The sequence below is a fragment of the Schistosoma haematobium genome, chromosome 1 (assembly GCF_000699445.3).
Source record: "Schistosoma haematobium chromosome 1, whole genome shotgun sequence".
Taxonomy (NCBI): Eukaryota; Metazoa; Platyhelminthes; class Trematoda; order Strigeidida; family Schistosomatidae; genus Schistosoma; species Schistosoma haematobium.
The window spans coordinates 24327502-24382636 of NC_067196.1; the positions used below are offsets into that span (position 1 = coordinate 24327502).

The window sequence follows — 55135 nt, forward strand, 5'->3', positions numbered from 1 at the left end:
CTTCAGTTAACCCAATCACAAACGAAGATAGAACGAGGAATGTGTGAGTAGTAGTGCATTTGTTAGCCAGCAAGAGTATGTCACGCCATGTCAGTATCGTAACGGAAAAATGTGTTCAAGGTCATTTACTAAAACAACAGTTACAGTCATTTATTGTTAAATATACATACAGTGGAAGGTTGACAAAATAAATACAAATAACATTGAAAACTATTTACAAAATAAACTTGTCAGTCATATCTCCACACCACTTTATCTCCACGTTTCCGATTGCTTGAGCGACTAGAACTAGTGCATTTCAATGGCTTGACTAGTAACCATCGGATACTGTTAAAGGGCAGAAACCATTCCGAAACAGGAAGAAGCGAAAGCAAATAAAACGCCTGGTATATAAAAACTTGTGAACAAGATATATGGTTATGTATTTATTGAACTCATGTTTTCTTAAGTATATCTACCTGAAGCGAGAATAAAATTTAAAGTAAACGAACTAATGATTGACAGAGCGAAACGTCGTCGTAGTAACTCATTATCATATTACACGGTTTATGTTATCCTCATGAGATTGTCATTGAACATTCCGGGCGGTAATTCTCAACGTACGTTACTGTCCGCAGTTCTTCTGTAATGTGTAGTTCCGTCTTTAATTCAACCTTGCAGATATGTTTGCACAATGAGTGCACTCAACATAAATGTATTTGACAATATGTCGTCTTCCCAGTTGTTATTGTAGAAAACAGCGTGTAGCAATCGGATATTTTTTTTTCAGTGTTTCTCCACTCAGTTTCTGAACCTGTGGGTATATTTTAGGTGTACGGTTACATTTTAATATCATTACGTCTGTCGTTAATTTAATTATGACTTAAAACTAAGTGCGCGAATCCGTCTGTTGATCTATTATGAGTTCGTATGTGTAGTGCGAAGTTTTACTAGTTTTGTGGATGGATAATGAAAACCACTGGGTAGTCTCAAAGTGTATTAGTTTCAAAATGATTGTTAGTGTGGATGGTCCTACATTGTCATCAATCAGTCGTTGACAATGTTTGTGACCTTGTCAATTTATTTGTTGGTGGACAGGTTGTTCATTTCCATAATTTATCAAATATTTTATTTAGAAATATTCGCGATTTCTTGGAATAATCACAATCAATCAATAGGCTAGCTATTTTATTTTGTGAGATCTGTTTTTCTGAAATTTAAGTATCGTTGCGGATCGCTCGAGACTTTATTACAATGCGTTTACCGTTGCTTTCAAATTTTAAAGGTTTTATTATTTGTCACTTATACTCCATTCTACATTTCAGAATCCAAACGATGTATTTATTTTGATTACTGATTAGTTTGAAGGGATTTCTCAAAATGTCGGCTTCTATTGATCAAATATTTCACACTGGCTTGCTAGATTTACCTTGCCATCGTTTGCTTGAAGTACAGTGTCTAAAGTTGAGAAAACCTCTCGTCTGCTTAAGTCCAGTTGCGAAAATGCACATTGTTAATTATACTTTAAATATAGTGAAAAGTCTTTGTGATGCTACTGCTCCTAGTTGTATTGGTGATATTATACAATGCATAGATTACTGTTTTCCGGAGAAACTTAAACCTTCTCCTCAATTTCTGGATGAGGTTCAATCTCAGGTTGAGAAAGGGAAAAGAAAAACATTGTATATTTCTGCTGATAAAGTTTTTTCCTGCTTCAAGGTAACTGTAGTTTGGCCAATTTTATTTGTATTTTCAGTTGGTGTTCCCACGCATGGAATCAAATGTGTCCTTGTTCCTGACACATCTGATGGAACATATTATGGCACAAATCGTTCAGGTAATATAGCATTTAAACCGACAATTTCTTAGTGGGTTGTAAATTACGAGTCGAAAATTCAGTCAGGATATATTGAGGCTACAGATGTTCATGTAAGTGTTAAAAAATAGTATATAGTTTGGCTCAACGTAATAAGTGAATATAGTGTGAGGTCTCATGATTCTAAAATAACTAATAAGTGTGGTAGACTAGAACTGTTTCTTCAATCGTTATTATAGCTTGTCAAAAAGAGAATATTGTTATTGTTATGTTAGTATTAACTTGTTTCTTGGCTCATATATAGATATAGGAAAAAGCTGCATTAATATATTGTTGATATTACATCATGTATTCCAAAAAAAGTGACCGACATGAGGAAAATAGCATATATTTGATATATAAGTTTGTCAAACCTCTTTAGTCACTTTATCATTAGGTAGAACTTGTGATAACACAAAAGTCATGTTTTCAGTGCCACTAAACAGGCATTAGGTTTGTCTGAAATATTGATGATGTCACAGGTATTCAGTGTTTGACAACGCTTCTACCAGTAACACCTAATATATTTCGTTCCCACCCAGAGAAATCAAAAGACAGAGTCGAGGAGATCGGAAGAGTATATTTGGCGATGACCAATATATCGGAATTCTCTGATCTAATCTGGCTAGCGATTGCGGTTGATGTTGAGCACGGCGTTACCACACGTGATCTGGTGCAGATGCATGACCGAGGGCCTTCAGCTAGATGAGTCCACTAAAACATATGGTCAGCATCCAATGTCGAAAACTTACAGAGCTATTTATTTTGGGGATTAATTTACCGCTACAATATATGACAATAAATCTCGGCACTTTAAACTGGCTATATTAACTAGAATGTGTTTGTAAAAACATTTATTTGTCGTGGATAGTTTTGCATCAGTTACTAATTAGCATGTTTGACATTCGTTTCTCTCACTCAATACAAAATGTTGCTTCAGGAGTGATATGGGTTAACACCTGTGTCCTCCCAGTATTCTCTGTCTAACCTCAGAGTCGCTAACTCGGTGGTCCCAAAATATACGAGCAGTAGTTTGAATATACTTACAGTCGAATAATAGTAATCTACGAATATCTTTTATTTTTAAAGGCCATGTTCCACATCCATAGGGTAAAACGGAGAAAACTGCTGTCTAGTGAACTCACCCTTTAGTTGGCAGACGGGTGCTCACGCTACAAGTGATGTAAGTTGGCAAACGCGAACTGGGCTTTCTGGATTCGTTCCAAGATTTTGCTAGTCAATAAAACTGATGAGACTTCCAATATCAGTGAAATAGTCGACACAAAGCTACTTCACTCTTTATCCTTAATTCGGGTGTTAACCGAGACCAGTCCTGAGGCAACATTTTGTGCGAAGAGTGGGAGAAACTCATCTCAAACAACCTTGTATAGTTTTTTTTAAAAGGCCAGAAGGCTTCATTTTTTTCAGCATCTTGACCAAACTTCTTGATCAACAAGAAGATCTGGTAAAAAATCAGTTTCTGATCAGTCAGTGGGTGAGAGTTTTATTTCTGAAAGAATATTCGTGGCAAAGTTATTTAAAATTTTGTGCTGATTAGTGACTAGCTTCGTGAGGGAGTTCTCGGAGTTCTAGTGAGAGGCTATGACCAGTGGAGCTAATCCGTGTCGGGTAGAGACAGGTATCTACCTCAGTGCCATGGAAGACGGTCACGCAATTTTCTGGATTGGTTGAGGTTAGACATTAATGCCGCTGGATGCCGGCTCAGTGGTCTAGAGGTTGAGCGTTAGAGCCCTGGGTTTGAATCCCGCGAGCGGGGTCGTGGATACGCACTGCTGAGGAGTCCCATAATGGGACGAAACGGCCGTTCAGCGCTCTCAAGTTTTCAATGGTGGTCTAACATCAATCGGTTCATGGTGTCAAATAAAAGTTTGTACTTTTTGGTCATCGAGTAGTGCCAAGGTACTAGGTAAGGATGGAAAACCCATTGATGGCGCAGTGGATCCACATCGACTGAGGTGGTTTAGACACGTGTTGCATATGCTCAGTCACCTCCTAGCTCGTTGTATAATGGTTGCTGGTGTGAAAAAGATAGGAACCGGGGAACTAAAATGTATCATTAGCCCATGAAGCGATTGACTGTTGAACCGAGGCATGTAAGTAGTTGCAGACCATCTGGTTGGGGTCCACGTGATAATTGCGACCAATGGTTACGCTTTGCATGACATGGCTTAAGTGCATCCATTGTCTATCGTCTTTTGGATCCTAAGTTCCTTAGTTATCGTATAAGCTGTTTTATCTTCTCAAATAATATATTCTAAGCTTAATCTTTTTTACTTTCAACAGTACTGTTATGATTTATAACACTCTGTGGTGTGACAGCCTGAACCGATGTACATGTTCAAGCTTCTACGTTGCTTATGACTGAATGATTGGTTACTAATTAGTCATGGAGTTTCGTAGTATCTATCCAATTTTTTAGATATTGTATAGACTGGTTTGTATATTTTCTGGTTGGTATTTTAGCATTACAATATATCTTACTTCATTTGGCGTCTAGCATATCTTCAGTTTATTTGGAGCACCAAAACTATCAAAATCACCAGTTTGTTATTCCCTCCCGTTCCTACCTAGAAAGTCTTCAGATTATAAAGATTATGCAAAAGAAATTCAATATTTATTGCGATTCAGTGTCCAGCACCTTGGAATAATTGTACGCATTTTTGGTGACTCACTTATGGAAGAGTTATCGCATATCCGCATTGTTACAGAGTCACTTCTTACTGAATCTGAAGATACCCGTAATATTAACCTGACTGCTCGACGTTTACTAGGTGCTATTAAATCTGCTCAGATTGTTTTTGATCGTGCTTCAGAAGTGCATAGTCATGTAACTGTGCTAAGTGAGTGTATCGACGATGCTTTTGAGGACCAAACTCGTCTCATCGGTTCATGTTTGATAGTAAGTCATTTAATTAGATTATAATTCGCTAACGAAACACCAATCGGCTTTTACTTTACTCTTATTTATGCCGCTCGGTCGAGTTATCTTACCCAATGAATTAGTGATATGCCATTCCGAAATACGGTGTTTCAGATAATCAGTGGATCATTACATATACTTGCTTTTTACATCCATTTTCAGCCCGGATTAATTTAATCTTAGCTAATATTTAGTTAAATGTTTTATAATATTTACAAGATAGTTAAATAGACATTTGTTAGTGAAGTATAAATCTCAACAAAGGTCGTGGCATGAAACCTAACTTTACAGCCAATCCAGCTAAATTACTCAACATATGAAATTATCGTTGTGCTAGCTTGAGGACTTGGTTGCGTGTTTTCACCGACATCCACAAACATTAAATTGTTTGTGTCATTCGTTCACAATAAGTAATTATTTGGTGTGTGAGACGATGAGTTCTCGTCACTGTTTATGGCGCTTTTGAAATTCTTAATGACGCTAGTTTATTTATATAATGAATATCGTTAGCACTAAGCTAGTATCTCTAATCAGCCTTCAAGATGAATATGTTTGTTTAGAAATATTTTTACTTGACTTAGTTACCGTTCAACATGGGAATTAAATATTAAAGTTGAAGTATTTCTGTTTTCCTGGTAGTCTGTTTATGATCGTGTGCAAAGGAAGTTTGGTACGTTATTATTTTGATTCCCTTCGAGTATCTTGTCAGATCAAGTAGATTGAGCGTTTATGTATCTAACTTATATACTATTTGTGGCTAGTTTTAGGAGTTACACAAAATAGTTTGTAACACTGTAGAGGTCTGTTCAAAACTAATCACCTGGTCATCGAGTTATACAGAATTATATTTTCCAGATCATTATTTTTATGTAACGTGTTGTAACCGTAATTCAGTTGTTCGTCTGTTATCGGTTCACTCATCAAATTATTTTTTGCTCAATTTGAATACTGATTATCGTGTAGTATTTTTAATTTGGTGACATACGATTTAGTCTAAACTTTTGGCCTTAATTAGAATTCACAGAATAAGAAATAACACTTTTGTGTTTGTATGGGATATTTCCTAGTAACTAAAATTAGATGAAGATTGATAAAATCAGGACATAAATATCAGATTGAGTTATGTGACGTGGCTGGATAAACTCAAGGGGACTGAAACAATCTTGAAAAGCATGAAACTTCAAGTTATTAGGAGTATAATCAGTCAGTCAGTTATCTACAACGCAAGACCAGACACATGTATTGGTCCAAGTTGTCATACCTCATTATTACAACAAGATGATCAACAAATTCATAGTAGTTATTTCAATGGTGGTAATATATAAAAAAGATTGCATGTAAGGATATGATACAAGAAGAAAGAACTAGTTTACAGAACGAAAGGTATGGAGCAATTTTGACCTCACGATTTAAGGGACGACAGAGAATGTATTGTGGTCGATTCTGAGCCATGTCACCCAGAGTCTCCAACGATTGGTTAAGATAGTCGTGCAGACTTCAACCAAGTAGTCTGCATCTACCAACATGGCTCAGACCGGAAGCTAGCGGCTTTATGGACTGATGGCATGTTTTGGTTTGGCCGCCTCAAACTTTCTTCCATCCGTCTCCTACACTAGTCAGCATTGCTCACCGTGGTAATCGGTAACTGGGCATACGTAATGAGTGATCCAACCATCTCAGTCGATGAATATTCACAACCTCATCAACCGATTTACCACCATTTCCTAATATTCTGCACCTAACCTCACTATTACTTATCCGGAGATCCCTGAAGATGCGAGCAATATTTCTAAGATATCTGTGAACAAATACTAGTAACTTACGAGTATCCTCTACTATTAATGGCCACATTTCGCAGCCGTAAATTAGAACAGAACGAACTGCTGCACAGTATACTCGTCCCTTAATTGATAGACGAACATATCGCCTTTGCCATAGGTGACGTAAGTTGGCAAAAGCCAAACGAGCTTTTTGAATCCGTGTAGAGATTTCGTCAGACCAACCGATTGTGACTAATCAGACTTCTAATATAAGTGAAAATGTCGGTGCGATTGACTACTTTACTTCCTATCCCTAGTTTAGGTGTTAACGCAGGCTAGTCCTGAAGCAATAACTTGCATTTAGAGGGGTAGAAACGCATTTCAAACATCCTGGCATTGTTGCTCAGTGCTACTAAAAGACTCCATTTTATCGGCATCTTCATCAAACAGGACTACATCATCTGCGTATTCTAAGTCAATAAGTGGAATCCCGGGTAGGAAATCAATTCCTGAAAATTCAGACGACCAGAACGTTACTTCCAACAGTAGGTCTATGATCAAATTAGACGAAAATGGAGATAGTAGATAGTCTTGTCGGCCATCACTTAAGGTTGCAAACTCAAATGACGGTTCACCATAAGCTCTGACCCGATTGACAGTGTTTGAGTAAAGAGCCCTCACAAGGTTTATGCACTTCTGAGGTACTCCTTTCAATTACAGACTGTGCTGCAGAAGCTCTCGGTCTACGGAGTCAAATGCTGCTTTTAAGTTAAGAAAAACCATCATTGTTGGACACCGATAAGCATGCATGTGTTCTAGAACCTAACGAATCGTGTATATGTGGTTGATGCAGCCACAACCAAGTCTGAAGCCAGCCTGATTTTCTCGTGTTTTCAGTTCACGAGTCTTTGTTAAGCGTCCGATAATTATTGAGGCTAGTATTTTAGACGCTACATTAGTCAAACTAATCCCTCTGTGGTTATCACAGGATGATTTTGACCCCTTATATATTGGGACGATCAGCGATAGCGATCTGTCAGATGGGATTACGTCCAGTTCCTAGATTTTAGCCAAAATATTAGTCAACCTAATCGTTAAATTGGATCGACATCCTTAAAGACATCTGGAGTTAACCCATGTAGACCAGCTGACCTTCATCGTTTCAGATTAACTATAGCATTTTGAACTTCAATTAAAGTCGGGGGACCTACTTCAATGTTCCATTCAGGCTGTTTTGAAATGGTGGGTAGCTGTAGGGTTATTATTATTATTATTATTATTATTATTATTATTTAAACACATAAACATTGGTACAAGGAGGAACCGAATACACATGCGCTACACAATAACAATGAGACTGGTAGCAGTTATGATTGATTCATGCAAGTGCTCTGATACTGCCCGGGTGCCTAAATCGAAGCAGGTGACTTTCTTGGGGAGCCACATCCGAAGCCTTTGACCTGAAAATCTAATCCACAAGGCAGTGGAGCAACGTAAGGAGATGTAGTCCCATGGTAGCCGGTGACCAACAATATGTTCATACGCCATTTGTTTCCTCAGGATTCTGGAGCCCATGTGCACCAGTGATTTAGAATCAGGGTTTTCCAACTGCCTTAGGTGGATCCTCCATGTCCACCAACCCGGTTAAAGCTCCGAACATTCGCTTTTCGTCCTCTCGACTTCGTAGACAACACCCCCACTGCAAGAAGGCAGTGATTAGGACTTCCTTGTCAGTGGTTGTAGTCACGTGGCTATGTAAGAGGATTTGTAGAGGGAGAGCGGACTCTCCTCACTCTCGGCCGTACCTGTGCATTTGGGGGCCTGTAGAGTAGCTAAAGGCCAGCTGAACTGCCCCCCCCAGAAGTGTCACGCCCATCCTTCTAAACATCTAGACTGAGAGCAGATGAGAGTGCTGTCTTTTTCTGAGATTGTCTCACTTAAACTTGATTTCTTAATTCCGGTTTCTCTTATTAGTCTGAAAAGCTATCTACAGCCTACCTACAACCGCTGCCTTTTATGTCTATTTTGCCTTTGTTACCCACCACTGCTCATGATCGTCCCGGAGACTTTCGGTTGTCCTAGATTTGCTTTGCTTTGGTCCTTCATCGTGTTTGGAGCCTGACGGGATAAGTTTACGAAAGTCTATCAGTGTAGTAGATGTCTCAGAAATCCACTGGTTCTTCGTAACTCATTTCTTCAAATCACTGATAGATGTCGCTGTTGTTTCCACAGCTGTTCGTATATCTTTCCAAGCAACATCTGGGTCAGCCTCGTTTTCGAAATCGCCTGAATGTGGCTTCAGTTGTTTCTGGATTTACCTTTGGCTTTATCATCACCAAGTTCAACGCCAATGGGTCTTCTTAATGTGGCTTTTCTGCTCCCAGTGAGGCACCAGCAAATGTGTGCTCGTATTATGACATGATCAGAGTCTAAACATGTATTCCAGAACGAGCGACAGTCTTCTATCGAGCCTCTCCAACGATGACTGATGGCAATATGGTCTAATTGAGTCCATCGTTGGTTTGGTGCAGGGGGTCGCCATGTTAGTGCTTGTTGGAAACAAACGATTTTCTGAACACAGTTGCAGCAGACGGTCACCATTATCTTTTCGCTTGGGCGGAATACCAAAATACCCACATAAATGTCTTCCTGTTTGCTTTAAGCTACCTTACTTACTCCTGCCCACCAGCATTCTCCACCGAACTCCATCCTGGGCAATCCTTTGCCATTGCTACTCATCCTTTTAATGCCTGCTTCCGATTCTCGGTACATTGTGTTCTTTGGCCTTCCTCTTCTCCTTTTCACTTCAGGATCCCAAGTTAGCGCTTGCTTCGTGATGCAGTTTGATGATTTCCGCAATGTGTGTCCTATTCACTCCCAGCGTCTTTTCTTAATTTCTTCTTCAACCGGAAGTTGGATTTTCCTCTCACATCTACCCACCTAATTGGGAATTAAAGTCACGTGCTAAAAGTATTATGTCTGAGTGTTTAGCTTTTTGAAGTTCAGAAAGCTTTCTGTAAAATCCGTCTTTCACTTCGTCTGGGCTGTGGTTAGTGGGTACATAGACAGAAATAACGAAAGGCAACGATGCGTGTCCTTATTTTTCTGAGTTCTTACGGAGCTGTTTAGCCGAGCAACACATAGGCGACTGTTGACAGGGATTCATCCTACAAATGCTTGTTCTGCCCTCATATTTAGCGCTATGCCCATACACACTAGTCCACGGGGACGCCGTCGGGTCGCCAGATAGACATAGGGTGTATCTCGTTGGCTCCCCGTTTTGTCTGGGTGAGGTCAAGTGAATGACCACACTAAGGCCCTGTATGCGTGTTTCGGAGACACAGTATATATCAATGGTACGAGATTCTAGGATCTTAGCCAAGGAGATATGCTAGCTGACTCGACACAGGATACATACTTTGAAGGCTCCAATATGTAGTTTAGAGCGATGTTTCAGTAGAAATGAGGCGGTATTTTGGGCACTAGAATCACTGGCCCTGGCAACACTTGAGGAGCAAGTTTAGAGTCGATAGTAGAGGTAAGAGGAATTATAGGAATTGAAGGGGGAGGTATGATCATAAATACAGTGCTCTTGAGTGCTGTTAAAGGTATGAGGGCGGCCATCACTGCCGGTTGCTCACACCGTTGAAGGGTTCTCCTAGTGGTAACTGAGAAAGAAATCCGATTAGAGTTGGCCTTAGTGACTCGAGAGCATGATCTCAGTACCCAAGGGACAACTGCTTGAGGCCGATCACACACGCTTTTTTGTGTTAGCCCCATACTTGTTGAAACCATACTGACGACGACAAAAATTCGTGTGATAAGGTGAGGTGTATATTTTTACGGTTGATCTTTTCTAATCCAATCCTTCGTTGTGGGAAGGCACCATCGTTGTTATGCTGGTTGTCTGAAGGAAACACTTTACTGCCGTCGCACCTCTGTACAGTCAGCAGTACAACTCCGCCCTCGGACCTCGGATTTGCTGCTTTTAGTCTTACTGCTCTTCAACCGACCTGTCTGGCATGGTAGGACCTTGAGGAATGATTGTTCCAGCCAGTATTACTCGATTAATTCATCACGATAAGCAAGCCCGACCATTACGTCAAGGTAACAGCAAAGGTCGGGCAGAAATATGATGCCGAATAGAATTATGTTGATGATCATGCAGTATAAAAAGTAAAGATACTAATGGTTGTGGAAGTTACATTCAATACATGATATTTAACAAATTAAACAAACTTTTGAATACAAAGTTTAGGGTCTAATTTATGAATTGCCATATCCCTTACTGTATTCAAAGTTTTCAGGCATATACTTTTTAAGAGAGTAAAGTTATATTTTCTATTTATATTTAAATGTCAACTACTTTGATAACCTGTAGGGAAAAGTCTGTCTGACCTCTTCTACTTTAATGCCTATTTTAGGAAGCTGCAGAAGACGGAACATTGTACAACTTTGCTCACTACGCGGATACACTTTTAAGTAATGATTGTCGTGAGTGGATAAGTATTTTAGCTCAAACACCTTGTATTATGCGGACACTTGCAAATGAATTTCAGAAGATCCTACAAGTCACTCTTAGCAATGTAAGTTTTCCATATCATTTGAATTGCCTCGTATTCTGTCTTGAACAAGCAGTAAATTGTTTTTAATTTCTGTGTAATTAGATTATAATCATTTCGTTTACTCGTTTGCTTCAACACTAAATTTAGTTCAGAAATCAGCCTGTGATATTAGTAGTAATACGTGACATTCGTTTCATGCTATGAAGTACACTGTTATGTTGTAAAGCTGAGAAAATAGTTGACAGTTACTGCGAATAATGTAGATGGAAAACTGATAAGTGAACTTCTTTTTACAGTGCTTAAATCTTCCTTGTTATAAGCTCCCTCGTAATCATTTAACTACTACTGTTTAAAGCAGGTTAGCATTATAGCCAAGGTTAGGTTACAAGTAGATAAAGATCCATCTTAGGAAGTAGTTTAGTAGTAAGTATGTCTTAAATTTTCTCCTAATATTATCCTATTTTCAGTCAAAGTATTGCTAAACTTTGAGAATATTTCATCTGATTGAACTATTTGATCTGCTCAATTTGTTTATATCGTGTTTCTGGATATTTATGTTATTGTAATATCTATCTATCTATCTATCTATCTATCTATATATATATATATATATATATATATATATATATCCGTGGCCTGGACGAAATGTGGTCAGTCCTCACAAGTCAATCCTTAATAACTCTCAAAAACTGAGGAATATGATGGAAGTTGGTAGTTCAGAAACAAAGTAGGGTAGACTTGTACCTTTATAGTTGTCGTATGCTTTACGTAGATCTCTTTTAAGGACGATGACAACTATCTACTTAATTCAAGGTGATATAACATTCTTCGTATCTCAAATCCTTCCAAACAATCCACCCAGTCCCATCATCATCATCATTCTTAAGAGAAGCTGGAGTATGTCTTATAGGCTAGTGGAAGTTTTTTATGGACCAGGCAAAACATTATAGGACAGGTTGATCGACATTGTTTAGGCAATAAACCTTACGTCTGTAAGTGTAATCAATGTGTTCACTATCGACCTCAGATTGTTTCAATTATAACGAATTGAGTTCTTGTTGTTAGCGTCTCATTTGTGTTTAGATAGCTTCCAGCATTAACCAGACGCAGTTGCTGTTTACAACTCGTTAGTACACTCTTGCCACCAGATTTCTTAGTCCTTGCACCAGCTTTGTGAAATCAAAACCAACAAGACCTGATATAAATGCCATAGATCCCTCAGATATGTGCATGTAAAACGAAACTTCATAATCGATATATAAAGGGAGAATTTGTAGTACTTCGTTAGAATCTTAAGTGCGGGTCAGATATACATCGTATATCGGTATCCAGACTTTTTAGACTTATCCAAACCTGTCTTGTTTAATTTTTATCAAGTTGAAAATGCCGGACACCGAAATTTTAAATGTTTCACAAGCTTGCAGAAAAGTTATTTTAACTTACATTGCGTAACAGCCTCATAAATGATTCTATAATATACAGGAGACCTGAATTTTCTGAGTTCAACGTTGTTTGACGTCATGGGTACTCACTTCTTAACTTTGGAACGAACTTACCGTCTGATTTGCGCTCGTTACCCTATGTAGAGGAGCATAGGCCGCTCACCAGTATTTCCATTCAACTCTGTCCTGGACAATCATTTCCAGTTGCACTTCATCCTTTTCATATCCCCTTCCCACCCCCGACTCAGTATGTTCTTTTGTTTTACTCTTCTCTGTTTCCCATCAGGATTCCAAATTGGCACTTGTCTCGCAAGGCAGTTTGATGATTTCCGTAATGTGTGTCCAATCTACCTCCAACGTCTTTTCCTAATTTCCTCTTCACGTAGAAGCTAGTTTGTTCTCTCCCACAATAGATTATTGCTGACAGTATCCGGACAACGGACATGGCGTATCTTACATAGACAGCTGCTTATAAATATTTGTGCTATTTTGATGATGGTTGTGGTAGTTCTCCAAGTTTCAGCTCGATACAGTAGAACTGTCTCGACGTTCGTATTGAAAATTCTAATTTTGATATTGGTTGACAGTTGTTTCGAGTTCTATATATTCCTCAACTGTAAGAATGTTGTCCTTGCTTTGCTTATCCTTGCATTTACATTTGCATCAGATCCTCCTTATTCATCGATGATGCTGCTCAAGTACGTGAAAATTTCCATCTTTTCCAGGGCTTATCCATCAAGTGTGATTGGGTTGGTGTTCTTTGTGTTGTATTTGACTAGTTTGCTTTTTCTTATGTGTATGCTGAGGCCTACTGATGGAGTGGCTTCTGCTACTCTGTTTGTCTTGACCTGCATTTGTTGTTGTGTGTGGGATAGAAGGACCAGGTCACCTGCGAAGGTCCAAATCGTCTAGTTACATTCAAATAGTTCATCGTATCCCGTGTTTCCCCTGAGATTTGGAGGTCTTTATAATCCAGTCGACCACCAAACGAGAAAGTGGATGAGAGTAAGCAGCCTTGTCTGACACCGGTTTTCACTTAGAATGTGACTGTCGGCTGTCCTGAGTGCACAGCTTTGCACCGTAGTCCGTCGTATGAATTCCATATGATGTTGACAATCTTCTCAGGTATACCATAGTGTCGAAGAAAATTCCGTAAGGTTCTCCTATCTAATTTGTCAAACGCCTTCTCATAGTCAAGGTAATTGATGTGTTATGAGGAATTCCATTGAATTGATTGCTCAACAATGATCCATAGTGTCGCAATTTGGTCAATGCACAACCGATCCTTACGGAATCCAGCATGTTGATCTCGAAGTTGGGCGTCTACTGAATGTTTCATTCGGTCCAACAACACTGTTGGTAGTTAGATGGCTCTTTAGTTCTCCCACATTCTGAGATCCCCTTTCTTTGGTATCTTGATAAGGTATCCTTCTTTCCGGTCTGTTGACACTTGTTCTTCCTCTCGAATCTTCCTGAACAGAATGCGGAGCATGTTTGCAGTTACTTCTATGTCTGGCTTCAGTGCTTTAGTTGGTATTTTGTCTACTACTGCTTTCCCACCCTTCATTTGTCTGGTGGCCATCATGATTTCTTCGATCGTTGGTTGAGTGACATCTACAGGAAGGTCTGTGTATGCTGCTTCGAAGTCCGGTGGGTTCAATGGAGCTGGTCTATTCAAGAGTTTCTCGGTGTTCTACCCATCTATTCCTCTGTTCCTGAATCTCATTGACTGTCTTGCCTTGTTTGTTCTTGACTGGTCTCTCTGCATTCTTGTTCCTTTCTTCCAATCTATCCATGTCGTCCCAATGACATATGCATATCCGGTGTTGTCCGTTCCGACATTGGCTTTTAGGTTTCCCATTAGGATAGTTGGGCCCTTTCTTGTAAACTTCTCTATGATTGATTGCAGCCTCTTGTAAAACTAATCTTTATCGTCTTCATTGCTATGATTGGTGGGTGCATAGCACTGAATAACATTCATTGTGATTCCCTCCTCCCTTATTTTGAAGGATGCTTTGATGATGCTGGATACATGAGATTCCCATTCTATAAGTGTTTCGTGTGCTTCTTTGGACAGCATCAGAGCAACTCTCTGCATACGAAGAGTATCTTCTTTTTCATGACCAGAACAAAACAGCATCTTATTTCATGTGCCTACATTAACTGTTCTTGTTGTTAGAAAGCCATCCGAATAATCTCGACTTTTACCATAAGACATCATAATTCTCCTACATGAAGATCTTTCAACTCAGAGGGCAGAATTTAGATTTTTTTTTTCTGGTTAGCGTTTTTTAGCGAGGTTGTTTTCTACGGAATGAGGTAGCGGACTCCATTCCCATCCCTCCTTCTTTACCCGGTCTTTGAACCGGCAGTAACCGTAGAAGAGCTACAGGCGGAGTTCAAATGGAGTTATTATGTAATTAATTATTTGTACTTGACTTCCTAAGAAAACGTCTGAACATCTTTCTGTTAATAATGGTTTATTTAAACATTTTATGGTAATATTTTTAAATATAATTTGTTATCGTTAAGTTTACTAAACTGGGTTGCAGTGAATATATATCCAACTTATTATTCAGTTGTTCTGTACTTTCACTTATCGATTTTGCGATAAGATTGTTTAATACATAGTTACCATTATTAAATCCACTCCTTAAATTGTTGTAAACACAGAGTAATAGTGTAGTTCCTTGAATCCTTTTTTTCAGGCATCTAGTCGTCGCCAAGCTGAGATAAAATTACGTTTTTCTGATCCACATTCATGTCAATTATGTACCACAAGTTTTGGTTATGATCCAATTGGCCTGACATCTTCCGGACCATCTTCAGGTTCATGTTGTGTTTTAACCCATCACTCTGACAGTCCACAATCTTACTGGTCGAATATGTTATCTGGACACACTAACTATAGTGGTACAAGTACAAGTGTTAGCAGTGCAAGTGGTTCAGTTGACCGTGTTACTACTATGCCTGTACCTTTCAGTCCTATTTTTACAAGCCATGGATTTAATCATTCTTCATCTTTCACATCATTTACAAATCCACGACAACCTAAGGCAACAGATCATTTTCTGTATAGTAATATGAAACATATATCTGGTCAAAGATCAGTTAGCAATTCGCCATCATCTCTTCAACCATTTCACAAATCTATACTGGAATCTACAAATCAAGACATCAATCACGATCAAACTACGGAAGTAACTGGTTTATCAACATCATCTTCATCATCTGCAGTCAATGATGACAGCATAAAAACTAATCCTGATAATGAGTCATCTAGTGTGCATGAAAAAGGTTTCTCAGATGATACTGATAACTGTTCTTCAGAACCTGGCTCATTCAAAGAAAATCAAGCACAATTAATGGAACTTTTTAATTTTAGTAGTGACATGACTAGCATCTTACCAACTTGTAATCATATGGTAATCGCTTTTCGTTATCTTCTACCTCAACTTCTGCTTCTACCAAATTTCCAATTGTTGTACCTGGCAGATCATATTGAGGTAGTGTAATCTCACCGTTGTTTTTGTGTCAAATAACCATGTAGACGTTTTGTCAGTAATGTTAGGAATAGTTAGTATTCAAGTCTGTAAACCTATTCATTTGTGAGACAGCTAACCACCGAGGAAAATGGAAGATGATCACGCAAATTCGTGGGTTGATTGTAGTTGAACACTAATACCTTTAAATGTCGGCTTAGTGGTCTAGAGATTAAGTATTCACGCGCGAGGCCGAAGGTCCTGTGTTCGATTTCAGGGTGCGGAGCCGTGGATGCGCATTACTGAGAAACTCCCTACTAGAACGAGACGGTCTTCCAATGCTTCCAGGTTTCCAATTATTGTCGAACTTATATTGGTTCATGATTTCAATGTTGTTTTAGTTGGTCATATATGGAGTACCTGTTGTTTTGTTCGCTCAGGATTATTTCAAATAAGTGAAAAATCATGATGAGTACAAGAGTATAACGCAATACTAATTGACAAATAATCATCATCAGTAACTGTCGTCACTTAGTAAACCATTACTAACAAGAGATATTTAGATAACACTTTCTTAATTCTGAACTGTTCTACGGAGTGCTCAAATCCTAAAAAACAATTACAACATCACGTTTGAAGTTCTTGTACTATTTTCTGTATAACCATGATTGATATACATGCTCCATGCTCTCTTTATATTAAATATTTTATTCCTGCTTAAAAACATGAAACTTTTTGCAATTTAGAGATATTATAATTTAAATGCCAGATTGTGTAATATGATATTAATGTATAGGAAAAGCATATATTGTTTTTAGAGAATCTGTTTACTTATAGCATACCAACAAAAAATGTTTCATTTCTCAGATTGGTTTATTTAAAAAAAATAGTAGATGAGATAAATAGTAAATGAAATTTTTGCTTACACCTTAGATCCACTGACGAATACACACAATCTGTTATATTAACATACTTTTCGTTATATACCACATGTTTCATGCACACTAGAGCAAATACTTTAAGCATTGTTAACATGATTGGATGACCTATTTAGTATACAGTTAGCCGAAGACCTATGTACCTATTTATATTCGGTAATTATGATGTTCGATTATATTTCCTTGAAAAAGCTTGGGCTAGATTACCGAGCGAAACGTTGGATTTACTACAAATTCTGGGATTTTACAAATAAATTCTTCCTCCTTAATGTCTCGCATCAATTCGGCTCCCAAATACTGTGAAACTATTCGTTCAAATCTAGACGAAAGTTCTTACAAAATAGTATTCAATTTAAGTTTTATCCGAAAGCTAAAAGGAAACTACAGTAAACTTGTCACTAATAACAATAAGATCATCATAAGCCATTAACGTTGGATACTCTCTAAAACCTAACCTAGAATATCGTAATTTACCAATATATATCATCCCTATTCAACTTCTCGTTTCTCGTAAATCATGCCATTAGCTAACTGTTTTCGTGCTTTTAGTCAATCCAATCATTAACAAACCTTTACTGTGAAAGGAGTTAGGATGTCTTACGTAAAGTATGCACAAGTTAGTATTGTTAGACAACTTCTCTTTTGCTCAAGAACTTGTTGCTGACTTTCACCGTTACATACTTAAAGGTGCTACTGAATGCTATGAGTACCACAGAAACATCGATAACTGCTATTCAAGGGCTGCATAGCACTGTTAATTCACATCGATGGTGTTTCATAAAAGTAATAAGGAACTCCATACACCAGTTCGTTGAACATCACAAGTTTTCCGCGTCGAGAGCAATCAGAGCAGTCCAGAGTGCCTTGTTGCATCTGGTCTTTTGTTATACTCTTTTGAGATTTCCATGAAAACACAACTACTGAGGTCATTGGGACTAATTCACAGATGATAAGTGCGTAGTATGCTCGAAGTTCGTACAGTCTGTATTTTATCTCACCAGGATTATGTCGCTTGGATATTGATGTTTACGTACTGGAGAACATAAATTGTACCTATGAAGGTTTTGGCGAACTTCAGATGCGTTAGAATAGTTTGTCATGACTGACTGTTAAGTATTAGAGACTAGTCAAACATGATTTTGTAGTTGAGCTTAAACAATTTTGATAATAATAATCACCTGCTCACTAGTGACTGACTTCAGGAGACACTTCTGGAGTTCTAGTGAGAAGTCGTTACCAGTGGAGTTCAACCAGGTCTGTTGTGAGATAGGAACTCACTGAAGACAATGGTGTACGGTAGCGCAACTTTGTGGATTGGTTGAAGTTAGACACTAACACCGTTGGACGCCGGCTCAGTGGTCTAATGGTTAGGTGCTCGCGCACGGAGCCAGTAGGTCCTGGGTTCGAGCCCCGGGTGGTGCGGGGTCGTGGATGCGCATTGCTGAGGAGTCCCATACTAGGGCGAAACGGCCGTCCAGTGCCTCCAGGTTTTCAATGGTGGTCTAGCTTCAACTGACTCATGAGTTCAATCTGTGGGAACTTTGAAGGTGTTCTGTTTGTTGTTCCTGGCGTTTTGAAAGATAAATCCTATCACTGTTCTTCAACTGTGATTGGTGATTTTGATAAGATGTTGCAAAACTTCAGTAATATCATTTTGTCACTAAGCTAGTGCGTCTAATTTATTAATAATAAATATACCTGCAAGCTTAGTACACAACAATATACTTTGTTACCGAGTTGGTTTGTCATTATTCATTATTTAAAGAGTATAGGAACTTTTAATAGTGCACTAGTATGGGAGTTTCCAAGTTTTTTTATTTGATATTGGTATATTTTATAGAAGTATTCAGTATTCTTTATATACATGTTTATTTTGTTGTGACTATCGAAGTAGTCTTTGTTTATGACAATTAGATGCTTCTCATCTTTAGGCTCTATGTACTCATGCTACTGAAGAAAATGAACAATCGACTCTCAAAGATGTAATATCCCTGCTTTCGAAAACCCGGTCCACTGTATCCAATGCATTATTTAATCAAGACTGGGTGAAATCTGTCTCTCCGACGTTAGCTTTCTTCTTGAAAACTCCTTTCTGTTCTAATCTCTATCCAGCTGAAGGTAGAAGTAAATTGGAAGAATTGATTTCTTCAGTTCGTCGCATGCAACATTCTTCTGAACTTCCACTTGTTATGTCCGAGTTTCTGATGGGTATGTGTGGATCTTATATTTGTTATATTGTTTATTCAGCGTTATTTTCAGATGACAGTTATGCTACAGAATTCATTTAAATATAATTCGTAGTATATGAGGCTATATATCATTAATATATTTTAGTTATCAGAAATTACCTCTCTATAACTTATTAAATTGAAAGTGCCCAATATATATATTTCTCAATGGAGTTAGCATTGTATGGATTTACTACCATTTATTTGTAGCAACTCTTGTATATTTACTTCAAAATAGTTACACCCAAGTTGTGATTATCCAAAACCTAAAATTCTCAAACCACACTGTAGTTTCATTGTTTCTTACTGCCTTACACTTACTTGTTTGATGCATACTGTTGAAACTCTTTCCTTTTTTTAGAGATATTACCAAAGTTAGCACCCAAATAATTAACATTTTGAAATTATAAACACTGTTTTTTTCTTAATGATAGTAATTTTAGTTGGTAATTCCTGGTTTTCTTTGACTAATCGTTAGCAAACTTATTTTAAACAATGTATCTAACTATTATTTTTTAAAACTTTATTTATGATTCTTTGATCTTCATACAAATTGAAGTTTTGAGAAATAGAACTAAGTTTATTATACACACCAACCCCGTGTACAATAATTGGTTTCAATTCCAAACTCTTGTTTGTGAAATTAGGCAAGAACGAATGAGTCTAGCGTAAGCTGCTGTTGTATCCCCCTCACCAATTAAGAAATTACAATCGACTAAAGTATCAACCTATACATTTTACATTTGATTTCCAAGCTTAACTGATTTTATCCCCTCTCCATCTAGTCTTTACTAATATATTCTTATTTGTAAAAATAATGTGATTGAAGGATAAATTGATCAGTGGTTACAATAAATAAAGTAGTTCATATAGCGCAAATGCAGGACTCAGTAGATTTTGTCTTGGTTCAATGTGACTAGAACGCAAACAAGATTTGTTTAGAGTGTTGCAAATATAACATTGAAACATCCTTCTTCAAAATCTACAGTTTGCCTATTTCATGGTGTTCTTATCGTGTGTTAGTCACCAATGTATCTAGTTGGCTTAGATTGTACATATTGGGGGAATCTCCCGACCATTTGTTTACAAAATTTGCGAAAACATCCATTAAATCGTATTGGTTACATAACTTCATTTGGGCCTTAAGAAGAACATCCTTATCATCCGACATTTCTTTCTTCTATTCTTATTTTTTCATGTTCTTACATAATTTTCGAGATTTTCTTCAATATTACTAAATCTTTATTCCATCATACATTTAAATTCCAACGTTTATGATGTTATTTTATAAGGACTTTCGTTTAGATTAGAAGGAATAGTTTCGTAGTAGTTGGGTGCCGAGTGTATAGAAAACATTCAAATAGAAATTGTATTTTTAAAATCTCAGCTTTTTGAATTAACAATAACCAGTGTTTCATTCAGCCGTCTAGTTGGAACTTTTTCAGGGAAATAATCAAAACCCAAATTTAACGCATCAACTAGCTCATATTGACACTTTAACAAATGCTAAATTCGATATCTTACCATCGTTGAATAATCGTTTAGTAAACTGATGTTTTGTGAATCCTATTCATATCCAATGATTATGATTTTCCATTATTCCCCAGAAGAAGCTCAAACCGGATCGCTGGACGTTATGTTGGGGTTATTTTTAATTTAAATCGTTAGGATGTTTACGATTGTAGTTTCGTTTTAATGTTAACGATGTTATTTCGTTTCCTTATCTACTTTTCTTATGTGGGAGGATTAAGATTTACTTCTCATCTCTTCAGTAGAAACCCGATTTAACATATATTGTGATTCCCCAACACTTTCTCTGACCGATTGATAAATTTTGTATTTTAACTCGTTTAATTTCACAATTGTTTTTTCACCTCACAATAAATATATACTCTGTCTCAAGACAACTAATACATGTAACTGAGTTATTCCAGTTCATGATGGAGCCTACAGACATTTATAAGCTCATGAAATTCTACTTCATATTCTTCAATTTTTTCGAAAGTTCATTTGTAAATAAGTAAATAAAATGTATGTTATTAAGGGAAAATGTCAGTTACCATTAGTTCGCCTTCATGTAAGTCAACTCAAAGCAAACTTATTAATAGACACTCATAAACACCAGTAATATTGGATTTATCGTTCGATTTTAGCCTAAAATACAAATTACCCTATCTACAATTTATTTGTCTATTATCTTTTTATATGTATTGTATTTTCTCTGTGTATATCTAGATGGCCCAGTGCAAGTAAGAGTTGATCACGGTCGTCCAAAGAAATCTGAACGAATTGCTTACCTGTTTAGTAATTGGCTTCTATTGTGTAAAAAGCAAAAACGTGTACTAAGTAACGTTGTGTCATCGTCGTCATCATCCAATGCAAACTATGTGTTAAAAGTGAAAAAACGCATTTGCCTAGAACAGTTCCATATAATCGATGTAGCTTCAGAGTTCAGTGACAATAATGGTAAATTATGTTTTTAATAAGAGTTTAATTCAATACGTCGACCTTTTTTGTCTCGATCTCTGAAACTTTCGAGGTTGCAAATTGTATATTGACTTCTATGAATTTCTGAGTAGCTATTTAGTTCTAACAACTTAATAATCAAGTTAACTGGTTTTTCAGTTTGTGATTGCAAATGTTAAATTTGATTTTCAAAGCTGGACGGAATTTCAGTGAACGACTGGTGTTCTTTTTTTACTAACGATTGAATCTTAATGGTTAATCCCATGTATTGTTTTATATTTTCTAATCTGCAGATCAAACTGTGTTATCTGCATCAATGATATTTTTTTACCGCTTCCCTACTTTTAACATGGTGCTTATATTTAGACTGGTATTTTGAAATTTTCTGTTTCTTATGTGTTTATTATTTGGGTGCTTATGGATTCACTAATACATAGACTGTTATGTGAGTTCTGTTTTTGTAATGTATACTTATGTGTTGTCGTAGGATGATGGATTCAGGTATTTTGCATCATTCACCAGTACTTTTAAGTCAAAAAAATACATGAAGGGTAGTTAGTTGCTCTTCGATTCATAACAATAATCTATAGTCCTTAAGTTTAGAGTTATTCTTTATTTGGTTGAAATTTCATAATTTCATAGAATATTGATAAGAAAGTGTGTTTTAAAAAGTTTATTAATGAAAACAATGCTCCTTAAAAATCAAGATTAGATATAATTTTTGGATTTCAGATATTTCTTTGCTCAGGTGTTCTCTCTAACTCAGTTATTCTGATTGGTTTCTGTTCATATTACGATTGGCTCTCTTTAAACAAGAAAATAATGATTAGCTGAAATTGATGATATTTAGAAATAAATTTGTGTAGTATATAGATCATAGTCACGTCGAAATGTTCTGGCCTATAAATTCCACTTACTATATTCATTACTTCTTGTTATTCCTAAACACTATCATAAACTAAATTTCTTTATTGGTGGTTGCACATATAGTTTACTTGCGGCACTAAGTTATTTCTGATGTATACTACTCATAATCGGCAGACGTATGAGATACTAGTATATAACTGCGCGTTTATGTATGTTTTTCCAAATTCGTGTCTTTTTGATTAAAACTGTCCTAATGCCACGCAGTTTAGTTACATTCATCAATTTAATCTAATCCTGATACTACTGCTTGACTTCAGTGATAAATTGTATGATGACCGTCTATTTTTATTTTGATCGATAGACCTCAGTACATTGTACAGTTTGGCCATTTAAAATACTACATATGTCCTTGTGTTATTTAATAATATATCCGAAGTCATTAGGATGAGAAATAATTTATGAAGTGAATTCCTTGGGAGAATTGTTTACTTCTAAATATTGATATTAAATAATATGACGTATATTTTCATCAAAATCCAAACTATTTATGTTGAGTAGAGGATTATTTTCAAATTTTGATGATTTTCGCCAAAAACCCAAATGTAATGTATAAATCCAATTTACTAAGACAGCGAATAAGTGATAAATAAATAGAGCAGCGATTCAGTTACTAATGATAATTTATTTCAGAAGTGAGATTGAATATTATGTGGTGATTATAATCTACGAATGTACACAACTTCATTCATTCCACGGTTTAGCCTATTTTGTGAAAACATCTTCGATTGTTGCTCAGGAATTGATTCAAACGTCCCAAACGAACTGATACTAGTAGGTAAGACAACGACCCAGTAGAATAGGTTTTTTTTATCCAATAAAGTAACATGCTTATTGTATATAAATAAATTATTAACGGAAAAAATCAACGAGATGAGATGTCACAAACAATTGAAGGAGATCAATTTTGTGAGTAAATTACTCATTCAGTCTCTAATAAATTAAGGCCTGAATGTTAGGGCCAATTTCTCTTTGTTACAATACTAATTACAACTAGGTATCTTCTCAAGTGTTCTTGTTTTTGATATTGTTCTTTACAGGTATGTTATTTCTCTTTGACTTGGAATGTTGGGAAGCTCCTAAATTGTCATCTATCATGTCTAATGTACAAACGAACACAACTAGTTCGTTTAATGCCAATACACTCTCGTCTTGTAGTTCTTCTGTTATACAAGCAGAAACACAGTCTATACTTTCTGGTTCATCCAATCATCATTATCAACCTCAAATTGGCAGTGTACTTTCTGTTTCTACACTTACAAGTACTAACACATTGATTGATCATACCATTGACTTAAATAACATTGGAAATAATAATAGTAATAATGAAAATGACAAATCATTAATTCTACCAACCGCTGGTGATGCAGTGGAAGCTTCAAACAATGCTTTATTGGAGGTGATCTCATCTTATCCAAAACAGCGTTTCACATTTATTTTCTATAATAAAGAAGATAAAGCCAATTGGATATCAGCTTTAGTGTATCTTCATTTAGCTAGGTATTTTTGTTGTCAATAAATAAAAAGTTTGTAATGTCTATTTAGGAACAGCATTTTTTATGCGTTAAACACGATTTGATATATTTTGTGGTCAGTATTTTCTTATGAATTGGCTCTGTACTTTATAGGCTTTACCACTGACAACAGGAATCCAAGCAGCAATGTAAGGTGGGTTGTTTTTAGGGGTCCTTCCCTTCGTTATTAGAAAATAGGATCACTCCAGTTACTGGTTATTTGACAGGATCACCTTATTGCTGTCATATCTCTGTACAGTTGGCAGCGCGATTTGAGGTCCGGACCTTAATTTGCTGCTTTTAATGCTACTGCTTTCTAACCAACCTACTTGAAATAGTAGGACATGAAAGAACATTTGTTGCGGCCAGTGTAGCTCGATTGGATTATCATAATCTGTTAGCTTGACCACTATGACACAGTTAGGAGCTACGATTAGGTTAAAAATATTTTTAGCCGTATGATTACCTGTAATAATGATAATTCTTGAGTTATACAGAGTTTGACGTGTCAACTTCATTTGTCTTTCCATAGATGTTGAGTAAATAGAAATTTCTTTTTTATTTCAGACTGATGTTTTCAATTTACCTCAAAATAATCTTTCTACCAATTCCTTTTTATTACTACCACTTTTAAATTTAGTCTTCTACCAATTTTTATTCGGCTACTCATAAGTTCATATATAAAGCTTCATTTTAGTCTTCTTTTGCTTTCTAGACTGTTTAAACGATATCTCACGTCCCTCCCTCGTCAAGATCTTCCTTTGATTTTACCATCTCCTTCAGTTTACCGGTAAGTGTTCCTGAAGTCGGGTGTTTTTAATTTCTAAGTAATGTAATTTGTTATTCGTTTAATCTACGGTCTTCCTAGAAATCTATACCTATCTAGATAACGTGTTTACTTCTCAGTTACTGGCCTTACCAATCCTTGCATAGTATGATAGTACTATATATATATATATATATATATATATATATATATATATATATATATATATATATATATATAAGGGTAACTTCCATGCATTTCTCTCCCTTTCACTTTGATTCAGTTTTTCATGACAAGGATTAGATTTTGAGCATCTCACTTAACTTGCAGAATCTCAGAATCTTTAGAGGAGACTATCTTTATGCATAGAATGATTTGTTTTGGCTACAATTTGTAAAATCAGTTAAAATGACTTGTAAATTTTGTTGTTCTGTAATTATTCACAGGGAAAAACTTTATTGATTATCATATTAATGTCTATCGGTCTTGTTTTCATTTGCTAGAATATGCAACACGTCCTTAATGATGAGACGACAGTCAAATAGTTTGTTTTAGCTTACCCTATCATGGTTATTTAATAGAATCATGAATATGAATAATTGATGAGGTTATTCCTCTATTTTGGTATTTCACCAACAATCTATGAAATGTAGAAAAAAAACTGTACTTATATTTTGTCTCTTAATATGTTTCTTTTTCTTTAAAAATTAGAACTTTTCGTTGACTAATCTCGCTAAAAGGAAAAAAGATTCAACTGTTTCCAAATATATTATACTTAGTGATGTGCGGAAAAATAATGACGCGAGCTAAAGGACTATAATTGATCTGAACTAGTTGTTTAACGTAATATATACTTGGATTGTAGAATTGTACTACGACAACTGGTTTGTTTCTGAATTGACAGAGTAATTACTGTTAAGATAATGACAAACAGATTTCATTAACAGTATAGGGTTGTGGATATTATTGAATTTCATTTAAGTCACGAACTAATTTAAATTGAACAGCTATTAATAACCTGTAAGCACTGAATAACTGTTTTCTCCTAGAATCTCGTGGAATAACCCTAAATTCCATCATTACGTTAGAGTATATTACCCAGTAACTGATTTAGATTTTTTCGTTTTGTCTTACAGATGATTAGCATTAAGCAGCTTACTAATAATGTCATTGACTTTTGAATTGAGTAACTGTTGATTTTAATTTCCTAGTAGTTCCCGTTTTGTATGTTGATTGTCTCCAATCATATACATAAATAGATCTCAAGTGTTTTTTAAAATAAATTTCTTCATTCCCGTAAATAATAATAAAGTCATTGAATCTGTCATTAGATCTAAATACATTTGTTATTCAAAGAAGTATTCATTGAATTATCAATCAAATTGCTTATATTTATTCCTATTCATATCTAATATAAACAGTGACTGTGTAATTTTATTCAATGTGTTATCAATATAAACATATTATTACATTGTTTTATTACAGATATTCTGTTCCCGACTCTCCATCTAATATTATATTTGAATCTTCTCAAACAGATGGTAGTGCAGGGATTCCTGTTATTCGTGCTGCTACAATTTTGAAACTTATTGAACGAATGACATATCATGAATATTTTGACAATAAAACGTTGAATGCATTTCTTTTGGTATGTTTACTTTTTGTTAATTTATTTCGTTCTATCTAATTCATTAAATATACTTATTTTTTTTATTGAATTGGGTAAAAATTAAATCGACTTTATCTTTACTACTAATAAACTTAGAATAATTTTAAGCATTCAAAAGTAAATATGTTTATATGCTGTCTATCATTGTGGAACATTTAAGTATACTCATTGTCATAGTTTCTAGTTCTTACTTTATATTTTATGCTAAAAATTGAAGAACGTATAGAATTTAAAAATATATATATATACCTAATGGGTTCCCACAGTTATGTTTTATGATCCAATCAGCCTAATGATATTAACGTCTCTTAAAACGATATTGAAGGACAAATTTGAGTTTAACATCACCAATGTATTTTGAACTGTATATGAAAAAGATACACCATTTACAGTAGGATGATTAATGTACTATTTTGCTCGTAAGTTCAAACATCATTTGATATACTTTAATTTCATCAATCCTCACACAGTTGATTTAAAATCAAGTACACAGGCATGTTCCGGATTACTTGGATTTTTTCCCCAGCTAAACTAATTTTATACTAGATCAAAGTAATTAAAATGAAAAATGAATGTAGACTGAAAGTTTTGCTAAACTAACTGCAACATATTGTAAGTGGTAACAGTGTGCAGTTGATATATATTTATTTGATTGTTGTATGAGATGCTTAAATTATTTATTTCTCACTACTCCACCTACTATTTACTTGTTTATTATGCATACTTGTTGCGTGATATAAATAAACAGAAAAATATAAAACAATAAATTATATATTTCATCTTGTATTGGTTGATTCAATCTTTCCATTGACGTTTAGGACTGCAATTGATCAGCCTCTTAGTGGCGTATATGAATTCTGTGCGGATTGTTTCAATATAACCTTAAGTCACAAGCGTTATAAGTAGAGATAAATAGTGGCTAGCAGTAAATGTACGTCCAACTAACTTGTCCCAAACAGAACGAAACGCGTGCCCTGGATCCGACTGCTAGCCTACATCCATAAATTGTTTATTTCTTTGTGAAAATATCCACACATTGTTGGTACTTTAATCAATTTACCGTCACATACGTAATCATAAATTGATCTAATCTGTTACAAAAAACTCCGCTTCACACTTGCTTGTTGTTACATGTTTTATTCTGATATCATTATTGATGAAATTAGTAAATTTGTTTATTAGTTTATTCTGTAAGCTTTTATTTTCATACATTCAATGTAAGTAATCAGACTGATATTAATAAACTATGCATTTATTTGTTAGGTTCAGTGAAGCTATTAAACGTTGAGACAATTAGGCCTACAACAATTTCTTATTACAAATGGTTGAGATTCTTCTAATTACAAACGGGATCCAATAGCAACTAGATAGATTGACAACTGACATATAACAGCACTTCAGCATTAATATTTCACATGCGAATGAGACGTAGAAAAGATAAGATATTCAGGATAGCTTTATATTCCGAACTGAAGTTCAAATTGATCTTTGGACACTGCAAAATTAGAAAAGTGAAAGTAATAATAACTAATCAGATAAAAACAAGGGTCATTACGGAAATATGAACTAGAAAAATGTTATCGTGGTTACCTTTATCATCTAGAATTAACAGTTATTGGTATAAAACTAGACAACCTGAGCTCTCCTTAGCAGAGCGATATATTAATATATATATAAATTTCGGGCCAACTCAGTGTATTTACATTACTACTGTGGTGAACGCTGCTCACAAGGTTGCTAGTAATTAGTATGCAGCGGGATGTTACCTTGAATCTGTCACAGTCGTCAGACAGGGAGAAGAATTTCTGTACATTGAAAGCTCGGCTCAGGCAGAACAATTGAAGACCAGAAGAGAAGATAGTTCGCATTACAGAACACACTAAAAAATGCAAATAAATGGCCTAAGGCTATGTACACGTATAACATAAACCCTTTGCAATTTCTCACAATAAACATTTATTGCATCTGTCCATTACCTTGTTTTACACTACCACTGGTGCTGTAGATCAAACTTTCTAGTCATCTTCAATGGTTTATAGTTGTTAATTTTGTTCCTACTTGTATAGTTTACTACAACTGTCATTTAATTCTTTCGTATGTGTATACAAAGTATCCATGTGTTTAAGCTGAACGTTTGTTTCAACTAGATTATAATGAATTTGAAATAATAAGAAAAAGTGTAAAATTATGAAGGCTTGCATCACACTGAATATGAGTAGTATAAATGTAGATATAAAATTATTGTGTTGTTTTCTTATTCTATTATGATTTGTAACATTGTGATATCCTTCTTTTCAATTATTGTATAGACATACCGACGTTATATTTCTTCGTTGGAGTTGTTGGATTTATTAATTGAGCGATTTAATATACCAAATCCAGATTTTACTGAGGCTGCTAATGAAACATTCAATTCAATAAAAGAACGTGATGGTTTACTTACTGTTGCTTTACGTTTAGAACAACGTTTCCGTTCAGTGTATAAACGGCGTGTACAATACAGGTTTGATCGAGTTTCATTAGTTTTTCTCTTAATTGTGTTGTTGGCTGATACTAATTGCTTATAAATATTTTGTTGTGGTCTAAGCACTCTTCAGTTAACATGGCATTATTCCCCGGTTGTACTCGTCACAGATTGATCTCAGTTGGGATATGTCTGAAAACTGGGTAGCACTACTAAACAGCTGTTTCATATTAGGATCGAATTCGTCAATACAGCGGTGAATACAACCTAAAACTAAACTAATCCTCACAAAACTAACAATTAGTTCATTAGTAACCTACTCCAAGAATTTCTGGTGAAACGTTGTGACTGGTGAAGTTCAGATATGTGAGGAGCCAAACAATTTGTTACCAAATGGTATTTGATTGCCATTCTATATTGTGAACTGAACGAAGTTAGGGTTGTACCACTGGGTGCCGAACTAGTAGCTCAAGCGGTCAAACGTTTCTTCTCGTGATCCGATGGTCCTGGGTTTGGCCTTAAATAGTGAATTGGTTGAAAACGATCTATTCCAAGTAGCAATATCGACAAAAGCCCTGGTACGGCCAAGAGTGGGAAGAGTCCGCTCTCTTCGAAATGTTCTCACATAGCCACGCGTATAAAGCCACTGTCAGGGAAGTCTTACTCACTGCCTTCTCGTGTCGCAAGTGTCGTTTGTGAAATTGAGAGGACCAAAAATGAATGTCCGTCACATTAACAGTGTTGGTTTGTAAGGAGGATCCGCCTAGAGGAGTTGGAGAATCTTGATTCCAAATCGATGGTGCACATGGGCCTCAGGATCCTGAAGGAACAAATGGCGTATGAACCAATTATCGGTCACCGGCTACCATGGGACTACATCTCCTTACGTTGCTCCACTACCTTGTAGGTCAAACCTTTAAATCGAAGGCTCCGGGTGTGGCTACCCCTAAGAATACCACCTGCTTGGGTTTGGGTGCATGGGCAGTATCATAGCCAACACACAAATCAAGTGTCTTGTGTGGTGTATATGTATTCGATGCTTCCTTGTACCAATATTTGTGTTTAAATAAACAAATGAACGTTCAAAAGACTTTTTAGTGGAAATTCACGGTTGTCCTAATGGTCTCATATTTCATTAAATAACGTTTTTGGGAAGTTCCGTGGATAGAATGAATAGAAACACTTTCAAGAATAAATTGGTAATTGGTAAAAAGATCACACATCTGGTACAGCCAAGCAGATTTCGTTCGATGATGAAAAAGGGAGTTGACCTAATAATATATATATATATATATATATATATATATATATATATATATATATATATATTCTGTTTTTGGGAATGGCTCATTCGACATTTCACTGATCTATTCCCGCACCATTCAGATGTTTTTTGTCCCTGCACTAAGCACATCAATAACAATGTTAATGACGTCAATTTTATTAACAAGTGACGTTGGAAATTAGATTGATTAAGCAGAGTTCTCCAAGATTGACCGATTATCACTGAAATTGTAGATGAATCACATCGATACTATCTCCACTTGCTATAAGTTTTTATTTGATCAGTATTAAAACATCCATAATAATAGAAAATCATAAGGCTCAATTATAAGAAAACTCGTTAACTCCATTATCGACTTGCAGTTCAAATTCAACATCAAATCCATGTTTTTGAAATTGCATTTTATGAGCTCGGTGGTTTAGTCATAAAGTTTTCATTGTCTTCCTAGACACGATATCACCATCACAAACTTGAGATAGAATTGAGGTATTAGAATTTTTTAAAAAGTGACTAGCATCTTTTTAGGTCGGTTTTGAAGTTCATAGGTTGTTGCTGTTTAGACGTTTTCTGCCATCGTCTGCTTAATTATCTTGACTGTTTTTCTGACTGTATCCAGCTCACAAAATGCAATTTTAACAAAATCATTCTCTTGTGCTACATATTTTCTCGATCATCCAATCCATTGGTTGCTCAATCCCATTAACAAATATAGACAATTTTATAAAGTGAATGATAGAGTGAAAAGCTGTTAGCACTTTATTTATATATCTCCCATCTATATTATTGAGATTGTCTCCGTCAATCAATCTGTGTCGTTACTACTCTTCAACGATAGTTTAAGTGTTCACAAAAGTCTTCAATTGTATTCATCGCCAAGTCACATTCAGTTCAGTAGTTATCTCAATGCTATCTTAGAATTTTCATCATCTTATTATGATTGTCTTTTTTTTGAAAAAAATTTATTTCAGGGTTTTAAATTTCATTATTAAATGGGTGAAAAATTCTTCTTACTATAAACTTGACATATTACCAGACACTGTATTACGCAGTAGGTTGTGGGATTTCCTAGACACTGTACATGCTCGTAATTTATCTGACAATGTGACAAATATTCGTAAATCTCTTCTTGGTGATAGAATAAGATTAATCCAGACAATTGAACAACTGCCACCTGAACAACTTGATTTCGGTTTGGTTACATCATCGGATGACGTGAAATTAACCACAGTAAGACTTGTTATATATGCACATTACCATAATTTTAAATTTATGTATTTTATTAGTGATAAGATTCGGCAATATTTATTGTACAAGAATTTTGACTCAATTTTATCTTAAATCAACATATTACTGAATTATCCTTATTATTTAATTCGTTTGTTTCTTTGTAATTTTCAAACATCTTTTTAATTATTCGTATAGATATCTTGAGTTGGTTGAATTGTATGATGAGGCTGTTTAAAATGTTCTCTAATCTAGCACTTCTTTCCACTTTTATGTTGTATATACCGTCCAAATTTTTATCAGCAAATATCGTACAGTCATTGAAGTTTTTTTGAAGATGACAAAGTCAACTACATGTAAACCAATTATTCTGGTATTTTCTAAGAAAGAAGAACATTCTGTTTCTAATGTGTTTCTTGTGAATTTTGTCCAATGGAATTCAGCCATTACATTTGCAACTATCTTATCATTGTGTTTTATATATCGGGAATAAGTTTTTCTGTTGCATTCAACTGTTATATAATAGTAGCATTTAATAAAAATTTTTGATCAATTATTATTTACCATTTAACTCCTGGAAATAGTGTAGTTTGTAAGATTTTAGAACATACCTAATTGTTTGTGCATGTAGTACGAATCGCTTTTCGATACTGTTAGGATAGACTAGACTGTTTTCAGTACATTTTATTTGCAGATATTAGTAAACTTTGATTTAATGTTTACTGTGTTCATTCTCTTTTCATTTTCATTACATCGACTTTTGATTCCTTTTGAAGGTTCATCCGTTAGAATTCGCACGTCAAGTAACACTTTATGAATGGGAGTTATATTCGCGCATTGAATTTTGGGAAGTCACTGGTAAGGAAAAAATCAAATCTCCCAATTTCGAATTATCACTCCAGTTTTCCAATAAGGTTTGTACTTTCATTTTTGTCAGTATCATATCATTATACCTATAATAACATCGATAAAATAAATAATATCTGACTGATATTACATTTATATCTCAACCATTTTATATTATTGACGTTGGCATTAGTAAACTTATTTAGTTAACTGTTACTCAGTCATCAATCTAGAGCCTGACGGAAATGTGTATTGGTCTAAGTTGTTATATCGCATTAGCTAAACGTGGTGAAATTAACACGATGAACAGTAAAGTAATCTAAATAATATAGTAGCAATTTCAATGAGAAAGACCAAGTATTAAAAATAGGGTTCGAGAAGAGGGAACAAAAAGGAATTTATGAAGAGAAAATAGAACTCAAGACCTAGAGAAAGACAAAGAGTAAATGCATTTGTTCTATTATGAATAATTCTCATCCACTTCACCCAACCACCCCAACCACTAATCACATTTGTTACTTGGACCTCAACCAGATAGTCTGCATTTACCAAAATGACAAACTCCTAGCTTTTTCCTAACCTACTTCTGGTTAGACATACATGAAACACGTTCAAACCGCTCCAGTCAATGAAGATTCATTGTTTCACAAATTGATTTACCTTTTTTATCTGATGCTCTGCATCTAACCTTAATATTCCTCACTCATTGGTTCGGACATACGCTAGCAATGTTTCTGTTAGTAAAAATTATATGGGTTAAATATTAAATCCCTGTTTATTATTCCACAACTTACATAATCTTTGGTTATTATTGTATAAGATTGTTTACTCATCTACGATTCTCAATTTAATACGTTCTTAATAACTCAGTCAGTCTGTAAAACGCAACGTAGAACCTGACACATATGTACATCGGTTCAAGTTGCCATACCTCTTTAGCACAGAGAGATGAAATTGCCATGATAAGTCTCAGAGTAGTAAAAGTAGCAACAGTATTGGTGATAATCGAAAAGGTTAAGCATCGAAGATGCGTTTCGAGAGAAAGTAAATCAGTGGAAAAAAAGTGAGGAAATTTAGCAACTCAATATTTAAGGAACGACAAACAATCAATGAAGCTGCACTATTGCTTTTTATCTTCTAAACCAATCTATGTACAATCTAAATGTGTATATAATTAATCCATTTTCTGAACATCTTATGATTATCGTTGAACTGTAATTGTTTTCTATTTCTTTCTGTTTTTCTATAAAGTTTAAATGTTGGTTAGTTAGTTCGATAATATCAGCTGAACATTTAGAAGACAGAATGGTTATTATGCAACGTGTTGCTGATCTGTTAGTTTACTTCGATAGTTTGAATAATTTACAAGGTGTTCAAGAAGCCAAAGCTGCTTTATTGAGTTCTCCCGTATTTCGACTAAGTGAAACCTACGATGTATGTTGTCTATGATTTGAAAATTTTATTTTTTGATAGCTTCTGTTTGTATGTAAACATGACGATGATCTTAAATGTTTTAGTGATATATCTGTTGTATTTATTTATTTCCAGGCTTTAATCTCCAAATCAAAATGTCATTATCGTAACTTTTTTGAATCATTGCGTCAGTTCGTTCATGATGATAGCGCAAACGTTTATTTTACCGATTATCAAGAGAAATTGCATCGAATTCATCCACCCGGTCTCCCGTTTATTGCAGTCGGGGATAAAACACAACTGATACATTTAGAATTGAAGCATCCTGATTGGGTAAATGCTTCTACATTGCCATTTTCAACTGTACCAGATACACAGAATTCGAGTAGTGGTTGTTTGGTTAACTTTTGGAAGTGTCGTCAATTAGCTGAACTTGTTGAATATTATTTGTCTTTTCAACAAACTCCGTATAATTTCTCCATAAATAAGTCTATCCGCGTAAGTTCTTAATAGATGCTGGATTATATATATATATATATATATATATATATATATATATATACTCGTTCTTTTATAAATCTCAGATAAGTGTTCACTTGTGTAAGTGACCACTACAGTTACCAACCTCACGAACATTCCTGCTCATCACTATCTGTAACTTTTCTCATTGTAAACTCTCAGTGTCCTTATGTTAAATATATTGTAACCTACAAAGCTTTTCTAACTTTCTACTGATTATTTAAATAAAGCAAATGTTATCCCTTGTTTGCTAGAACCTTAATTCTCACTGGGAGTAAAAGCTTTCAGTATTGTAATTTTTTCATCAAATTGAACAACAAGTCAAATTATCATGGACTTTTTTATTTTGACACTTTGTATGTGAAGAAAAATCTTCATAAGAGTAGTTATGCATTTGATATGTAGCCTAGTCATTTGATTTGATTCGTATAACGAATCTTTAGTTCTCTATCTACTTGAAATATTAGATTATCGTTATTTGGTAACCGTGTTTTATCACTGAGTATCGATAGTACTAATTCATATGGTATTCCCTTAGTGTTTTCTCCCAAATCTTTAATATTTCTGTTCTTTTATTAACTTGGGTAAATAATTTGGAGGTTTGGTGAGTTTGGTAGATATCAGATTCATCTATAAATAAATGAATAAATATATATACCTTATTACTAATTCTTGAATATTCGTTTGGTTTTTAATACAGGGTTTCCTAGAGACATTAAACCCATTGAATACATGGGGTGTTGATAAAGAGAATTTATTTGACGATATTATGTATGAAAAATCTTTGAAAATTCAGCCTAAGCAATCTGATTCATTTTGTACAGTAAGTTCACTTTTTAAGTTAACAGTACGCTTAAAAACACGAATAACTCACATGTAATATAGGGTACATAATGTTAAGTACACCACTCAGTGTTAGTACTCATCAGTTTCTCGATATCTATATTGTTCAGTCATTTACTTTGATTTATTTTGTCTCTCTTAATTCAATACAATATCTTCTGAGATATAACGTCATTATGGTTTCGTTTGAAATGGTGATTAAGATTTATATAGATTTTGCGAGAATAGTTATATGCTTTTTATGATTATGATAAACTGACAATTCATTTTTGTCTCTCTAGTTATCTATTATGATTCATATTTTGTTTTTACTTACTGTTTACTATGTATGTTGTAAAATGAAAAAAGCTTTTTTAAAGCTATTAATAGAATTTTAGAATCTGAGCGTTTAGGTTTCTTTATTTATTGGCAGTTATTAATAGAATTTATTTGGAACGTTGATCGATTTGATGATACTTTCTCCCTGAGATTTTAATACTGACAATACTCAGTGCTGTTGTCAAGACCTACCATTTGATTATTTGACCCACAACTAAATTATTGTAAGTCTATATTGACTATTAAATGGTTTAAGGGAAGACAAAGAGTATATACACCTACACCATAGTGGTCGATTCTTAGCCATGTCACACGGAGCCTCTAACGACTGGTTACGATAGTCACGCGTACCCCAACCAAGTAGTCTGCATCTACCAACATGGCTCAGACCGGAAACTAGCGGCTTTATGGACTGATGGCATGTTTTGGTTTGGCCGCCTCAAACTTTCTTCCATCCGTCTCCTACACTAGTCAGCATTGCTCACCGTGGTAATCGGTAACTGGGCATACGTAATGAGTGATCCAACCATCTCAGTCGATGAATATTCACAACCTCATCAACCGATTTACCACCATTTCCTAATATTCTGCACCTAACCTCACTATTACTTATCCGGAGATCCCTGAAGATGCGAGCAATATTTCTAAGATATCTGTGAACAAATACTAGTAACTTACGAGTATCCTCTACTATTAATGGCCACATTTCGCAGCCGTAAATTAGAACAGAACGAACTGCTGCACAGTATACTCGTCCCTTAATTGATAGACGAACATATCGCCTTTGCCATAGGTGACGTAAGTTGGCAAAAGCCAAACGAGCTTTTTGAATCCGTGTAGAGATTTCGTCAGACCAACCGATTGCGATTAATCAGACTTCTAATATAAGTGAAAATGTCGGTGCGATTGACTACTTTACTCCCTATCCTTAGTTCAGGTGTTGACACAGGCTTGTCCTGAAGCAACAATTTTCATTGAAACGGGGTGAAGCTCTTGAACAAATTTAAACGTAGTTGTTTAATATCGAGATATTATCATTTAGTCATTCAAGGAGATAGTGAATTCCCTGTAACTGATTAATAGAAAAAATATCATTGTATTTTCTACAATATAACTGTCATTTGAATATGACCTTCATACCGTGATAAATTTTGTCATTTATCACATGTCTTCATTTTTTCCACACAAACTTATCAAATCTCTAATTTCAGGTATCCCGTGAACGTAATCTAAAGCCTGTAGAAATAAAAATCGCAGCTGCATTAAATCTTGTTCAACCGGATCCCAAGTTAACTGCTGAATCTCGGGAGTTTCGTAGTCTTCTTCAGATGATTTCTACTGTTACAAACCGTTCATCAACCCTAACTTCAACATCCGAGAATCAATTTGTGAAAGAGTTTTCTAATATACCTGATAAAGCTGTTGAGCAGACAAGTGATAAGTCAAATACAGTTGCATCCTTAACATTAAATGACCCTTTGTCATCTCTCCGAAATTCTAATGATAACTCATCTCTAATGTCTGATACTGACAAACGGTCAAGTCATTTGAAGCCCTTTTTAATGAGTGAGCTATCAGATTACATTATCTTTAAGTTCATTAGGTTTATTGAATATTTTGAATTGATTAGTTTCTAAATAATAATTTTTCCAACATTTTAATACTTAATTTGTAATTTAAGATCACCTAAATATTTCTATTCCTAGGGAACTTAATTTGGGAATTTACCTTAAAACAAAATGTTTAAATCACTAACTTTTTTTCCAACTGACGATTCACATTCACTAGGGGATGTTATCTATCCTTAAATTATAAATCTTCCGACAAATATTTTTTTGATAAAATTATAATAATTAATGAAATATTTATATATATTAATATACGTGGTACTTGAATGGTTAGGTACAGACTTTCTAATCTCTTTATAATTTCCAGAAATATTTTATCCTGAAGGGGCAAATAAAAGTAGGAAAGTCTGAAACGAGCTTCACTTTCAAGTTTAGTATGTGTGTAGAAAATAAAGATATTTATAGTATTTTATATGGCCTTGTGCTATTAGACACCTGTGGTTAGTTACAAAATCGGTAATCGTCCACTCAAATTATGACATAATTTGTCGTTTTCTAAAATTCTTTTAAAAGTGTAGATCTCGCTGATTGGTCAAAGTATTTTCAGCATTGTTCGAACGTTTGAAGACTATTTTTCGAAGAATTATTGTAGGCTGTCCACATATAATTAGTTATTAATGCTATTAGAAACAAAAGAATATATTTTCCTATATCATTACATAGGAAAACATATTCATCAGTTGAGATGGCTTGGACACGTGTTACGTATGCCCAACGACCGATTGCCTCGACGTACTATGTTCAGTGGTATAGGAGTAGGTTGGAAGACCAAAACATGGCACAAGTCCATGAAGTCACTGACAAGTGGACTGAGTCATGTTGGTAGGTGTAGACTACCTTGTTGGGGACCGCGAGATGATACCAACCGATGGCTAGAGACCTTGAATGACATGGCTCAGAATCGTTTGCAATGACGCAGGTGCATACACTCTTCGTGTTCTCCCAAATTCTAATCTTCTGAATTCTTTATGTCCCTTTTTTCGTCTTCCCAAATTTATTTCACTGTATTATACTCTTTAAATAACGTCTCCAAGCCCTAATCTTTCCGATAGCTGCTTATACTCTTGCTACCTCTACCACTACGGGATTTGAATCGACAACTGCATCTGTGTGCTAATGTGGTATGGCAACTCGAACTGATGTACGTACGTACGTACGAAGTTCTACGTTGTTATTGACTAACTGACTGATATCATCACATGTTAATGAATTAGTTTAAATTGTTACTTTTGTAATATTTTACGTTATTCATATGTTTGAATAAGTTCAAATGATATTTTGTTGTTATTTCACTACGTTATCAATCAAATTGTACCTGAAGACACCTGTACTACTACTTCATCGTCATCACCTGAAACATTTCTTCACAATGATAGTTCTCAATTTACATCAGTCGATACTCTTCCCGTTAATGCTTATGTAAAAGGTGATAATGCACAAACTATGTGCCTTTCTTCCCCACCGGCTCTACCTCCTCGAATTAGTAGGTCAATTCAGCGAAATGCGCATTCAGAACAGTTTAGCAATCCAATCGCAGCATTTCAAGAATCCTCTCATAGTGTGTCTAACTCCACGTTTTCAAACATCAGAGGTACGTTTATTAATATGATAAATGATCTCTTATTACATTGTTCATGTTTATGGGATTTTGCAAATGCTAAATTTTCGCTGAGATTGGGATTTTAAAAGGGATATACACGTGTGTTTAGAATGAACAGAACTGTGTTTCCTCATGTGATTGCAAAATTTCATTCAGCAGTCAGACAAATCTTTAGATAAAAAAGTGATTTTTTCTGGTTGTTGGTTTTTAGAAAAGTTCTTTTTTAAGGTGTGGAATTGCTAACCCCATGTTCAACATTCCCTCTTTATCTGAGTTTGGGACCGGTAGCAACTCAAGAAGGACTCTATGTGAACGACCTTCAGATAGTCTGTAATAATTTGACATTTTATCCTCTAATATCGTCATATTGAGTTTAAAAGTGAAAGGAATTCGCATTTTCTGCATAAAATATCAAATGTTTAGGTTTTTGTCATCCTCTTTAATAACAAAAAGTTAAGGTTTTTAAAATTTTCATGGTTTATGAACTTGTGTGATAGACACTGTCAAATGAAATGTTTAGGTAAACGTTTACATTAAGTACTTATTGATGAAAGCACTTAGTTCTCATGTGGTAACGACTACTTTTGATCTATTTTCTATCAGTTTTAAGTATTGTTGAACAAGCTAATAAATAAGTTTTTCTACCATTCTATTTGTTGCTAAATGATCCTAATTTATCTTGCTATTCATTTTGTTTAGTCAGAAGTATTGTCTACAAAGGATTCATCTTCTCCGATTATTTTCAGCGTACCGATGTCGTCCAATATATAGCGACTTAATAACTTTAATCATACATAGATATCTTAAGTTGATGATGCAATTAAATTGTTTCTCATAAGAGTGTGAAGTTAAAATAATATTACACAACTCTGACAAAAGTGATCCTCCCACATTACACATGAACTATAATCATACGAATTGTTTTCCATTATTTGTAGCGTTCAAAAGAAAAATGACGTATTCAATCAAATGATTATTTTTATTTTTATCAGTGCTATGATTGCACGATGTATATAATCTAACTGCATTTTACACTTATTCGACAGGTGCGGATAACCAGACATTATTGACACATACACACTTGGATAGGAAGTTGCACAACTCACAAGCTTACTATTAATATACATATTTATATCAGTTCAGGGTCATTTTCTTGATAGTAGCTTGATAACATAAGCTCTTACCATCCAACCATAGGTAAATTAACTAGCTATATATTAAAAATGGTAACATTTTGATTTCGTTCACACACTTAGAGATATTTACCGCGTTTACAGTTTCCATCGAACTGGTAAAAGAAGGGGAATAGCAACTATGAGAATTACGTAGCTTGTACAGGTGAACCAGGGATCATCAAATATTTCTTTATCTTATAGTCGATATCACAAACTGGTTTCAGTTAAACAACATTAAAAACAAAGGAGATTACTGGACATCTGTTTCGTCCTAATGTGGGACTTTTCGGGAGTGTCCATTCACGACCTCACTACTAGCTATCCAGTGCTTCCTGATTTTCAGTGATTGTCTGACTAAGACCTGTCTATGATATTAACTATGAGGTTGCCAAAGTGATCTTTATAAACCCTTGTAATATTTTTGTTATTCATCTGTCTTTGTGGTCTTGGTACTAAAATGTATCAATTGCTTAGCTTATCCAAACTAAAGTTATAGTAGTGTTAATAGACATTTAATGAACATAGATACTGGTACAACTGATCACCAAAATAAATATACACCATACAAATGGGGAAATGAAATTTTAAGGAGAAAAATTGCGTGAATGAAAATATCTAGTGGAGAACAGTATATATGGGGAGATACTGTTAAGTTTTAAGATACAAACAGGAAGACTCATTGAAGATTGCAAAAGAACTATAGCATGCTCTCTTCTGGTTTCTATTCTGAGCTATGTTTGATAATGTCTCAAGACATTGAGTTTCACAATCCCTGTGGTCCCAACCAGAGAGTCGTAATGGATCAACACTGACCAGTCCAATACAGCTTTATTTCACTCTATGGCATTATGTCGTAAACTGAACACCTCCGCTTTTTCCATTCTGTCTCAGTGTCAGCAAACAATCAATGAAGTGAAAGGAGATAGGGTAGTATTCGTAATACCTGTCCTGGTCGAAACAACTGGTGCTTTTAGATAGTGCTATTAATTGAGTTGTCTTCAATGTATCCGACCACACATTTGCTACAACTCAATCGGTATCTTGAAAAAATGGATTCAGTGACTTGGATATTTGTTCGTAATATCTTATGTTTCTGAAGAAAATATCGATAGTGTAGTTTATGTTTGTTCATTCGAAAAATTGACAAATGTATAAACTTTCTTCGTCCTGATATCACATTCTACTTTTAATAGGAAATACATTTTACATCAAAACTATATTCTTGTATTGTATAAATATTTTTTTGCTTATTTACATGATTGATAATAAACAGTCACGCTCTGAATGTATTTCCTAATACCAAAGTCTAAAATGAATCTCTAGTTTTATCATAGACATGTACATATAGTTGCAATATATTCGAGCTTTTTTTAAGCTCTCAGGTTTATTTTTACTAAGAGTAGTTTCTTTTTACTACTAATCTTTTTCACCTATATTATTGTAGACATGTCACCTGCAGAGTGCCTTCCAACCAACGTTACCATGACTGCTACTCATGGTGACGTTTCGCAGCTGCCATTAGATATCTCCTTGGGATTAGAAAATTCATCTGCAGTCAATACGTCAGCTACATGTGACGATGTTGGTCCTCCCCCAAGACCATCTCATCGTAGATTAACCTCTTTATCGTCTATAACAGGTGAAAAAAGTCCTTTTTGGTCGAATCTAGTCACCAAAACGTCAGGTAATTTAACGTTTTGTGAATGATGAAATTTTAATTGACTTTTCCTGGATAAAGATTGTTATATTTTTTCAGGTACCTAGTTTAATAAAATTAAAAAAATTCTTCGAGTTCTGAATATTAATGACTACATTTTCTTTCATTTCGTATTCTTTTGTGTTAACATCATTCAACAAACATCAGAGAAAATAACTGTCTAATTGTAGACTGTTATCATGGATATCCCTTTAAAAAATGATTTAATTTAATTTACTACTTATGAGTATACATGAATATTCTATGGAAAATGTGTTAAGGGACATAAAAATCGTATACACTGTACAGTTTCGTTTTTTTATTGTAATGAATCATCCAGTTTATTAGATGAAACAGTTGGAGAAAACTTTGTTTCTTACTAAAGTACTAAAGTAAATGCTGAAATAAATTCATTCTCATAATGACTTATAAAGACCATAGTATAAGTAACAAGTTGTAGCTAGTATAAATATTGCACGAAAAATGTTTATTAATAATTAAACATACAACTCTAAAAGTATACATTACTTAGCTTTTTTGTGCAGAAAAAAAAGACATCTGTATATCCGAAATCTAATTGGGATTATTAATATCTCAATAGTTGAGATCATGAGTCAATTGAAAACCTGGAATCACTGGACGGCCGTTTCGTCCTATTGTGGGACTCCTCAGCAGTGCGCATTATTATTATTATGTAGACGGTTTCTATTTCTAAAATTTTCCTGTATATCTATCATCATTACAATATGTTATATTATGCTTTTACATTTTCATTCATGAGCTGTAAGTTTTCTTTCTTTATGTATACATTTCCCCGTAACTGTAAACATACTCCATCGATTTCTCTTTTCTAATTTTTTAATCCCACAGATAACAATAATATCAGTACAAATAACTCAACAGATAATGTATCAAATCCGCCTATTCTACCTCCTCGTATTCATCATCATGGTGGCGAAGTAAATTCATCACGATTATTTAAAAATAATAGTCCAATAATTCAAGACAATAATAATACTTCAAAAGAAGATAGTTTATGTATAAATGCTGGATTAACAAATGTATCTCATATTTTATCACATAATTTAACAAACATAAATCGTTCTTTATCATCTCCATCACCACCTCCATTACCTCCGAAAAAATCAACCACTCCAAATATCTAAAAAAAAAAATATGTAAATATTATTTTGTTTTACTCTGTAACACTAATTTTTTTTCTTGTATAGATTGTCATATTTTTTTGCATTCAATACTACTTATTACTTACTATTGTCACTTATAATAGATGTAATTAAATCACTTTTGACATAATTCAAGGATATATATATATATATATATATATATATATATAAATATATATATATTCCCCTTATATAAAAAACGAACATATTTTTTTGTAGCGAATCTTAATGAATTCTCTTTTCATTACCTTTTGTACATAATGCATATGTATATTTCTATTATATTACACTTTGTAATATTTCTGTGTATTCGTTTACTTTCCGATTTCAAGTTATTGTATTTTCTTTTTTTTTGTCGTCTTTATTTCTGTAAAAAAAAATCAATATATAATAAGTTTCTCATCTAATCTCCATTGTTAATAGTGTCCGGTATAATTAATTTCTGCCATCTCTTCATTTCCGTCTTGTTTTTTTTCACTTTCAACTTTAATTTTTATGTAATAAATGATTTACACCAATATGACAATTATAAACTACATGTATATCGGTTTGTGAAAAGTGTTTTTATAAATTCACACTAACTAAAAGTGGATTTACTCACTACTTTCTTGTTAAGATTTACACTGGTTAATGTAACCACTATATATGTATAATTATTGTAAACTAGTTTGCTTGAATAAATTATTCTTGTTTTCTCTGTTGTTATTATTTGGTACACTTAAATTCTTTTAGAATCAGTCAAAAATCTTTTGAATGTACACCTTTCTCTGTTTTTACTCACAATTGACACGATGATTTATACTACAAATAAGGTGTTTTACACATCTTGTAAGAATAGCATGGTGTATAGTGAGATTAATGATAATAGCATTTTTAAACTCTTCATGAAGTATATACATATCCCACTCTATAATTCACATAATCAACTGTTCTTCGTATTCTTCATCTCATTGCATCTAAATTACATACTGAATGTGAATTAACACAGTCACGTTTTGTTGCTAGGTCTGTAGTTAATTAAATTAATTAAATTGTCTTACTAACATCAGCTGGTGGTTAAAAACCTGCTTGAATTAGGTATCATTCAACAGATTTCTGTCAATTGACAGATAATTCCCATATTAAAAACACGAAATTCAGCGAAGTGATCTTTTCCACCGAATTTGTTATTAAGCTGTACAATCGTATATATATGAAAATTTTTTGTCAAACTACTAATTCCGTGAGGAAACGTGACCAGGGAATAACCAAGGTGATGTAATAGAAAGATTATAATACTAGATTACGCAATACGAATAATAACAATAGACTTAATAAGTTAGTAACCGATTATAACGTGAATGTAGTAAGGTGATTAAAATGTTTTTGCTACAATAACTGTAGGTAATTAAAGGTAATAGAGGTGCGAAATAAATGAACTGATATTATGAGCAATTATGAATAAAATAATGAGAATATGATACATAAGTAAACGGATAAATACAGTATTAATAATAATTAAGGCCAAGGTAACGATAACGATAGGACGTACTTCTTTTGTACACATAGTTCTGGCTTGAGCTCATGGATGGTAAGAGCTTCGACTATTTTTAGGAGTTGGATACGAAGAAATTTAGGTAGATTTGGACGAATTGTATATAAAACCTTGAAATCAAACTGTAGATCAGTAGAATGATTACAGTCGATTAGATGATCAAGTATGGAACTCCTAAGTGCATTCCACTCACCCTTGTAGAACCACACTGGGACGTGTTCCCGTATTCGAGTTGAAAGCGAGCGCTAGCTACAGCCAATGTACCTTGCTCCAAAAGAGCAGGCGGGCTGGTAGATGCGTATGGGGGTGACCAGTCGGGGAAGCTTATCTTCTATGGATACAGAAAAGAAGTTCCTATTATTGAACGTTATTCGCAGTTTTGCTGCACAGTATGTTCTTTTTATCGCTGTCGTTAAACGACTTTTGATTACATTAGATGTTCGATCACCTTTAAATTCCAAACGTATATGAAAGTTTTTCATTGGGACGGAACAACCGGATTTCTTTTTACAACTACTTTTCATATTCTTGGTTATTCCTTGTTCACACTTCCTCTCGGAGCTAGTACTACAACAAAAACTTTTCATGTGCATACGATTGTACAGCTTGATATCAAATTCACTGAAAAGAGATCCCTTCGAATTTAAATTGCCAAAATAACAATACAATTTGAGAAGTAGATAAGATGGGATAATAATATCTTTGGTAAACTTAATATTTTAAAGACTTATTATAGAGTAAGACAGTCTATCATTAGTTGGGCTCAATTGTGCGATTCTATTTTTTTAAATAAAACAAATCACAAATAGTGATAAATTTATTTCCCATAGAATCTCAAAGTGGGAGCAAAATTTCAAATACTTCATAAGCGCATGTGTCTATCATTTGTTTATATCTTATGGTTCTAGCAAACGATCATTTCTTGACGCATATACTAGTCTGCACTGGATTACACTCGGTGATTTAAGATTTATACACGATTGAGTTCTATAATTCTCATCTCGAATCATAAACCCTTTTAGATATACCTGTTTTGCTCATAGAAATTTATCTGGTTTTATTACAATTGTTAAACGAAAGTAATTTTTTTCATTCCTATGCGAAGATAGGCTAATGGGGATTACTATGGTTTTTTTACTTCCATTTTATAAAACCAAGTCAATAACTGGATAAAGCATTTTCAGGGTCTGTCTAACAGATTTATACAGTGGTGCGTGCTACTTATATTGATGTAAGTAGTATATGACGCGAGTTAAAAACATAATGTCTGGCAGCAGAACGTGGGAGATCAAGAAAGGAAGAGCGGGAACACAGTGCAATTTGTAAGAAGACGCATGAACAATGAAATGTGAGACAATGGATTGATGTTTGCAACAGGAACAGTCCGGTTTGATATGATGAATTGATATTTTGCAAATTAACGATTTACTATATGGTTTTTCTATTTTACGGAGTAACTCTGTAATTCTGTGGTAAATACAATTCGATTGTCCCCACCCGTGTTCTGTTCACTGCAATACCAGCTACTTCATATCAAACTTGGACTGTAAGTACCGACGAATCGCATAATTCTTATAGGTTTTCTGTCGTTGGTAATGTGATGGATTATCACTCAAAAAGACGGTTAAAACAGTGTTATTACAGTCAAATAAGAGGTATTTTATCGGAAAGTATAAAAATTGTAGGTTCTTGTATTTAAATCCAGGCTGGTATAAACGTCTACCCTGGTAACTCAATTGAGTTTAAAACAGATCGAGCAATATGTGGGAATTACTTACTTACTTACGCCTGTTACCCCTTCTGGAAGAGCATAGACTGCCCACCAGCATTCTCCATCCAACTCTCTCCCGGACAGTCCTTTCCAGTTGCTATTTACCCTTTTCACGTTTGCTTCCGATTCCCGACTCAGTATGTTCTTTCGTCTTCCTCTTCTCCGTTTCCCCTCAGGGTTCAGATTTAGCTCTCGCTCCGTGATGCAGTTTGATAATTTCAGTCATGTATGTCCCATCCACTTCCAACGCCTTTTCCTAATTTCGTCTTCAGTTAGAAGCTGGTTTGTTCTCTGTCATAGTAGGTTGTTGCTGATGGTATCCAGTCAACAGATATTGAGTATCTTACGTAAATAACTGTTTATAAATACCATTACTTTTTTTATTTTTGTGGTGTTTCTTCAAGTTTCAGTTCCGTCGCCCTTCTAAGGTTACTGCCGGTCTCCAACTCGGGTAAAAGAGGAGGGTTGGGCATGAAGTCAGCAACCCCATCCCGTAAAAAATAACCTTGCTAAAAAATACGCTAACTAGTAAATGCGAAACTGTAGTAAAAACATGATATATTCATAAACTTCGTTTGTTGTTCCTAACTCAGGCAATATAGCTCTAAATTTACATAGAGATATCATTTGTTGTGCTAGATAATTAATTACGGACAAAAAATTCAGTTTCAAATATGAATAAATACTGTTTAACAATTTTATTTCTTATTATTCAAGGTGATTAAATAGGCATATTCGGAAAAGGATTGTTGATTTTCATCCAGAAATTTCTAACAAAATTATCTATCGAGAATACTTTTCCAAAATGTTCTATGAAAAGTTTTGTAACTTTAACGAGGAGAGATTTTCTGAAAATAATGTTCATTGAAAACTCCTTTGAACAGTAGTCTGATTCTTTTTCTTTAATATGCTAGATAAATATGTCACTAAACTTTCTTTATATCGTAAATCTCAAAGAATACTTGGTGGGATCTCAATAAGAGCTCTAGTTATATACAACTATCCATGTGTTCATGGAGTAACATTCACCTCAGGACAACAAAGAGGTCCTTCCGATCATCCGATGTAGCGTTTGCCACAAAGTACACTCAGTCTTGTGGCACCATATCAATGTTATACAAGATGTCAAGGAAGTTGGCATACTATTTTTTGATTGTTCGGTATAACTGGATTTCGCTTATTTGATGTTCATAAATTCATTGTGACAATTAAATCAGCAGTCCAGTTATTCTTTATTAATGCATTGATATATATGTTGTAACATCTCAAAATGTTGGTGATGACGTTTACTAACTTGCTACTGTGAGGATTCTTTGTTATTGTTCGTTTTGTGAATGGTATTGGATAATAAAGTGTTTCGTCCGTTTTCACTTCAGCAGTGGACATCAGGCGTTATTCGGTGTTCGAAACTCCGTAAATTGGTCTAACAACATAAAACCCAAACCTGTAGTCAATTTAATCAATGTCGACATGTTAAAGAACATAGCATCTAACATACTAGCTTCAATAAATATCGGGTGCCTAACAAATACTCGTGAACTGAAAACACGAGAAAATCAGGCTGGCTTCAGACTTGGTTGTGGCTGCATCAACCACATATACACGATTCGTTAGGTTCTAGAACACATGCATGCTTATCGGTGTCCAACAATGATGGTTTTTCTTAACTTAAAAGCAGCATTTGACTCCGTAGACTGAGAGCTTCTGCAACACTGTCTGTCATTGAAAGGAGTACCTCAGAAGTGCATAAACCTTTTGAGGGCTCTTTACTCAAACACTGTCAATCGGGTCAGAGCTTATGGTGAACCGTCATTTGAGTTTGCAACCTTAAGTGATGGCCGACAAGACTATCTACTATCTCCATTTTCGTCTAACTTGATCATAGACCTACTGTTGGAAGTAATGTTCTGGTCGTCTGAATTCCAAGGAATTGATCTACCCGGAGGTCCACTTGTCGACTTGCAATACGTAGATGATTCAGTTCCCTTTGGCGAAGACGCTGATAAAATTCAGAGTCTTTTGGTTGTACTCATCAACAATGCCAGAATGTTTGGGATGCGATTCTCCCCCTCTAAATGCAAGTTGTTGCTTCAGGAACGGCCTGTGTCAACAGCTGAACTAAGGGAATGAAGTAGTCGAACGCGTCGACAACTTCACTTATCTTGGAAGTCTGATCAGCCACAATCGTTTGGCTTCTGACGAAATCTCTACACGGATCCAAAAAGGTCGATTGGTTTTTAACAACCTATGGCAAATGGGAGATATCCATCAATTAAGGGACGAGTATACTGTGCAGTAGTTCGTTCTGTTCTTGTTTACGGCTACTGATATTTGACCACAGATGTCTTAGAAATATTGCTCGCATCTTCTGGGATCTCCGGGTAAGTAATAGCGAAGTTAGACGCATAATATTAGGAAATGGTGGCAAATCAGTTGATGAGGTTGTGAATATTCATCGACTGAGATGGTCGGACCATGTTTTACGTATGCCCAACCACCGATTACCACGGCGAGCAATGTTGACTAGTGTTGGAGACGAATGGAAGAAAGTTAGGGGCGGCATCAGTCCATAAAGTCACTAACTTCTGATCTGAGCCATGTTGGTAGATGCAGACTACTTGGTTGGGGTCCGCGTGACTATCGTAACCAAACGTTGGAGACTCTGTGTAACATGGCTCAGAATCGACCACTATGGCGTAGGTGTATACATTCTCTGTGTTAACTTAAACCGTGAGATTAAAATTGCTTCATACCTTTCTTTCTACGAACTAATTCTTTCTCCCAGTATTATATCTTTACACGCAATCTTTCTTTTATATATTACTACCATTGAAGTAGCTTCTATGAATTTTTGTGTTCATCTGTTGTACTAATGAGAGATAGCAACATGATCACATGCATTTATGCGCTTGGTCTTATGTTGCAGCTGACTGACTGACTACCACATGTTATATGATGCAGTTGTCTCTTTAGTTGTTGTCATTTTATACATAAGGATTACAAATTTAACTAAATAAAATAAAAAATTCTGTCTGCAGATTTTAAAAAAAAACTTAAATTCACATACCAGACATAATTCCCTTGGTAGTTGTCAATCTACAAATGACAACTAAATGAATACATCATAACAATATATACTAACATATTACAACATATAGAACACAATTACTCTAAGAATCCATATGTTCACATATTTCTGATTGTTTTTATTGACAAGAAAAAAAAACAATCTAATGAATCCTCTCTAGGACATTTTTTCTTCATTGAACCATATCTGATACACAAGATAGATCGAGTGAATGACTCAAACATTTTGCCTGTATAAGTTAGTAACAAACATTCAAGTATTCTACTTCTTTTTTCCTGTGTGTGTCAAAAAAAAAATAAAAACCTGAATAACTTTTTAACAGATTAAGTTGAGCAGAAACAAGAAAAGAAAAGATTTTGTTTCACTTAATAGAATAAATGAGATCTATAAATGAAATGTATTAAAAATTGTATTTAGGTCATTCACTATTGAGAAATAGAGGTCGAAACAAATCAGTATGGAAATAAAGCTTAATATTTCAGAATTTTTCTCTTTTTTTTAATGATTGAATAAATATTCCTTATAAAGTTTATTTAGATAATGAAGAAATAATTACATACTACTAGTAATAATAAATTAATTAATGATTATAACTTCAGGCTAAAAATAAATGGAATAATTCAATGGTAACTAGTTCTTTCTTCTTTTTTTTTAAAAAAAAATAAGGTACTTAAAAGTATTTTCTTAGTGATATTGATTAAGATCGTGAATGGATTAGAATAGATAATAGAAGAGAATTATGTAAGTATTACCGATGTTGAAAACAACTTAAGTTTATCTTTGAATAAATGCAAAATTGACGAGATTATAATTTATCGACGAACTAATCAGATATAAGATAACAGGTCTCGGATTTTGGCGCGAAATTTACTCATCTATTTGGTTAAATAGATTCATGACATCATAGCTGATGTCATTTCGTGATGAAAACCCTAAATCTAATTTCTAACTATAATCATCAAATATAAATTATAATTATAATTCACTATACAGGTTTATAACCGTCATTTAGTCCTTGTTATTAGGTGGACATTCTCAAGGTCACTTTAGCATCGCTAAAAGTTTTCCCTAAAATTATAATCTCACCGTAAATTTTTAATAGTCTGTTCCAACATTCAAAACTAATATGATTGAAATCATGAGTCAATTGAAGCTAGACCACCATGGAAAACCTGGAAGCACTGGACGGCCGTTTCGTCCTAGTACGGGACTCCTAAGCAGTGGGCATCCTCAGTGGTCTAGTTGGTTAGGCGCCTGGCGCGAGACGGATAGGTCCTGAGTTTGAATCTCGCGAGGTGCGGGTTCGTGGATGCGCATTTCTGAGGAGTTCCATATCAGGATGAAACAGCCGTCCAGTGCTTCCAGGATTTCCATGGTGATTTAGCTTCAATTGACTCATGTTTCAATCAAAAACTTAACAATCTTCACAACCCCTAAACTGAAAACTAATATGATTGATCAATATTTTAATCGGTTTTTACAATGTTTAAGTGCTCACAACGTACAATATATGTCTTTCAACTAAGAGAATAATAGAATTTTACATAATACATAAATCATAGTGACTTTAGTTTATATAAACATATTTTATGTATACATGAACAGGAAGAGATAGTAACAACCAAATTGTTTAATTTTAAGATCTTTGGATAAATTCGTATGATTAATTAAAATTTATGTGTTAACAGTTATTAGTGGTTTAGTTAACAAATGTATTCATTAACTTAATTCCCTTGTTAGCGTTCTCTTATAATATACACATAAATACAAATTTGCACATGTGAATGTAATGCATCAAAATCCTTACAACCAGAATGATTCGGTTGTTTTGATTAGTTTATCACGTTAGTAAACTCGGTCCTTCCTCCTTTGGTCCATGTGAGTCAATCGAGTCTGAGCTTATTTGAGATGACTTTACTTCTATTTGTGTATTGATAGAATGAGTATGATTTTATCCATCTCCATTACGCTTGTTAAGATATCTTTTGGTAGCATTCACCACTGCAATGGCTTCGGAAAGTAAGCCATTTACGTCGCAGTAGCATTGTTGACACAAACATATGCACCCGTTTTTTTGAAAGCCATTGGCGTTAGATTCATGCAAACTTTGTGTTACCATACTTTGCATTCATCGGGCTGTATCCCACTTCCCGCTGGGTTTTATCAGCTCGGGCGTTGACAATTTCTCTTTTTGCACTATTCAGTCATCCATCAGAGGTTTTTAAATAAGTTAGGCTCAAAAAGCATGTGCAGACAAAAACTGATAACCAGAAAACAATGAAACCCTAAAAAGTGTTAGATCCAAAAGTGCAATAAAAAAACAACTTTCAACTTCTTTATACCCTTATATTTCAAAAAAGTATTGATAAATAAATTAGCGCTTATTCCTTTAATCATTTTAAAATTGCATAACCTGTAGTGTCGGTTACTATGTTAAGCCCACATAACTTATTCTAGCTTCTAAAAAGGCCAATTTATCCATTCTTCTTGAGTCACGTTTTGACCTTGTCAATTATTCACTTAATGACACTGTTTTTATATGAGTGTATATGTGTGGACATCTTATCCTACTCATCATATGTCTGTAGCTTATTTTTGTGTGATTATAAATATTGATTAACACTTGATTAAATTGAGTTGGCTCACACGCCTTCTCCACTGCACGTCATTTCACTTCGCTTTATTACTTTGGTTGTCTGTTCAAATCAATAGGTGTAAAAATATTCCCATTCAAAATGCATTCTCGTACTTGACTTATTCAGTTCCGTTATTCACTATAATGAGAGTTAAGTTGACAATTTTATACAAGGAATGATAATATGTATATCTCAATAGCAAACAGAAACAATCAAACAGGAGTCAGATATAGGGCCACTAAATACCTTTGATCACCTTTTTTTAAATCAAACTCTAGGTTTTATAAATATATGTTTATCATACCTATTATCATTAATACATCGGTATAAGTCCATTTAACAAATAGTCATCAGCTTTATCATTATTATTAGTAATATTGAATAGCTGATTGACTAAATAATTATATATATATACTACTATAGATGATTATAATAGAATGTTAACATTCATTAGTTATCCGGTAATGATCAGTATCACGTTTGTCTAAACCATTTCTATGTTGATTGGACTATGTCTAACAACTTAAAATATGTTCACTATATTCAGATTTTAGATGGTTAGAGGTACTTTACAAAATTTTCTATCTTCACTTGATACATAGTGATTTTTATCATTAAAAAGTTCAATTTTCTTATGTTACATCATAGCCATATATGAACAAAATGTCATTTTTCATAAATATCTAATATAAGTTGAATAAAAGAACTCATAGACTATAATAATTATTAATAATCAGTACAATAATGTTTGTATGTTCTATTGATTGAATAATAAAAAAGAAGATTTGTTTCTTAGATAACTATTTAATCTTAAATTATATTCATTGTGTAATAAGAGGACGAAGATTATCAGAACTATGTGATATATTAGCGTAATACATTTCAAACAAGGATAAACATCTATCATCTTCTATTACCAAACACATAATTGAAACAGTTTATAAGATTGATCTTAACTCAGCTTTTGTGGTGATGTACACAAGTGTAAAAGGTCGTATACTAAGGTTTATGGAAGCCTTAGCCATACGAAAATTCAAACTTCCTATCTGTTTTCAAAAACAGTTTGTTCTCACCTTAAACCTACCCTGGTAATATTTGGCTTATTATTCAGAGTGATGACGTTTCAAATTGTTTTCACATTATTATTATTATCTGTATTGTTCTTATCTCCTCTTACCCTCCATTTCTAATCTAGTTGACCTTTTATTTTTTATATATAAATGTTCTTAACAAGTGTATTATATGTGATCAGATTGTTCGAAATGTATTGCGCTAATACATCATCATCATCATCATATAGTTCTAATAATCTTTATCTTCTTATTACACTATCGAAATTTATCAAAGGAACTAATTGCTTTATATTCATTATAACAAAAAAAATACTCAACATTAAAATATTTAATAAATTCTTCTGATCTAATTTGTTTTAATAAAATCCATCTTTTCTTTTTAAATCAAATAACTACACTGTTGAAGTAAATTTATAATTACAATGTCAATATAACATAATTATTCATAATCGAAAATTATTTACTAAATATGACTTTGTTTTAAAATTATGAAATTAAAAAGAAACAACTTTCTCGTTAATTAGAGTGAAATAAATGAACTAAGGAATAATAACCTTATTAGCAAAGATGGACAGCAGCTAGTAATGGAATCCAGGATGCGAGTTTCCTCTTATTTGGGACTCGTTAACTGAATGTACCTGTACCTCATAATTGATGTCCACTTAAGGACTCGAAACCATCAGAGTTCGTTTCAAACACTATCGCGTTATCCACTTGCTTACTGAGTCTTGATAGCCACTTGTTGTGCGATTGGGTGAAGTTTCAATTTACTTGATATTGTCTACTTGAGTAAACATCAAATCTGAGATACAGCTACATCTCGCTGATGAGTCCCGAATAGGATAAAACGTGCGTCCTGAATTCCACTGCTAGCCACTTTCCATCTTTGCTTAAAACGCTTGTGAATTAAGGCAATATCGAGACAATTCGCATAGTATGTACATATGTCAGTAAGGGACGGATCGATTGCAGTCCTAAAACATCAATGAGAAGATTCAAGTAAACAACACCAAGTGAATTTAGGAAAAATAACTGTTATAGAAAGATAGGACTTTATTTACATTGTAGATTTTTTTCTGTTATCCACAACTAGGAAATAATATTATTGATTAGATTTTAAAAAAATGAAATACACTACTCATATTCTATGTTAGAAAAGTTCTGAATAAAGTTAAATTCGATATGTTGAATAAGAAAGATGACTATAAAGCAATAAATCTGTCAAAATGTTTAAAAAAACTCCATATGGTTTGAATGAAATATGGTAAGCAGTGGAATCCAAAACATGAGTTTCACCCTATTTTTCCAGTCAAAATATCAACAATGGAAAAATCTAGTCTTTCTTGTCCAACCTGCGTCCAATATGTTTCACTGATTCCAAGCACCCCCAGGTTGTATCTCCTCATTTCTGCAGCAACTTGGATGACTCTCTCGGTCTCCTACATTGTACAAACATTCCACGTACCTAAATTAATGGTTGCTCTGGTTGTTAGAAGGGGCATCAGCCTCCTGACTTCCGAAGGAACTGGGCTTTCATCATGAGACGTCATAACTCTTCTAAATGAAGACCTTCTAACTTCCAGGACAGAGTTTAAATGGTTTGAATTATTTTTTCTGGTTAGCGTTTTTTAGCGAGTTAGTTTTCTACGGGATGTGGTCGTTAACCCCATGCACAACCCATGTTCTTTATCCGGGTTTGGGACCGGCAGCATTCCCAGAGGGGCTCTAGGCAGAGTTAATGGAATAATCTAATCCATTTCAAATTGAAATTATGTGCATTTGTTTGTTTATTTATAGGTTGAGTGTATGAAGGATATGAATCCACAATATAAATAAATTAATCTTATTCTACCACACTTGTTGTCTTTGGCTAACTAAAATTGATACACGGAAAAAAAACTGTATAGTATTTCATGTTTAGCTTAGATGACAATAGTATTTTATGTGATGATGTCATGCTCAGTATGAGGAAACAGTTAAAAAGATATAATTCAGACTAAAAGTATTCATACAAGACCATTCAAAACAGAGACTATGATAATATTTTTTTAAGAATTTAATCAATGTGCATAATCATCTTTTATTTGATATCAGATGTATACATTTATCCACACCGGCTACCTTGACGCTTGGTGACATCTGGTAAAGGAGTAATCTGAAAGAAGGTTAGAAGAAACCAAGCTATTATATGCCATCAGTTCATGAAGTCATTGATTACTGGGCTAGGTCGGGTTAATAGTCGAGTAATTCTTGGTTGAGATCTGTAAGATAACCAGTGATTGAGTCACATCGTTGTGTCAGTGACAATA

At 34.4% G+C, this 55135-nt stretch overlaps 1 protein-coding gene across 2 annotated transcripts; it reads left to right on the forward strand.

The window, feature by feature from the left end:
* Positions 1 to 575: 575 nt before the first annotated feature.
* MS3_00005717 (uncharacterized protein) lies at positions 576 to 42706 on the forward strand (the record flags this gene model as incomplete). 2 transcript variants are annotated; one of them, XM_051213808.1, is made up of 22 exons in its annotated part: positions 576 to 1264; positions 1305 to 1698; positions 1736 to 1816; positions 1849 to 1908; positions 4353 to 4754; positions 10960 to 11121; positions 15251 to 16048; positions 18894 to 19170; positions 21426 to 21656; positions 23621 to 24080; positions 24810 to 24884; positions 26346 to 26508; positions 28839 to 29032; positions 31247 to 31505; positions 32279 to 32416; positions 33600 to 33782; positions 33897 to 34259; positions 34981 to 35103; positions 36653 to 37007; positions 38391 to 38660; positions 41289 to 41528; positions 42411 to 42706. In XM_051213808.1, exons 2-22 carry the CDS (start codon positions 1360 to 1362, stop codon positions 42704 to 42706), a joined length of 5469 nt encoding a protein of 1822 aa, XP_051073497.1. In that variant the 5' UTR covers positions 576 to 1264; positions 1305 to 1359. The 2 variants fall into 2 exon arrangements, with proteins under 2 accessions (XP_051073497.1, XP_051073496.1); XM_051213807.1 differs by having other exon boundaries at positions 576 to 1698; positions 38391 to 41528.
* Positions 42707 to 55135: the final 12429 nt, after the last annotated feature.